Source organism: Podarcis tiliguerta, assembly GCF_965153285.1.
Source record: "Podarcis tiliguerta genome assembly, chromosome: 4".
In the NCBI taxonomy this organism is placed as follows: Eukaryota; Metazoa; Chordata; class Lepidosauria; order Squamata; family Lacertidae; genus Podarcis; species Podarcis tiliguerta.
This window is the reverse complement of record NC_139537.1, coordinates 57,688,269-57,760,357: the sequence shown is the minus strand read 5'-3', so window position 1 is coordinate 57,760,357 and position 72,089 is coordinate 57,688,269. Positions and strand designations below refer to the sequence as shown.

At 40.6% G+C, this 72,089-nt stretch overlaps 1 protein-coding gene across 1 annotated transcript; it reads right to left on the bottom strand.

Annotated features, from left to right (window-relative positions):
- Positions 1-38,007: 38,007 nt before the first annotated feature.
- Positions 38,008-68,992, bottom strand: TMEM47 (transmembrane protein 47). The gene is made up of 3 exons (XM_083438954.1): positions 68,368-68,992; positions 49,860-50,000; positions 38,008-43,402 (listed from the first exon to the last, which is right to left on the bottom strand). The coding sequence occupies exons 1-3, from the start codon at positions 68,591-68,593 to the stop codon at positions 43,224-43,226; spliced, it is 546 nt and encodes a 181-aa protein (XP_083295080.1). The 5' UTR covers positions 68,594-68,992; the 3' UTR covers positions 38,008-43,223.
- Positions 68,993-72,089: the final 3,097 nt, after the last annotated feature.

Sequence of the window (72,089 nt, the reverse complement as noted above, 5' to 3'; positions counted from 1 at the left end):
CAGAGCCTTAACTGAAACTGTCACATAAATGTCTTCAGTTCTCTTCGTCTGGCTTAAAACCAATCTCATTCACCATGGCAATGGCCTGACCCAGAGCTGCAGTTCTTCTTAGTACTGCAAAGCCTCAAGCTGAGCTGTATCAATGTAAGAAAACTGAACACTCAGAAAAATAGCTAAATATTCAGCCACTGATTTAAAACTACATACATACTGTTAAACAACACCCCAGTCTCTGAGTAGTGTGCGATTCCAAGGCTTCCAGGCACTCACCCAGGGTTTGAGTTTCTTTTGGGGACTGGGTATCTTTGTGATATATGGTTTATTTACACATATATACAACTTGAGTCTTTGATGGAGGGCTTCACAGCGTTAACACCCAAAAAGGCTCGTGTTTCTCCCACAGCCACAACCTTGAATTTCTAACACTTACTGGCTCTAGGAATTTGGGGGAGTTGGGCACCTCTAAATTCATAATATATACATAATTTTATTTGTGTGCTACCATTCCACAGTTCAAAACATGCTCAAGGCAGCTTAAAACATGAAAAAATATAACTGCAACATAACTAAAGCAGTCATAAAAAAGTAAATAAGACATAAAAAAGGACACAAGTATGCTGAACAATTTCCACATAAATCACAAGGTCTAAAATAAAGATACAAGAAACCATCAGCAGTAACAGCAACAACCCTCCCCCCCCCCAATCCCCAGCCCAGCCCAAAACTAATTTAAAATATGACAACACACATTATGATGTAGTATCAGTACTGAAAACACCATGCCTGTTTTCCCAGTTGAGAGAAAGCTGCCATATAATCTGTTTAGACTCCATGTCCTGAAATATTATGGTGATTCACTGCGCAGTCAGATCTACATTCCCTTTTCTGCGCTTTAAAACTGGAGTTAGGAGCAAGGATGGAAGGACCCATTGGTTTTCTCCATTTCTCATTTTTCCCATGTTAAATTCAGAATTTTTTTGTTTTGTTTTGTTTTTTTAAAAAAACATTTCTACAGCAACATGTATTTTTTTAAAAAAAAATCACATGAAAAGTTAACATTTAGTGCATATTTCTTCTGATAAACACACATTTGTATGAAGTTCAGACACATTTTTGCACGCAAGTATTATTTTCATTAATATATTTATTTAATGCTTTTAATTGTCATGATATGTGCATCTTTTTCAAACTTTCTTTGGCTGGAGAACTGCATTGAAAAATATGGGTAAATCCAAATTCTAAAGAATAGGTATGTTTTCTTTTGGAAAGTGCAAATTTGGTAGATTCCCTTTTCAGTGAAATTGGAATCAATCCCTCCCCCCTTCTTAATGAAGAGTAACAGCCACCTGATACCATATCATTCACAGTATATATCAAAGTATATGTATGTAATAAATAATATTTAATGTTGGTTAAAACTGAATAAGTAGTTAAGCAACTGAAAATCAAAACACACGTATAGACACAAATGCACACATGCTAAAACTTGATGTTTGCATTAGGATGCCATGCAGAATTTCTCAGAAATAAGGAGAGTCATTTTACTACTAGGCAACTGCTTGAATTAATATATATTGCTGTGAATTAATGGCTTTCCGGAATGAAAACTAAAAATAGGTATGCTCTTCTCGTTCAATTTTAACACAAATCTATGAAGCTGAGGCTGCTAGTAATGGCACACCATTTATGTCACTTAGACTTGGCTGTTCCAAGCATACAACATCTTCAAGGAAGCTGCAACCCAAGGCTGTGATGTGTGACTGTTGAAGCTCTGAATTAATTAACTATCCCTCGGAGACAATGCAGTTACCCTTGTGTCACACACTTCGCTTGCAGTCATCAGGGCTCCTTACAGTTTATCATGTCTTTCATGAAGCAGAAGGAAAGCAAGAGCTTCCATCTAACTTGAGCTGGCATTAGAAGAATACCTGCTGCCACTGACAAAAAACACTTTGTGTCTCTCAGATCCATTTGCTGCTCTTTACAGCAAGATCCTAGGGGATAAGCGGACAGAATTATTATACAAATTCTAAACATATATTTCAATACCCAGATAAAATGGTCTTGTACATTTTCTTCAAAGATTACTTGCTGCTGCTTACGGCTTTCAGGATCTACACAGCCATACAAGATAGGAAAGTCTGATGATCCCTATCTACATATTGGGTATTCCGCTTCCTTGCTGTTGAAAAGAACAACAATGCATCAACCCTTTTCTATTTTTATGTCAAACAGAAGCCATCTTGGGAGCTGAAAGGGTGTGGGTTTGAGAAGATGGTCTGAAGCCACACTAGGCCATCCCCCCTCATACAATTCCCCTGAGAGTGACTGGATGTCCCATTGCTCCCACAGAGACTTGCTGTATTGCATTCAAAGTGTGTGGTGACAGGAAGCCCATTGCGCTAGATTCTCCTGGCTGTGCATCTATGGATTCCCTGTTTTTAAAGATGGGGCGGGGGGGGGAGCCTTGCAGAGGAACAGAGGCAGTGCTGCAGACGTCAGGTCAATTCATGAATACATGTGTTTCTTTAACCTTTGTGCTTCCATGTAGATTTTAAGGATTTTTGCATAAAAATTTGCACAGAAACAGGATAAGGCAGACTTAATCCCATCCCAATTCACATCTGGGACTGACCAGACTTCATTGGCTCTGTCCATCTCTATCCTTATGTGAGATCTCTTTATTTTTCCATATTTTTAAACACCCTGACACAAAAACACAGTTACATTTATAACTACTGTATTTTTCGCTCCAAAAGATGCACCAGACCATAAGGTGCACCTAGTTTTGGGAGGAGGAAAACAAGAAAAAAATATTCTGAATCCCAGAAGCCAGAGCAGCAAGAGGGATCTGGCTTCTGGGATAACCGTGCCAAGCCTCTTCAGGGCAGCGGGATGAAGGCTCCCCCTGCCCGAAGAGGCTGTGCATGGCTAAGGCAGAAGCCAGGACGGCGTATCACTGAAGGGGCGCTGCGCAGTTCTCCCTCTCTGAGAGGCAGAACTGCTCAGTGCCCCTTCAGCGAAGCTGGAGAAGGAACAGGAGGAGACCCTTCTGTTCCTCCTCCGGCTTTGCATGACAGGCGCGTCGCTGCAGGGGCGCTGCGCAGTTCTCTCTCTCTCTTTGCAGCGCCTCTCCTTCTCCTTCCATAAGACGCAATCACATTTCCCCTTACTTTTTAGGAGGAAAAAAGTGCGTCCTATGGAGTGAAAAATACGGTATTTTCAGTGTTGAGATTCTGCTAGTAAATTCCTTACTGAGAGTGCCCCAGTGCACTAATTAAAATAATTGCCAGGCTGCCCCCCCTCCCAGTGTGTGTGTCTACATTTGTCTGTGTGCATACAACATTTACAAATAAAAAATAAAAAATGAGATGCCCAATTAATACCATTAAGTATTACTACCTCATCAATGGCTACTAGCTTCTGGAATCCCTGGAATCTCACTCCACTCAGAGATTGGGGTTGCACGTAACATTACATTTTGTTTTCCTCCTCTCCCTACAATCATGGTAGGAGATAGGATTAGAATCATAACAATGAATGTTAATGGCTGTTGCCATCACCTCAATTAAAAAGAGTTCGAGGGAATGCACATTTCGGCAGCACAACAGATCTGACCCATGGAAATAAGTTTGCACAATTTTATTGGCCTGGTGCAATAAGTTCTAGTTGCTAGGCAGTTTAATTGTTTTTCATGACTGAAGAAATTTGCACTGCTAAATATTGCTAACAGCTGCATGGAACCTGATTGGCTTGCAAAGGTTGTGAATGGCCATGAACAAGCCAATGGGGTTCCACTCCCCCACAGTGATTGTGAAAATTGTCCTTGCAGTGGGGCATTAGGGAGTGCCACTAGAGAAGGTCTGCCAGATATGAACCTCCTAAATTTGAAGATAACTCTGTGTTCTTCACTCCAAGGCAAGCTTCAAAATTTGATTTGGTGGTTGTAATAACTAAGCCCACTTAGTTATCTATTTCTGACAGCCACTGGTAAACCTAAAGACAAGTCTGTAAATGTTAATGTTGTGCCTAATTATGCTAACCTTTATATGTAACAGAAATACGTTGTTTTTATATGTATCCTTTATTGTTGTAAGGCTCTAAGATTTAGTTATGGAATATGATTAGAATAATAATTTTTTTAGATTGGGTTGAAACAACTATTTATGATTTGTTCTGTGTGAATCAGATTCTCACACGGAAACCCAGTTTTGAGTACTTCATTCAAAGTTTCTTCTATTTTTCCTAGTTGAAATAAGAGTAGTAGGATTTCAGAGGTATTTCAGCATTTATTCTTAATGCTACTTCTTTAGATATTATGCTTGGCATTTGCACAGTGATGGGCTTTATTCTGGAAATGACAATATTATTTTTCTATTACATAGTGGAAAAACCATAAGGAAATCATAGAAATTGGGATAATTAATGCAATCTCAATATAATGTCTCTTTTCCACACATTATCTCTATGAATCAACACAGTGACATGCAGATACTTTGAGGACAATATAATGATGCTCTTCAGTGCGGTTAAGATTCTACTATCTTAATTTTGTTAAGAACAGGCTGTCTACACCATTCAATATTTTCAGATGTATAATCGGATGACTCTTCTATTCGGCAGTGGTAGACACCAAGTCTCTAAGGATCTGTTCTGTTTCCAAATATGCCATAATGCATCTGCTCCCTGCCTTTTACAGAAAAGCAGTGAGCCATAGCAATGTAGTTCAAAAACAATGATTCTCAGCTCAGCTTGTCTGACTTCCCAAACAAACAATAGCACACCACTTTCTCCCATTAACCATTTAAGCCCAAGGTTTTCAGTTCAAATAACTGAATCCTGCAGCTATGTAGATGGTCAGCCAGATTGAAGATGTCCATGGTGTTGGGGCAGTGCCGGATCTACGTATAAGCTAAACAAGCTATAGCTTAGGGCCCCACTCTCTTGGGGGCCCCCCAAAAAATTAAAGGAAAAAAACTTGATGTACATTTCCAAAATATAAGATAAGAAACAAATAAAATAAAACCTACATACAGCAACAGTGTTTTGTGTTGTGTAGGCTCCTATGATGTAAGTAATGGGCCCCGCCTGCTAGTCTGCTTCCTAAAATATCACTGGTTTGCTCATTTCTATATATAGGGTGCCTACATTCTGCATGGAATGGTTGCATGGCAACATGTGCAAATGGCTTTAGATAGCTATCAGGTCCATAAATTACCACATAGCATATATTCAACACAAAAAACAACGACAATTTGTTGTTGACGAAGGACAGCTGTACATATAAAGGGCCCCATTACCTTCAGTGGCTTAGGGCCTCACCAAACCTAAATCCGGCTCTGTGTTGGGGTGTGTGTGTGGACTGCAGAGGTTAGTTGTGCTAAATATATCATGTTTTTCTTTCCTTTTACCTTTTTAATCAGTTCTACAAATGTAAGCATTTAAATTATGCTATTACATCAATAGAAATTTGTAAAAGAAAAATATAGTCACCCCCCACTCCCAAGGGTGAAACCATGTATTTAACAATTCACCACAATTGTGCATGCATAGATGGTGGATTCCAATTTGATAGATTGCCTGAAAGGAAAGTAATAAAAGAATACCATATTTCCATAAAATTGTCAGAGTCTTGGCTTCCATTTGGAGCTTTCATATATTTTGTAAGTTTCTCCATTGATGCCACTGTCCATACCTTTGGTCACCATAAGGAAAGCTGCAAGTTCGTTCATTTTTCCCCAGTGCTGTACCCCCAGCTGTTGGGCTACCACAAGTATACACCTAATTACTTCCTAAGAATTCAGCTCCTTTTGCTTTCTGTGGAAAGCAGTCAATAAAGCTAACTGTGGTGAACCATTACTGAATGCACCTGTCCAAAATGTTTGAACTTTTTCACAAGTCCACTGCATATGCAGTCCTGTCCCAATCTCCGCACTCCTTGGCCAACAGAGAGGGGAAGAAGATGGATTACTACGTTTACATTTTTGTGGCATTAATTTCCAATGGTGAAGCAACCTAAAAGTATTTTCCTGGAATTTTTTTGGAGACAGTTCACATAGGTTATTTGGCCTATATGTTGCATCACTTGGCTTGCCTTCAGTCCCAATGCCTCACTCTAGTAAGCTACATTTCTGTCTAGAAGTGGACTTCAGTGCAATGGGACACAAGTGGCGCTGTGGGTTAAACCACAGAGCCTAGGACTTGCCGATCAGCAGGTCGGCGGTTCGAATCCCCGCAACAGGGTGAGCTCCCATTGCTCGGGCCCTGCTCCTGCCAACCTAGCAGTTCAAAAGCACGTCAAAGTGCAAGTAGATAAATAGATACCGCTCCAGCGGGAAGGTAAATGGTGTTTCCGTGCAGTGCTCTGGTTCGCCAGAAGCGGCTTAGTCATGCTGGCCACATGACCTGGAAGCTGGACACCGGCTCCCTCGGCCAATAAAGCGAGATGAGCGCCGCAGCCCCAGAGTCAGCCACAACTGGACCTAATGGTCAGGGGTCCCTTTACCTTTACCTTAGACTTCAGTGCATGCAGTGAATGAAGAACTTGCTTCCCATCTGCATCCATATCACAATGCTATTTGAATATGTTTGGAGGCAAGTACTGAGGCCTTTTATTTGTATGTATTTATATGAAATTCAAGCTGGATCAGGACCAACATCTCTCACTTTTCAGGGAATCCTCTCTGAAATCAGGTGCTTCACAGTTGTGATGTAATGCTGATGTAGCACTGTGAAGAAGTAGCCCTGAGACTTCTGCTTATCTAAATTTGCATTGCTTTCAGTGGAGCTCTACTATGTACAAGAGCCCATGTATAATGTGAGACCTCATGCACATATTTGTTGTAGCTGGTAAAGTTGCAAATAGCGTAGTGTTGGTTTTTTTAAAAGTGTGTTTCTTTCTTGAAGCCTTTATTCGGCAATTGGTTTTCTATCCTCAGCCTGTGCATCATCGTCACAATAATGCTGTGAGGCTGATAGTTGTTATATGAGAAACAGAGAGGGGAATAATAAGAGGCAGACAGAGACATGCCATAGGCACTCCAGTGGGTTCCCAGCTGAATTGTGCACAGAAAGCAAATTGCTGCGAGGAAATCCCAGACACAAGCTTCCAACAGAGAGTCATAACTAGACCTCAACCTTCCAGTGGATTGAAGACCTACTTTGCCTCTGCCTTCACCCAAAAGGAAAGTGATGCCCAACCTGGTGATACATTTCCAAGCACAATTCAAAGTGTTGGTGCTGACCTTTAAAGCCCTAAACGGCCCCAGTCCTGTATACCTGAAGGAGCGCCTCCAACCCCATCATTCAGCCTGGACACTGAAGTCCAGCGCCGAGGGCCTTCTGGCGGTTCCCTCATTGCGAGAAGTAAGGTTACAGGGAACCAGGCAGATGGCCTTCTCAGTAGTGGCGCCCGCCCTGTGGAACGCCCTCCCATCAAATGTCAAAGAGATAAACAACTACCTGACATTTAGAAGACATCTGAAGGCAGACCTGTTTAGGGAAGTTTTAATGATTGATGTTTTAATGTACTTTTAATCTTTTGCTGGACTCTCCTTCCTTGGAGATTTTTAAACAGAGGTTGGATGGTCTTCTGTCATGGATGCTTTAGCTGAGATTCCTGCATTGCAGGGGGTTGGACTAGATGACCCTTGGGTCCCTTCCAACTCTAAGATTCTGTGATTCTATGAACAGCTTTTGATATTTTGCTTAGTGATGGGGAAGTGGATCTGTGAAGGAAATGGCTTGTGAATCCACAGAGGAAATGGCTTGTGAGTCCACAGCTTCTTCAAGAAAAAGTAACAGGGGGAAAAAGAGGTTTATTTAAGAACACTCTCAATGTTAAAAATGCATTTCTAATGCATAAATATTTACTTATTAATGTGCATTGGATCTAGTAAGGGCCCAAACTGCACTTCTTCAGAAACGAACATCCAAAATACTCTTGAGCTATTATCTTTTAGTACCACTTATATATGCATTCTGCCTGCCAGTTTCTCAAGCTGTGTTTTCAAATTGTTTCTGCTGAGAATGGCAGAAGGAAATACTGTGATATTGTCAAATGGCCTGATGGCTACCTCCATTCTAAAGGAGATTTTCAGCTAGAAACAGTTGGTTTTATTATGCTAACTTGATGCTTTGGATTTAAAATAGGTTGCATGAGGCTACAAGGGTGTTCCATTTGAGGAAGGTGAGAGTTGTTGACAGATTGCATCACAAGCAAGCAAATTTAAAGTGCCTGTGTGAGTTAGTCACTTGGATACAGGCAGGACTAGGATTACAGGAATAGAAAGAAAGTTGGTAGGGTGTTGAACATGATGTCCTGAATGGGCAGAAGTATGTAAATTAATTTAGAGGGACAGGAGACAGGCAAGTAGCCTCTGTGAGAAAGGTACCAATGTGCAGATTTGCAGAACAATAATTTTGAGGCAGTGGAAGACAGGAGTGGCTGGTGTGCTCTGGTCCATGGGGTCACGAAGATTCGGACACGACTAAACGATTAAACAACAACAACAACAATAATTTTGAGTAACTACATGAGTCCTTGATCCAATGTGATCTACGTTACTAGAGCAACATGAAACAGAGCTGCAGGGGGAAAGCAAATACAGAAACATAAGCACAGACCCTGAAACATGGATTTTCAAGAACCTCTGCAATATAGTCAGACATAGCTGAAAATCAGGGCAGGCAGACTGAAATCTGTTTCTGTCATACTGCTAAAACTGTGATATAAATAGGTCTTCAGGTCTGAAACTGCAAGTGGAACGGTAGATGAGAGTTTGTGGCATCCATCATCTCAGGGCACCTGGTGTAAGTGTCATTTTCTTTCCCTTGAAATTAGCTCAGTTATGAATATATAGAATAAAGGAGCCTCATTTCCATAGTTAACTAAGGAAGCTTATTGCTTTAAGGTGTAATTGACCATATTGCACAGAAACATCATAAAATTTGTTACCCATCTGGCAATGTGTTTTGGAGTAAAGAAGCAGCTTCATTGAAAGCATAAATTTTGAACCGAGTCCAACGAAACTTCTGTTTCTGATGATTGGGGAAAGGAGGAGATGGAGATTATGACAGAGAGCTAGTGGGGATAGGATGACAGATATCTTTAAAAGATAAGAAGGATTTGGTTCCAAGTTGCCTGGCTATCCACTGGGCATTTTGGGTTATTTTTGCTACTGTTTCCTAATGAATAACCACCATAGTCTAGTGGAAGTTTCAACATATTTTGAGATAAGCCAACACACATTGGACAGGCATCATTCTATAGACTACAAAACAAGTATATGTCTGCAATACAAAACATGCATGTAATTACATTCAAATGGATCAAATGATTATTTGAATTACCATTAATAAAGGTATTGTCTTTGTACGTGTCCACTCATACTTTGTCTTAGCCGACCCACCAATGTTTTGAAAAATAAACAATTTCATCTTCAATAATGTGGAGATCATTTTCTCATCTTTTTCAATTTCCCATAAGCAAAGAGCTTATTGAAGATATTTTGATACAGGATAAAGGATATTAAAAAAACACACCATGATTATTAATCTGGTCTTCAACTATGCCCCAAGCAGGAAACATGTTTGAAATATTTCAGCAGTGAACAAGAGAATTGCTTCCTAGTTGGACAGCAGAATGTCAAAAAGCAAGAGATTGGTTTTGGAAGAATAAAATAGGTTTAAGTATGCTTACTGGGATGCGAGTTTGACTTTTAAATAAACACATTTATGATCATGCTGCTAATCACCATGTGGTTCCGTTTCAAGCATTAGTGAGGCATTGAAGAGGACTGTTGGTGACACCAAAGTATGGGAACAGGCAGAAAAGAAAAAGGGAAATCAATCTGAACATTGACAGCAATGTATAAGTGTCGGGGGGGGGGGGGCTCCACTCATTCAGATACTATGACCTTGGAGATCAATTTTATTTATATGCTTGAGAATATTCCAGTGTAGTATATCTTATACCAGCCTGCCAAACACTGATGAATCTTACATAATATTAGTAGTTAATACAGCGTGTACAAGAATGGAGTCTCATTAGTCATTACACCAATATTTTATTGCTATAGGGTGCCATCACTGTAGAAAGTAAACCTCCAAGTTGCAAAGTGGAGGACAAGGCATAAAAATATGGTCAAAATTAACAATTATTTCAATGAGTTAGGCTAATTGATGGCTCATTGCTGGAAAGCCAAGCAGGTCCATGGCCCCCCTAAGCCGGAAGCTGATACCTGAAAAGTCAGGATCTCTGTGTTGTGGGAAGCCAGCAGAGACCTCACCAGCTCAGTGTGTTGGGAGAAGGAGCTTCCAGCATAATGGTGTCTCTCTCTGGGATCAGACAGAGAAGTTCCTGGATTGTATTAAGGTACAGTGGTACCTCGGGTTAAGAACTTAATTTGTTCTGGAGGTCCGTTCTTAACCTGAAACTGTTCTTAACCTGAAGCACTACTTTAGCTAATGGGGCCTCCTGCTGCTGCCATGCCGCTGCCACATGATTTCTGTTCTCATCCTGAAGCAAAGTTCTTAACCTGAGGTACTATTTCTAGGTTAGCGGAGTCTGTAACCGGAAGCATCTGTAACCTGAAGCATCAGTAACCCGAGGTACCACTGTACTTGAAGTACTGAACTACATTGCCTGCTACTTAACTGCATTTTGCTCCTAGTAATGTAGTTTTAAGTCTGTACTGCAGTAAAACTTTGAAATTCATCCTTTGGGTCAAAAGCTTATTTATTTCTACAAGAGTTCCAGAGTAGGGATTCCGCTGAACAACTCTAATAAATATTTCTGCGTTAATATTGCATAGCCTAAGTAAATAAAATCTTGGCAGATAGCAACTCTGAGTTAAATTGTGGTGAAAGTGAAGATTGGTCCATTGTTATTTTGCATTCTTTCTGGACAGTTTGTAAGATTTGCTCAGTTGTACTTCAACTCAACTTTGCTCTAAAAATGCATGTGTAAAAGTGTTCCTTTTCAACCTGAATAGAAATGAAACATTAATGCGCCGCTCATACAGGACAACTTTGCTGTAATTGAAACTGGGGGATAATAGCTATAGATTTTAGAAACCAAATAAACCTCATCTCACTGTAACATGCAAATACTGATGCTCTCTGGAGCCTTTTCGCAGTCAGGTTGCACAGTGCTAACAAGAAAACAGAGAGGGCCATTATTCCAGTGTCAGGGACATCTTAAAATTAACAAGAATTCATGCAGGCTAATTACATTTTCTGCTGCTTCCTGGGAAAGAAAATATTCTGAATCAAATCAAGCAACTAAGTTGTCTTTCATGACCAATGGCAACATATGTTGTGCAGGATGGGTGAAAACATAAAGTAGTGTATGAGATCTTTTTCTTCGTGTTTGCAAGACTATACTACAGAAAACAAAATAAAGGGAAATATATTTTTAAATAAATTTGTTATTCTGTGAATGATACACACAAGCTAGGCTTACAGAAACCAAACTCCTGATTGAACTGTAATTTTGCTTGCCAAGAGTCCCAATAAAATGTGTTTACAGAAAATTAATAAGGCAATAGGGACTCACAGAGGGTAGAGAGAGAAGAATGGAAGTAAGCACTAGAAATACAAATGCAAAGCTAATTGGTATAAAGGAGCAAAACCAAACCAAATCACAATTAACCCCAAATGGGACCCTTTTTGTTGGTAGAGCTGGAGCCGCATTTCTTTATTTATAGTCAGAATCAAATTCCCATGACTAATATGTTTAATCAGTTTCATCACAGTTGGTAAGTGGCTTATGGGTTTATTTAAACAGAGAAAATGCTTATAAAAATGTGTTTCAATGGAAGCCAGATTATAATGAAGGTTTGGGTAATCAACTATTCTGCGAGTCCAGCCCACCTGCTAGGATGTACACATGGAACTATGGCTCTGAATGGTTTCAACAACCCTAGGTGAGGTTTAATTAGATACATTCACACAGGACTTTCACGAGCTCCAAAATAATGTCTCTAGAATGCAAAGTCTCTCATTTATCCTCATAGCTATATTGCTACAGCTTCCTTCTAACAAATGGGGGGGGGGGGAGCAGAGAGAAACAGAAAGAACTACTGTATTCAGGACTAAGGCTGGATCTACACTGACCTATTTAACGTTATTAGAATGACATTAGATATATCGTTCTAAAACGTCCCAAGGCATACTGGTAAAATAAAGAAATTCCTTGCCTTGTTTCCTCCATAACAATGCAGATTCCCTTACTGGAGGTTCCTGGTTGCTCTGCAGCACTCTCTGGTGTCACATTTTAATAACACTTTATTAACATTACAAGCAAAATGTAATGTGTCTACGTTATGATAGCCATTCTTCTCTTCTTCCTCCTGCTGCAAAGGGGAAGGAGGGTTGAAGCAACTTCTGGTCAGTGGCAGCACCAAGAGGAGGAAAAGGAGCCACTGGCCATTGAAGCCCCACAGCCGCCGCGTTTGGCTCTGCCCCCAGCTCCTCGTGACATCCTGACATATGATGTTGGGCCCTCAATGGCCTTTGCAAGCTGGTACCTCTGATGCACAGATTGTCTCTCTTGTACCTCCAGAGTGAGTAAAATGGAAATGTTTCATTTGCGCTTTTTTCCTGAAAGGCAGACTAATCCAGATATGAGTAAGCTATGTAATTCTGCCATATGGTACTTGAATTTGTTTCAACATATCATGAAACAACAGACATCCCAAAAACCACTTTGGATAAAGTGTGTTCTTTCTTTAAAAAGGCTTAAAAAATAATAAAAGAGCGGACAAGGGGGTATACAGCGTGTCTGCAACTCTTCAAGTGACTGCAAATTCAGAAAGGAAACAAAAACAGGATTATATTTTATCAAGGCCTTTTCTCAACAGATTTCCTTATGTTTCCATTATTCTCTGCAGAGGAGAAAGCATTCTTTTTAATTGCCTCTATCACTGATGTTTTGCCTATGGTGTAGTGGTTAGAGTGTTGGTCTAGGACCTGGAATGCAATAATGAATTATATTAGGATAAATTACCTGCAAGAATGTGAACATTAGCCAAAACTACATACAAAAATAACTGAATTCAAGATTGGAAAAATAGGAAAGTGAGAGAACCAAACTGACAGATCCATCCATCCCTACTAGTAAATAAATACACTGACTGTGTAGTGTGCATGCTGTGTGCACAAAAATAATGTGACATGAGACTAAAATCAATTTTTAAACAATATTATTGTGTGTGCAGTACCAAAATCACAGTCCTTCTTAAAGGACAACCATTTCTACCTTGAAAAGAGATTGCAAATGTGTTTGTTTTTCTATAGAAATGTCTTTTTGTATGAACTATTTCTCATGCTACAGAATGGGACTCACGTCTAAGCAGTAATGGCTGGTGATCTGATCTGCCTAGTCAACAATTAGTTTTACTGGAAGGAGGAGTTGGAACTGGAGCCCAGTCACCAACACTACGCTCCAGATGGACTTCCAACATGTTCTGGATGGGTAATGAATAGGTTCGCACAGTCTCCTTCCCCTGAACTGACAATTGGGAATGGGACAGGACAAGAAATGGCATCCCTTGGGGTCCAATTTAACCCGAAGGCTTAAATGGGATGCAGATCTTCCGTATGCAAGCTCTGGTCACCAGCTCTCCATCTGTGTGCGCACACGCACACGCACACACCACACTCTTTTCTTTTTGCCCTGTCGGTTCCCTTTCACCCCCAAGTTCTTCTCTTTGCAACATGAGTGCTCCTTGCAACCCCTTGCTTGATAAACTTAGCAGTTCCTGAACCAGAAGGTTTTCCATCAATGGGCTCCTACTATATATCAGCAAGAGCATGAGCACATGCTATTTAAATGGAAGTTCAGATTCAAGCTGAACCTCCTCACACAGTAAAATCATATTAGGAGGGTTCCTTCTCACCTCGTCACGCACACGCTTGGTTGGTGGTGGCTAGCAGATGTATCAGCAGCAGGATCAGGGCTAGCTCACCTCACTTTGCAAGCCCATCACATGTGAGAGGGCTTCTCTCCATATGCAGGATCGACAGTTCTAGAAGCTGACTGGGCACCTAATGGAATTGCCCTGTAAATAATTACTTTTAATATGCCAGAGTTAATTAGCCCAAGCCATCTTTCACATTATATGTACCTGCTCTCTATCTCACCAAAGAAGGCAAATAAACAATTCTAAGTTGACCTTCTGTAGAAAGAAGAGTGCATAGTTTTGAATAACCTAGAGAGCATATTTTATTTCCAAGCCAAAATTAAAACAAGGCAACCATTTAATTTTCTTCCTTTCCAATGCTCTGTATGTGGCTTGAACAGAAAAAAACACTTATTTTTCTTCTTTGCTTTAAAAGGCTTAGGAGGCATTTTTCTTGTTCTATGATATGTATCAGGTTGTATGGCTCTCAGACCTATAATTTAGAGCTTTGGAATATCTATTCCAAAGGAAGGGTAAGTGGACTGAATGATGTAGCATTGTGCTGGTCTTTATTCCTACAAGGCATCGCCACAACTGCATTTTTTACCTTGATTCTGCACGAGCCATAAATAATAAAAAAGCCTTCACAAATCCCCTGAAATCGGCATTCTGATCTTTACCAGAGAAGTTCCCTCTGTCCTTTCCCACATAAATGTGAGGCTCTCGGCTTTGCAACCAACTTGCTTTTTCAAGATGTTCTAAATGTGACAGCTCCAAGACTGATTGGGCGTGCGGGCATGTGTGTTCACTGTGGAAGCGTGTCTAGGGAAACTGTTAAAAGCTTTGTACGGATTGAAGAAGTGAATGTGAGGTAATAGGAAGCTGTGTCATGTACACTTTCATTCACTTCCTCCTAGGAAAAGGCTGAGAGGAAAGTATGCTTTTAAAACTGATGAATATTTTACAGGCAATTCAAAGAGTGTCGGGGGGGGGGGCAGAAGCAATGATTGAGGACAAGGCAAAGAAAAACACTAGAAACGGAATCCATTTCCCCCCCACAAGAATTTTAGCAGAACTGAATATGCCTCATCTCCAGCAACTAATGGCTATTAATGATATTGAAGACACACTGAGAAACAGCCAAGGTCAAATAATTTCAATTTCAGTGCGGCACAAGTGGCTATAAAATCCCTTTGTCACAACTTGTTTTCAAGTGAATACTTATAGGGATAAAATGTGAGTAGCCATGCAGCCTTTGTTGCTGAATTTGTTGCTTTCCTTTATCTTATGCTAGTAGCTTTTCCTGCATGAGCATAATAGAATCATGGAATTATATAGTACCCAGAGAGTCATCTACTCCAGCCTCCTGCATTGCAGGAATCTGAACTAGTTCATACATGACAGGTGGCTATCCAAATAATAGTTGTGCTGTTTGGACACTTCCACCACTGCTTGGGTGTGGGGAAGTCATCACATTGCAAGGAAAACACTAGAGGCTGTGGAATCTGGAGGAATGATGTAAGAGCATAAGAAGAGCTGGCTGGATCAGACCAGTGACCCATCTAGCCCAGCATCTAGCCCAACTATAGGAAACTGGCAAGGAGGACATGAGTATAAGAGCACCCCCATTTTAGCTTCCAGAAAATAGTGGCCAACAACCGTCCATGGTAATGGACCACATTCCTATCCCTGCTCCAGCCACAACAAAACATGTCTCTCCCATATTGGTCTCTAAAGCCACAGCTGGAGCTGTAACTCTCCAATGGTTTCACTTCACCCCCAACCCCCCACACTCTTCCATTGACTCCCAAGATAGACTGAAGCCAACCACAAGGAACCCTGGGTGGGCCTCTCCTTGAGTACTACTGCAGCAGACATGACACAGAACAGCCTCCAGTCAGTTCCACTCTGAGTCTCTGCCTCTCAAGGAGCCCAGGCTGGAAGCTGACAGGCTCCCCAAGTTTTGCTTGGTTCCTTACTTCCGGTGTGACTGGAAAGCACACAAAGCAGGGGAACAGGTATTCCAAAAAGGCTAAAATCTCAGTCATTTAATTTTTTATTCAACCAAGCCTAGGTTCACCAAATTCCTGCACCCTCAAAAAGGTAATGGAATTTCTCATCCCTTTGCTCAGTTTCCATGAGACATTACTTTTTGGCACCCCCCCCCCCAGTGGTTGAAATGGCTTAAAAAATATTAGCATAGTTCTAGTTCTATGTATAGGCACTGACATACATGGACAAGTTGTCTGATGTGCCATCCTTCTCTGTATGTAATGAAGCTAAGCCCTCTTCAGTTGTGTTGATATCAATAGAGACGTTTGTCTGAAATCACTGGGATTTAAAAGTGCTTAGCTATGGTTGGATTGTGCTTCTTATCTTGTATTTCATTCTGGTAAAAAACAACACACAAATAGGTCTCCCCCCCCCCATGTTCTTGTTATAATAGACACAGGAATTACATTGTAATTTACCATGAAGTAACTTCCGTTTGCTGTATAAGGGTGCACCCATTAAAGAAGGAATTACATCAACAGGAAAAAAGGATGATTAAGCTGAACACTGAAACAATTCCAAAAAGGAAAACATAAGAGGCACATCATCTGGAAGATCTCAAAACACCTGGACCATGAAGTCGTAAAATAATATTTCTTTTTGTGTAAGTAGTTTGTTTCCCCTCATACTGTGCTTTAAATGCTCACGATAGTTACTTGCTTCTTTGCATCTGACTCCCATCTGCACTTCTGTGCTGATGGCTATCTCAGGAACACAAGAGCAGATGGAAGAATACTTTTACACCCCATACAGGAAGCACCAGTTATTGCAATATGGACACCCTTTATTGCAAGTGATTACACACAGCAGTTGCTTTGTGTCTGGAAAACCATGGGATTTGATCATAATCCCAACTTCTTGGCCACAAAGCTACATTAATACTTCTGAATATGAAGTTATCTGCTTCTATTCAGAGATAAAAAGGCAAGCTAGATTGGTGCATTATGATTAAAAATGAATGATACTATTCTGGATATATTGCACCCTCAACAGATCATTGAAGTTACAGCTGTTGTTTACCCAAATTATGTATTGCAATATTTTTCACCCTCACTCCCCCCCCAAAAAACCCCCCAAAGATCTGTGTTTCTCAACAGTAGCTGAATGTGTTGTTTCCTATTTGTCATTCTAGCTTCCACATTGAATCCATTCTTTCCTGTCAACAGTGGTTATATCTCAAAGGCTCCTGCTGAGCACACCAGAAAACCTTAGAAGATAATAAAGTGTTTCAAAGAATCTTCTGCAGTTTTGCAGAGCAGGCAGAGGCTTAAATGGATTCTCCTGCCAAACCCCTTGTTGCAGTTCCTGGTCAGCACAATCCTGTTATTCTGAGTAGCATAGACCACACTCCCTTCAGTGCAGAGATCTCAACTAGATCATACATGACAGAGGGCTAACCAACATTTGCTTAAAAACCTCCAATGAAGGAGTCTATCACCTTCCAAGGGAGACAGCTTTTAATCAGAAAGTTCTTCCTGATGAAGAATCTCATTTCTTGTAACTTGAAGCCATTGGTTTGGTTCTACTTTCTGGAGCAGGAGAAAACAAGCTTGTTTCATCTTCCATGTGGCAGCAGTTTAGCTATTTGAAGATGGCTATCATATCCCCTCTCAGTCTCTTCTTTCCCAGGCTAAACATACCCAGTTCCCCCTACTGTTCCTCATAAGGCTTGGCTTCCAGTCCCCTGACCATCTTGTTTGCCCTCTTCTGCACACATTCCAGCTTGTCAATGTATTGTCAGTATTCCAGGTGTGGTCAGATCAAGGCAGAACAGAGTGGTACTATTACTTCCCTTGATCTGGACACTGTACTTCTGTTGATGCAGTCTAGAATAGCTTTAGCATTTTTTGCTGCTACGTCACACTATTGACTCATGTTAAGCTTGGGGTCTGCTAAGACCCCTAGTTCCTCTTCACAAGCCAGGTGTCTCACCTGTACTCACTCATAACATAGGTAGAAGGAAGGTCACCTATTCCTGAACCTTTCCCCACCAGCAGAAATTAACCAATTATTTTGGAAAGAAAGATAAATTTCATTTAGCACATTCATAGTTTGTAACTTCCTAAGTTGTTGTTTATGAGCAAACAATGGAAGATATGTGGCCAGGTAATAACAAGAGCCAGATAGATTGCTGTGGAATTTTACCAAAGTAACTAGACTGTTTGATCCACTGATGATTGCTTCTTTTGCTGCTGATTACTCAAGATGATTATGCAGCAATGAAAGATGATTGTACAATAATGAAAACTGCATTATAAAAAGCGTGATCTTTTTGATAAGCTACTTTATTAAAATGTGTTCTCTTACTGTAAAATATTAAAATATAATATTCTGCCATACATGAGATGCAACCTTTCTCTCCTGCTAATTCCCTCTTCATTTTCCCCACAAGCAAATAATACAGGTTTGGAATTGCAGGCTGATCTTTACATGAATTGTCCCCAGTGAAGAAGACTATACTATCTTTTTTACTAATATGAAATGGTACAAAACATGCTTAAAACCCCACCCCACTCCAAGCTTGGAGCTTTCTTTAGAGAAGTAAAACCAGCAACATGTTAAAACAAATACAGTGGTACCTTGGGTTAAGGACTTAATTCGTTCTGGAGGTCCGTTCTTAACCTGAAACTGTTCTTAACCTGAAGCACCACTTTAGCTAATGGGGCCTCCTGCTGCTGCCCCGCCACCGGAGCACGATTTCTGTTCTTAACCTGAAGCACTATTTCTGGGTTAGCGGAGTCTGTAACCTGAAGCGTATGTAACCTGAAACGTATGTAACCCAAGGTACCACTGTACAATGTTTAAGGGTACGATCCATTCTCCTGAGGAGGTAGCTGGGATTTGCCTTAGGATTTGATGAAGCCATCTTTTCTCTCCTCCTCTCCCCAACCCTTCAATGTATGGCCAAGGCATATACCCAGTGCAGTGGACCAGCTAGTATTCACAGGGGAAGGCTGTTGTATGCTTCCTATACAGTAAAGGTAAAGGTAAAGGTACCCCTGCCCGTACGGGCCAGTCTTGACAGACTCTAGGGTTGTGCGCTCATCTCACTCTAGAGGCTGGGAGCCAGTGCTATCTGCAGACACTTCCGGGTCACGTGGCCAGCGTGACGAAGCTGCTCTAGCGAACCGGCACCAGAGCAGCACACGGAAACGTCATTTACCTTCCCGCTATAAAGTGGTACCTATTTATCTACTTGCACTTAAGGGTGCTTTCGAACTGCTAGGTGGGCAGGAGCTGGGACCAAACGACGGGAGCTCACCCTGCCGCGGGGATTCGAACCGCCGACCATGCGATCGGGAAGTCCTAGGCACTGAGGTTTTACCCACAGCGCCACCCACACCCTATACAGTAGGGGTGGCTAACCTGCAGTCCTCCACGTGTTGATAGACTTCAAATCAAATCATGGTTAGGGATAATGGAAGTTTGAGGCCAGCAACATCCAGAGGAGTTAGCCATCTCTGCTGTTTAGGATCCACCCACATCACTTTTCCACAGAATACATTCCATACTATATTTACAATAGGAGGCTTGTGATCTCTCCTGTTTAAAGATGTATCCTCCATGATGTCTGAATTGTAGCACTGACTGCAGGGCAGAGAGCAAAAGGTTTCCATAGGGCTTACTTCATATATCTACCTTTTCAAATACTGGCATTTAGGGATGGGTGACTATGTCAATTTTGGTTAATCTCTGGTTCTTAGTTTTCCAATCTTAAATTACTGGTCCACATTTCCACATCAGTTTGCATGATGTTGGTATTTTTTAATAATCTGCTTGAATTCCATCAGCATTTTGATGCAAATTTCTCCTACTATATACATGTTTGAAGGAAACTTTCCTAATATACAAATTTTTGTAAACCAATTTCCAATCATATCATGGATTCTTGCATGTTATTTTCATGAATATATGCATTTACTATAAGCATAATTTAGTTTGTGCATTTTTGTACACATTACCTGGCTGGAGAACCACTTTGCAAAATTGGGATACACGAGAATTTTGAAGGATGGCTGTGTTTCAGTTCACATCTTGTTTTGGAAATTGTGAAGTAGGTAGGTTCACCTTTAAATGTGAACTGTGTTGTGTTTCTCTGTCATCTCTACCATTTCTGTTTGCGGTGATCCTCATGGCTCTATGATACTCACAAAACATACTTACGGATCAGTGAAAGTGTTTCTTCCCAAGCTTATGCGAATAAGATGAACAACTTCCAAAACCCATTTCTTAGAGAGATGAATGTGATATTTTAAATTCTAGAGCAGTCTGCCGTGGCAAAATTTACTATGAATACAGTACACAGACTTACAGTGCGTCACCCACTAGTAAAGAAAGCTATGCACAAGTGCCAATAGTCTGTCCTAGACTTGACTAGAAACCTTGAGTGATCACTAAGTTTCATTAGAGCTTATTAGAGTTTATGTTATACATTAATTGTGAGCTGGATAAGAAAAGGCATTTCATCTTAACTCCTTGTGTCCAATAAAATTCACAAGAAGGGCATCTTTGTAAAACCTTTTTTAACACACACAAATAGAGCCTATCTCACTCACTCCAAAAAAGAATGTTTGGATCTTTGTAAAAAGAAAATGATCTGTGAGGTTTGTGGCAAATGCAATCTTTATGGAATTAGTTTTTAAAATGAAAAATTAATGAACTTTGAATGAGACACCTAGCTTTCAGGAACTGTTAAGTTTTTGTCCAGGTATGTGACAGAATGGCATTCCATTTTTGCTTCTAGTACAAGGGCTAATTCTAGGACTTAAAAAGGAAGGGAAATAATCTGTGACAAATCAGAGGGCTCAGTCACAGAATGATGTTATCCTGTGACATTGACATTTGGCAGTGCGGGCTCAGGAGGATATTGAGCAGCTTTCTATTCAGATTTTGTTGTACAAAATCTGGCCAATGATCTGCTGTAAATATGCAAATTCCAGTCTCCAGGCTGCTCCTCCACTGCTCTGGGCAGCTGGGCAATATGGCTCCTTGCCAAGGGCACAAGAGTGCCTAGGTATGCCTCTGATGGGCTATGGCTAATGTCATGTGTATTCTGCTTCAAATATCAGCAGTGGGAGTGCACTGGAGCTAGAGTAAACAGAAATGGGTACACCAAAAATTACACCATAAATTTAAAGCACTTGCCATTGCCCAAACAATTTGGGAACTGTACCTTACCACCCACAGAGCTATAATTCACAGAAGACTCAACGAACTGCAGTTCCCATGAGCCTTTGGGGCAAGTCTGTTGCTTTAAATTTGCTCTACATGTATGGTGCATATGCAGCCCAAGTTTACAAACAACCTAAGCTCTCTGCTTCCATTCACTGCCACTACACATATATAAAACTTTTGCTTTACACATTCTGGATACCATGTAATTGTGAAATAAATTTGTGCTGATATCCTTTATTTTCTTCAAGGTGATTTTTTGAAAAAAGAAAAAGCATTCTTCCACATTTTGAAAGACCGCCTCAGGATATACCCAGTTATTAAGTTATTGAAGAAAGGAGAGAGGTTAATATTTTTGTCTGTTTGCAATTGTTATCCTAGAGAAGATTTCAGAACTTGGATTAAACTGGAAGAACCAGCCTTATAGCTGACGTTCCCCACAGCGAAACATCCTGGAAACTGCACTGTGGCAGACTTTGCCCTATGCCTTGAATAATTTTGTCAATAACTTTAATATGCAGGTGAATGTCAGCCCCATGTATCAGCGGCATTCAAAGGCATTGCTCAGCAGTGGAAACATATTAGGCTATGTTTTTGACCAAAAGAAAATGAGAGCCTATCCTTTTACAAGCTGGTTTCAATTTTCTTCCAGGGTTGAGACAGGGGCAATCCAATAAATTCTAACTCTTATTATGAAATCTAGCTTTGTAATTCTTCTTACACAGAGCTGAATTGCACAGCTACAGAAATCTTATTAAGTTCATCTTGTCTTTTTAATGAAAATCACAAATAAATGTAAGGATATAATTCCCCGGAGTTTTCTAACAGCTCACAATAGAAGCAGAGAGCCAGCGCCCACAGCTCTGTAACAGTTCGCCAGCCAGATTATAGCAACCACCTTTCTGTGCCCTTGGCAGCTGCCTACTTGTGGCAAACAAGTCATCCTGATTCATTTCAGAAGAAGCTGAAATTTTGCCTGCCGCCGCAAATAGAACAATTTGTGTGGAACTGTATGCAAGCTGCTGTATGGTCATATGGTTTGTCAACTCATTTGCTGCACAGAAGATTGTAAGTTCAGGATTCTTGTGGGGAGGGATGGGGAGCTGTTTAACTTTCAGATGGGCAACAGATTAGGGTCAAACTACACATGCAATGGAAACTGAATGGCTGGAATTGGAGCCTTGACTCAGAGAGAAGAGGGGAATCGAATTCTATGTTCCTGTGTTATCACAGTAAGCCAAACCTCCCTCTCTCACAAACATAATTTACACATACAATATTTGTGTCGGTGTGTGTATTCCTGCAGAGGGGGGATTTTATTTGCTTAAATTCCTGCTTCTGCAACAGTAGAAGATTCAGTGTACCATTCTGAAAGAGCTGCTTGATGCAGCCTGGACATGCTGTGATTTCTGGGAATGACTTAAAAGGCTACAACCACTTCCAGACTTCCTCTGGCCTGTTGAATGAAAGACCATAAACTTTTTTAAAAGGCTTTATTTACCTACATAAAAGTTGATTTACCTGCATAAAACCTAAGGCAGAATATGATTAATGTTATGTAAAGTACAACCTTGAAACGCTCAGGGGGAGATTTGGATGGGAATATGGCTCGGACACAAAGTTACATAATGGATTATGGCTTTCCAAGAGCCATCTGCCTGGCCACTGAGGCTTGAATTGTGTTCCTAGTGCCCCCATTTTTACTTCCTTCCATAGGAAATAAGCCAATAACTATGAACAAGCAACTGCCATCAGCACAGAAAATAGTAGAGCTCCTATGAGCACTCTGGACAAACACAAGGCAACAGCTTAATCCATGGAATGTGAACTTCAGAACATGTTTTTCTCAAAGAAGAAGCAGAGGAGCCCAGAATAATTGAAGCCTATTGATTCCATGTAAACTTAAAAAGTCCATATCTATCTGGAGATGAGAAAGTACTTCCAGCCAAAATTGTTACCACCCAATCAGCCATAGCAGCCACTCCATGCAAAAATGATGCATGGGTTCTTCAGTCAAAGCTTCCTGAAATGTTATAATAATGATACACACTTGAACCATTGCAGAGCCAATACAGTGGTACCTCGGGTTACAGACGCTTCAGGTTACAGACGCTTCAGGTTACAGACTCCACTAACCCAGAAATAGTACCTCGGGTTAAGAACTTTGCTTCAGGATGAGAACAGAAATCGCACAGCAGCGATGTTGTTAAGAAAAGTGTCTTTGGAAGGAAGTGATTGAAAAGAGAAAACCAGGCAAAGCAAAGGACAGTGAATGCCTCTCATTTTAAGATCCTATACATTCTCACTGCAAATACTAGAAATAAAACCTGCCAACATTCTCCCTTCCACTTTGTAAGGTCCCATCCCACATTGCCTGAGACCGCTCCAGTCCACAATTGTGATTTATGCTGTACTTTGCAGCTGCAAAGATAATACAGACCTGCAGAAGGTTGCGTTGCCAAACCCTTCCCAAGCTATAGAACTCCCTGCCCCTTTACCCACACATTTGCTGTAGTCTGCAGTCAAACTGAGATATCACTAAACTTTAATGTGACTTGGCATGGTATGAATAATTTAATGTGATGAGCTGGCTGAAATGTAGAGAAAGGGAAGCCATGCTGGTCTTGATTGGATTGCCACTTTTGATCTGTTTTCTCTGCTCCCTCTGACCTGATACAGGACAAGGTGAATGGCTGAGCGAGAAGCCTGCAGCATTTAGCAATTGACTCATACTGAAAACATCAAGCCTAAGTGAATTATTCATTAGTGATTCAGCATATCCCTTCTGCTTGCAGGGAAAGGGAACCCCTGAACAAATGAGAATAGGCTCTTGCTTATTTTCAAACATCTAGGAAACAAATCTTATTAAGATTTTTTTTTTTAAAGAAGTGGGAGACAAACATAATTTACGGATGGGGCGTGTGTGTGTCTGGAGCCTATAAATAACTATGGTAAAGTAATATGTACTGATTATGTGCCTTGAAGTTATCTTAAAGGTACAGCATCCTTTCACATTAAATCTAAACTACATTATAATGCAGTTAACTGCAGGATAGATAGCTGACCTTGCACTTCTTCCTTGTATCTCCAAGGGGAAATGGCTGCAGGGAAGATTAATTCAAAAAGTATAGATAGTTTTCCAAGACAGCAAAGCACTCATAATTTGGTTAGCTTTTAAACGTATCTCTGTCCGAAGGGCTTAGAGCAGGTTAAAGATCAGGACTAAACTATTGTAAAAGGAAGCCTTAACGATTAGCAGAAAGTGCCTGATGTCAGGGCCAGCCTGTTCATGAGGCAGGCTGAGGCAGCCACCTTGAGCTCTGGAGCACAGGAGCTCTGCCCACTCTGCCATCTCCACCGCTGGTGGAAAAGCAGTGGTGGCTTCCAACGAGACCTTGTAAGAACTTAATGAGATATTGCTGGAACTTGCCTCTGCTATGCGGGTGCTACCATGTGACCCAGGTAAGGGAGGCTGCGGGGAAGGAGTTGGCAGCACAGTGGTGGCAGGGTAACACCTTCCCATTTTGCCTGGTGAAATGGGATGCAACCCCCCCCCCCCCCATGTGGTGTTGCTCAGGAAAGCTAAGAAACCAAGCGAGTCGGTGCAGTTCTGAAATCAGAGGATAAAACCAGTGCAGTTGGGAAAGGTTCCTTCCGCCATCTTGATTCAAATTGGTGCCCAGTTGTATCCAACCATAGGCAAAAATTTGCTCCTCGGTCTCAGCAATCATCATGCAAAATTAGATTATGATATCCGAAGAGGCGTCCAAATGCACAGAGGGCAGACAAACAGCTCCCCCAAAAATATAGGTAGGGGGGAATCTGTTTTTGATCTATGTCACTTTCCCATGACATTTTCCATAATTCTGCTCTATTGCATTTCTGGCTTGGTTCCAATCATTCTATTAGTCTAATCAGGTCATTTCATATAGGAATTTGCCACAATGAAGTTCCTTAGCCAAATCTAATTAAGTCAGATTAGGCCTAATGAGGCCTGTGGGCAAGACGTTCCCCACCATGGATAGACTTTGCCTCAACACTCACTCTGGCATCTACTCCTGATCCAGAAGACTCTAGTTAATTACCGCCCCCCAATTATTTACTTATTTATTTCAAAAGATGGGAGCCCCGTCTGCTACAATGAGCTAGCTGCATCTAAGAGACGAGTGCAATAGGACAGACTTTCTGTCCTATTTCAGTTTTGCTGCTATGCCTAGCTTTTTATGCAAGAATGTTGGTGGCATCTCTTTCCCCCCTAAACTGAAATGCTTGAACATGTATTAACATGATAGAAATCTGAGTCCACCTAATTCATGCAAACTAGCCAATGCATCACCAGCATCAGCCAGCAAGCCTGGGAAAATGAGACAAAAACTGTTATGTAGAATCAAATAAAGCACAATGACAAAGGGAAAGGAATTCAGAAGGGAAAGAAATGAATGTGTTTTATGTTGAAGTATTGGTACCCCACAGCAGAAAGCAAAACATACCAATTCAGCAACTGTAAGGATTATCAATAGCTCAGAGGAATCTGTTGTGCTAGATAATATGCACCGTCCCTCTGGTTTTATAGATCATTTCAATAAGCTGTATGCAGGGTATAAACCTTTTAGTAACTATATTAAGACTGATTTGTCTGGTGGTGGGTTTTGTAGAGATGGAGAATAAAGTATACAGCAAACAGAGGGTCACAAAGCAGCAAGCATGCCCTCTTAAATACCACTTTGTCCCTGTAAGCCAATGCAGCAGCGCTTGGAGATGGTCCTAGGTGAACCATTTGCATTGATTTTCCTCCACACAACATGCTAAACCATTCATCCATTGTCCAGAAAAATATATATTTGTTGCTGGGAGAGCATGGTGAATGAATGCCACTGGTTTACTCACCGAAATACTATGAACAGAAGACATCCTCTGGCTTGTCATTTATAAAAGCATCTCTTATGTGGATCTGAGCATGAGATCATTTAGAATTCTCAAGAAACACAATATGAACACTTTAAATCGCCCTCATGCACCCATTGTCCATTAACTGTGCCTTTTGCACCTCACAGATGGAAGCAGGGACACATCAGTCCTTTTACAAAGGAGCACTTCCCAAGTCACATATGCAGAGACACATCATTTCACAGGCTGAAAGCCCATGTGGCATATACTGCTTTCATTTACTTGGCAATAGCCTGCCTTTCAAATAATTAAAACCAGGAGAGTGTTTATGGGATATAAGGGGAGGGCGAGTACCTTTGGTGGGTGACACGTCGTGCTCCTTCTGAAGTAGATTGTCCACTTTTGGTTCCCATCCTGCACCCAGCTCTTCCCTGTGGCTCCTAGAAGCTATAAGCATGCAACAGTGGCCACAACACCAGGAAGAGCTTGGCTAAACGAGGCGAGAGGGAGGGTCATCAATGGATCTCAAACCCTTGGTGAGTTAGGGACTTTCCCTGCATGTAAAGACAAGATCTAGCAGATTGAGCAGATGAGACCAATAGTGGATCCAACAGTCAAGAAGGTGGTTTCTGCACATGCTTTGAGGAGCAGATGGAGCTCATCAACCTGGGAAGGTAGCCCACCTTGGAGAAGGAAAACTCTGACCCTAAACCTCTGCTGCCCTGTGAGATATCTTTAGGAGAAGAAAAGGTTAATGAGTAAACTACACAATTCCAGTCCAGCTGGTGCCAATCATATTGCTCTGCTTTCCTTTGAACTGTATCAGCAAGGCTGAGGTGGGCCATGCGGTCTGGGCAGCCTAGGGACTCCATATACACTACCCAAGCTTGTGCTTTATGGAGGTCACTTTGGTGCTGCTAATACAGCCATTTGACTTTGCTCCCATGTCTTCATTTCATGCAGGTGGGGCTGGGGAAATAGGGCAAACAAAAAACAAAAAAAGACAAAGGAAGTGAAGAAAGGATGAGGAGGAGAAGGCCTCTGGGGGTGTTCAGTTCTGAACTTTGCAACAGTGATCCTTTGGCAACATGGAGAAAATTGGGGTGGGAGAAAGGAGGGGGAGGGAGAAATAGAGAGAAAGGGATGGCCATGAAAATTGTTGGTTTTGATTCTGCCCACCACTGGCTTTGACCTCTGAGGGAATGTGGTGCTCAACAGAGAAAAAACTCCTCATGCCTGGAAGGTGAAAACACCCAGCTAATCTCTGCTTTGTATTTGTCATCTCTAGACTCAGATGTCTATGTCGTTAAAAAGAGAAAAAGAAAAAGAAAAATTAGGATGCTCTGAAGCAAGATTTAGTTGTCGGTTACTGTTAAGAGTAATACCTTTCCCACTTAAAGAAGAAAAAAATTATCTCTTTGAATAGCTATGCCTGAGCTGCATTGGGATTAATTTGAATATCTCGATTGGTTGCATGCTGTGGTTTCCTGAAAGGATTTATTATTTCATTTGAAGGAACTCTAAACACAACTCACGTTCTGTCTACAATCCTGTGAACCTCAACTCTAACCCCAAAATTGTTATATTTGCTAAGCTGGAAGGGCCAGTTAACTATGACAGAGATATGCAAAAGAGAGTTGGAAAAATACTGTTTACAAAGTTGTTACAATATAGCAATGAACATCGCTGCAAACCTACCGTTTTCTAAGGGAGAGGGAGAATCTAATTCATATATTTTTCCATAGCATATTTATATAAAACATTAGTTTTCAAACCATCATCCATGGCTGCATTCTATTTTGTTTTTTGTTTTTACCCAGAAACAGTTGAGTTGCATCTATATATCATTTTCATATATCTTCAAGCTATAGAAGGAAATGCACTCCTGTTGACAGTAAGAAGTGTGAGGCGAGGAGAGAAGAGTCTGAAGAACCTGTAAAATATGTCAAAGAAGAAAGGTTATAGGGGTGCGTGGACTGCAACCTCCTTGTTACTCATCAATTACCTAACAGACAAGATTCAAGCACAAAGGAAAACCTATTTTGCATCTTTTGTTGGTTGTGGTCAGAATGACCATCTTATGGGTCTCCCCCCCCCCCCAACTTCTTCCTTGATAAGTATACTGCCTCTTGTTTTCTTTCTAGCAAATCTAGGAAAAAAACATCAGGAACCCAGCAACTAACTGAATCCCCTTTTGTTAGCTGTACAATGCACCCTCTATTTCAGTCCACTCTGACTTGCTTGTGTTACAGTGCTACTGGGACTATTTTCTAAATTGTGTATTGCTCTTCCAAGCAGAAAAGGTGGCTTTTTCACACACATCCCACCTGATGTTAATGCAGATGTTCACAGAGCATGGTTCTGCAAGCCCCTGCATGCCAGGGTCCAATTTGTGGGGCAGTGCAGCTGACTCCAGTTATGTGGGAGGCCTGGTCTTTCCCTGGAACTTGCAAGGTCTCACATGGCCTTACAGGATCTTGGGGAGGGGTGGAGGGCCAGCCTTTTAAAGGACCTTCTCATGTGCCAAACCAGACCTTTGCCCGTCATTGAGCTCTCCCAACCTACTCTCCCTCAGTTTAGCACCTTTTAGTGAGGTTTTAGGTGGTCACTGGATTTCAGGGCCAGAAAGGAATTTTACTCTCATTCACAATTGGTTCTTGGTTGTGAGGTTTTTTCCTTTTCTCTCAGGGGCAAGCTGGCTTTGTTAAGCATTAGTCTTTGTCTCCACTTGGGCAGAAATGGCATCTCAGATATAGGGAGGACTCTCATATAGAATCCTGAGGTGTTCCACCTGGTCTCAGCCATAGCTTGGGTGGTGATGTCACTCACTTCAGGTTGCCAGCTGGATCCCAGGTACATGACCTGCGCCATGTTGGGTCCTCAGCAGCTGTGCTAAGAAAGATTTTCCTTGAACAAAACATTGGATGATTGAAGTGGAAACAGATCCTTGCCACAATGCCCTGCCAAACCTCACCTACCTTGCTGTGTTATGATGTAATACATGTATTTTGGTATTTTGGATGTATGTTACCCACATCCTTGTCTCTAGAGCAGCATAATGCATCTCTCCCAGAAATATCCAGTCCTGTTGAATTGGCTGGATGTACTTTTCAATGAGGATAAGATGCACAACTCTATCTAATGACCACAGTTGGGTACGATTGAAATTGTGTATGTATGAGTTGCTACAGCTAGATCAGGGCCTATTACAGCATGCCACACAGACTGGAACTCGGGGAGGCAGAATTGTATTTGCTTGCTGTTTTGAACAATCATTCCCTACAGCAGATATTTGTATTTAGAGCATATTCTAAAAACAACAACAAAACTGTCAAAAGAGTTTTCTTTATCTAAGGGGAATTCAGCAGTTTCAAAGCATGTGGTTTTATTAAGATAAAGTTCAAAATGAAAAGAGGGGTTTTTATATATAAAAAAAGTGATAAGGAAGAGTTAAGTATTTTTCAAAACAGAAACTGGTTTCCTGCTGTAACTGCAAGTTCCTTTGTAGTGAAACAGCAGCACTCGCAGCTAAGTAACAGTTGTGTACACAGAAATAAATCTCACAGAATTCTAGCTGTTTGTGTAGCCTTAAAATAGATTAAATGTAAGCATAATCCATAGCACAAATCATTCAGAAGGAAAGCAGGAGTAGGATAAAAAGGATGGCAATTGATAAGGTATTGTTACAAATTTATGCTTCATTTCAGACATCAAAATACCAGGTAAAACAGAAGAATGACACAGTATTGTCTATTAACCCAGTTTTTCTCTCCAGTTCAAGGTATTAATTATGCATGCATGCTTCCAGATACACCCAGTTCCTACAAAAGTGAATGATAAAATTCTTCAATTTTGGGGGGGCCTGGGATTGCTTTTATTAAGTGAATTAATACTACCAGAAACATACCCACTGTTTCTCCATTTTGGGGCACAGAGGCTAGTACTTGTGGCTCAGGTCCTCAGGTCCATAGCTTACAACGAAACTGAACTTTGGAAACAATTAACTAGATCTCAGTAATTTGCTGCATCTGGGGAATATCAGCATGTCTTCTGTGAGGATACCAATTTAATAATATTGTTCTGTGTCAAAAGCGGAGGAGGGGGTAGGAAGGCAAACAATAGATTTATTATAAAAATGTGTCCTTTATAAGTAAGAGAAGGGAAAGCTCAATGTTAATGTCTTGTAATGGTATAATGCAAATAGTGGCCAAGTACAAATGGAAATGATGATTAAAGAACATGCAAATTGTCAGATGTTTCTGTTAAGTAATCCACTTGGTTTCAATTGTCAATGATAAATTATTTGAGGCACTGATGTAGAATACTAACAGTAGTGCAAATGTTCCCAAATATGTAAATTAAAATCTAAGCCTCTGCTGTATCGCATCCCCCTAACCTGTCACTGTGTTCTCAGTTGTTGCCAGAATCCTCTTTCAGTATCTTCAACCACATGAGCCTTTGAAAGAATGCATGAAGTATTGGCAGTAACACAAGGGCCAGTGTGGTGTAGTGGTTAAGAGCGGTAGTCTTGTAATCTGGTGAACCGGGTTCACATCCCTACTCCTCCACGTGCAGCTGCTGGGTGACCTTGGGCTTGTCGCACTTCCTTGAAGTCTCTCAGCCCCACTCACCTCACAGAGTGTGTGTTGTGGGGGAGGAAGGGAAAGGAGAATGCTAGCCGCTTTGAGACTCCTTCAGGTAGTGATAAAGCGGGATATCAAATCCAAACTACTACTCCTCCTCCTCCTTCTCCTCTTCTTCTCCATGGCATTTCCCAATATTATATGAAACATCCCTTTGACAAATAGACCTTATAACAGACCTTAAAACTGGAAGTGATAGCGGAGATTTACAAAATCAATGAAGAGGTTAGTAGAAGATTGTGACCATGAGTGGTTTGGGGGGACATTTATGATGTGAAAAGTAAACAGGATATGTGAGGTCATAACAAAAATTACATATAATTTTAATGTTTTTCATACTGAGTCATTTCATTATCTTTGAAGAATATCCTATTGTCTCATTATATTGTGCTGGTTCCAGATTTGGGGGAGTACTTGGACTCTCAGAAAAAAGAGCAGGGCAAACAGGCAGCGCCTTGTTTGACAACAGGGCTCTACTGGAGCATAGGCCTCAGCAATGTCATTATGCCATACTCAAGGAACTATCTGACTGGGTTCTTAATACTAATATACTGTATTGCTATATTAAATGTGTTGATCTAAGTCAAGGATTCCCAAACAGTGGTCCATAGAACTATGCATCTTTCAGGAGGTCCATGGCCTGATTGCAGAGTTGTGGTTGACGATGGGAGAGGGCACACCCATTGCATTACATTTTCATTTTGATTTTCAATTGTATTTTTATTTCTTCTTTTACTTCTTATATTGTTTTTTCTTGTACTGCAATTAAAAGCCATGCAGTGTCTAGCACAGCACATTATAATTGCTGCAACAGGCAGATAAATTGTTAAGTGGTTTTCCAAGACCCTCAGCAATTTTCAAGTAGCTGGGAGGGGGAAAAGTTTGGTAATCATTGATTTAAATCATGTTTGATTATGTGCTTATGGGGAATGAATTTATCATATTTGGATGTCATATTCCTAATAAACTTCATTAACATGCACTTAGCAACCAGCAAGTAGAGAAAAGTACTGTATTTTGCCCTATAGACAAAAATGAAATTTTATTTCACTGGCCAGGGGATAGTCTGTAGGTACATGAGACCGTCACCATGCTGAAGCAATGCAGACCTGAAGCTCAGTGCCTAGGTGGGTGAACGTCTGGGAAAGACTTCCACATTGCTTTGGGTTTCATAACATAAGAAAGGTGGAATATAACTATGAGAAAACTACAACAACTCCATTCATTCATGCTGCCTGCAGTCCAAGATTCAAGACCAGAATAAGCAAGAGAGTACATATCCATTCCTTTACTACTTGCCTTAGATTTAATTTAATTTGATATTTTTTTCATTATTTATGACCCTCAGTATATTGTTAGGGCATGTAACAATATTCTCTACCTCTTTGCAGACCTCCCTTCCCTGCTTTAATGCGGATGGTTTCCCCCTCTGCTGTTTTGTTACAATTCACTTGCCATCTCCACACCAGGAAAGCAGTCTTGTTTTAGTGACAACTACATTCTGGAACAATTTGTGTATGTTTGGCATGTGCTAAACCGATAACTTGTCATCTTTATGGCATTTGACTTTGCACTGAAAGCTAGCCATGCTGAATCACAGAAGAAACAATGTTAACAAACTTGGAAGAAAAATACAATTTAAAATATTGATTTCTGAACAACAACAGTAGTTCCCAGGAAAGCGGGTGTTAAAAAGCCTGTTCCACAGAATTATAGAATCTAAGGGATGAAAATAACCTGGAGAGTATCCAGTCCAGTCTTGACAAGAAGTAGTATTATAAAGTGATACCTTGGGTTACAAACGCTTCGTGTTACAAACACTTTGGGTTACAAACTCTGCTAACCCGGAAGTAGTACCTCGGGTTGAGAACTTTGCCCCAGGATGAGAACAGAAATCGTGCAGTGGTGGTGCAGTGGCAGCGGGAGGCCCCATTAGCAAAAGTGCGTCCCAGGTTAAGAATGGTTTCGGGTTAAGAACGGACCTCTGGAACGAATTAAGTTCGTAACCCGAGGTACCACTATACAGAACTTTTCAAAGGACCCACGGCATACCACACAACAAAAATCCTTCCTCACTTCACTTCCTCATTAAGTGAACATTTTTTAATAAAAAAAAAAAAATGGGGGAGGGAGCAAATTTGTAAAGGTTTTGTAGAGGGCAAGCTTACTACTGACTGTAATGCAGCACCTGATTCTTCTTTCTTTTTCTTAATACTAAGAATGACTTCAATGAGTTTCTCTTGGTGAATACCTGTTAAGCAGCACCAGCTGCTATTTCCACCTCCCTGAGAACATTCTGTATCAAGGCAGTTTCGGTCTCCACCCCGGACTAGAAACCAGACTAGAATGGATTCAAATAATGAGCTTATCTACACTCATTTATGAATGATTAGGAACTGAGTGTTTATGATTTATAGGTGGTATTGTACATTATTTTTGGGGGGTATAAAATTTTATTTTAAAGGGAATCTGAGCTTGCAAATTCATAGCATAAATGTTGCCCAAACACCTGTGTTTTTAGGGAGCTTGTGTTTACAATGGTTATTTTCTATCTCCACTGCTGAGAGGCAGGGTGCCTCTGAATACCAGTGGCTGGGAATTGCAGGTGGGAGCAGGCTACCATGCTCAGTCCGGACTGTGGGCTTCCTATGAGCATCTGGTTGGCCTTTGTGAGAACAAGAAGCTGGACTAGATGGGCTCTTGACTGATCCAGCAGCTTTCTTCATATGCTTTAATGTCAAAATCAGTGGCATATGACAGAGTATTGCTGAAAAGGTATGCAGGTATTTCACATTTTAACATTTTGTGAACTTAGTGGGATTAGATAATGTGCTAGAGTGATTGGGGGAGAGGCCTGGGAATAATCTAAAAGAGTACTTCAGCAGGCTTAAGTCTCAAGCTGCCTTGTTAATAAAAAAAAGTTCCTCAAGCATGGATAAAATTGCTGAGGCACAGCAAGGTGTATTGGAAAGCTTCTGCACTCTGCAGCAATGCACTTATTAAAAAAGAAGTCACAGCTAGTATTGGGAAAGGCTAGGTGAATGAACGATAGTCATGGTTAATATTACTGAAGATGAATAGCAAAGTCATATCTTCCTCCCTGCCCCCCAGGACATACAATTCTTTTGAAATGAACCCATCCAAAAAGAGATGAAGTGTGTCTAAACAAAATGATACCACCTGTGCAATCTGTATTACCTGCAGCATTTGTAAGCCATATGCATGGTGTCTTCTTACTGCCAAGTTGGACACTCTGAGAGCTTGTAACTATTCATTTTATATCTATGAAGGAAAGTGGCCTGTTGTGCCAACACTGAGCCAAGTTATTGCAATATCCTACAATCTGAATCCTTTTTTTTTTTAACAGAATGGATTATTGTAGTTCCCCCAAGGAATATGATATCTTTATTTCCTGCTAGTAAAACCCTGCAAGACCATGGCTTTAAAAGTTTCCACTAGGACACTGTAAAGAATTCTGTTCACCCAGTGTAGGTAAAGTAGCTATCAAGTGATATGATGGATTTGTAAAAATGATTGGCACAGAACAGTGGCAGCAGTAAAATATTGCATTATAATCTGCATGAGAAAATAATTGCTGTGGGATGAAGTCTTTGAAAGAAGGACGGATGTGCTCTCAAATGATGGAATGTGGTTGCAGCTGAATGCAGAATATAGGAAAGCTTTTTACCCAGTAAGATATAATATGAGGTAGTCACTTTACCTGCTGTGGCAGAAGCAGAAGCTTATGTCATTTTGATTATTCTGAAGCTTTATCTCCCACCCTTCCAACAGGTTGCTGAAATAGGAAGGGAGGGGGGCAAACAAATCCCAAGTAGATCAGAGAAATGGAGCAATAATGCCCTTCTTGCCACTGTGATTGTTCCACCCGCCCTATGTTTCCTTCACCACTCTGACTTAACAATCGGATATTGTGCCTGTGCTGGGCACAACCCAGCCCATTGTGAAGCTTTGATATGTGCCATTATGTATAGAGTTTTGTGTAAGTCTTTTGTCTGCCTGACTGCTCTGTTTCACAGATGAAGAGTGTTCCATTTGAAATAATAATAATAATAATAATAATAATAATAATACTAGTACGAAATACAAGGGCCAGAGAGGCCAGTGACGTGAGACTAACAGGGTGAGCATCTAGTCTCCCCATCGTTAATACATGCAGATCAGAGTATCACATTCCTCTTACCAGTGTGGTGTAGTGGTTAAGAATGGTAGACTCGTAATCTGGTGAACCGGGTCCTCCACATGCTCCTCCACATGCAGCTGCTGGGTGACCTTGGGCCAGTCACACTTCTTTGAAGTCTCTCAGCCCCACTCACCTCACAGAGTGTTTGTTGTGGGGGAGGAAGGGAAAGGAGAATGTGAACTTCTTTGAGACTCTTTCGGGTAGTGATAAAGCGGGATATCAAATCCAAACTCCTCCTCCTCCTCCTCCTCCTCCTCTTCTTCTTCCATGACCACATCTCTTTATCAGTACCCTTGAACCCTTATCACACCTTCATTTTGGCGTGTTATGGAATAGGGGTGAAAGGATTGGCTTAGTTCCAGTCCATTATTCTTCTGACATTCCAATATCCTTTGGGTACCTCTTTGCTTAAATTCTGGTGGGAACTGCAGATTTTGGATTGTCAGAAACAGACTATAGGTATGTACAGTAATAAAAACTAAAAAAATAATAAAAAAATTCCAGGGAAGTAGTATTGCGAGCCTTGTTTTATTTTTCTTTAGCATTCTTGGTTACCTAACCTATTATTATTTCAACAGTTCCGGCACATGCTGAAATAGTTTTTTTATTATTATTAAAGGAAAGTTCCAGCCTTAATTGGTAGAGGTACCTTTATAATATATATTTTATAAATGTGTGCTGTCTTTAACTGGCAAATAGTAGAGAGCTTATTCAGTATGTCTGCCAGAGCTAAGGTCAGCACAGCACAGCGCAGCACAGACAGAGTTGGACAAAGAACACCATTTTCCAGCTTTTTTGTTAGTCTTGGCTTGAAAAGACCACACATTTCCTTCCCCGCTGAACAGTTTAGCCTTTGTTCGGTACAATTAATATGCTAGGCTGAGAGCAAAAAATGTGTGAACCTTAAGAACGCTGTGATTGTCAGGTAATTAACAACTGGAGAAGCTATGCTTTAAGAACCACAGATAGGACTGGCTGTGGACATAGCTTTAGTTAATCTTAGTCCTTTGTATTTTTTCTTCATCTACCAAGTGTATTGTGGCTATGAGAAGCAACTGTGCTTTTTTCACATGTCAGCTGTCTGAATCCCAATACATCCAGTTAGCTTAGTGCAGACCATGTTGGCTTGACTGTCGAAAAATTAATTAACTAAACTGCTTTCAGGCTTCTCAATAAGTTATGAAAACTATTTTCTATATTAAAAAAAACTTGCTCAAAAGACAATTGTGAGGCTTGTTAATTATTTCCTAGTATCTATTGTCTTGGCACTGAAATCAAATAAAAGCTGTGGATTTTTGTTTTTAATCATTGACTTATATTGCCCACACTATACTTCAAACATTTAATTTAAAAGTGTGGCATCCTGCAATGTGTGATCAAACCTCACTTCCATGTTTACTTGCAACAACAGCCTCCTTTATTAAGATAACAGTTCTTAATACTCAAGCACGCTTTCAGCTATTGATCCACAACATTCTGACTTGGAAACACTTGGAATTAAGATTTCAGCAAACTTCTGTGGTGCTCAGTTGGCTTAAATTCAAGAATGCAACATGTAAGTCCATCAGCTTGCTACCATTTCAGTGACTTGGAGAACATATATGTCATTAGCGATTGGAAAAGTCATTATAAAGTTAAAAAAGGAGGCTGGGAAGACAGAATTTATTGATGCCATCATACTAGATATTTATTATAATGATCATTGTTGTTACTCGCGGTTGCAAAATAAACTTGTATAAATTGCTCTACCTATGGAAGAACATATGTTCTGCCTTGATTGCTTATCAGCTGTTTTCACTTGGTTTTCTGGAACATTTTAACAGGCTAGCCAAAGTATATGTGTAATGGTCACAATTTAGAAAACTGTTTAACTAGCTGTGATGCTGATGCTTTTTTCTGATGGCCCAATATCTGTATTGTGCAAAACAGATATCCCGATAAGTTAAGTTTCTGTAGGAGCCCTGCAAAGCAGAGTGATCAATTGGGTATACAAGGAGTGAGATTATCTTTCAGGTATCCTGGTCCCAAGCTGTACACCTTGAACTTAGCTTGGTCGCTAATGGGCCACCAGTGCATGTTTTTTCAGCAGCTGAGTAACATGGTGGCAATACCCTGGTGGTCTTCAACTAGTGGGTCAAGTCAGGAGTGAGTACCAAGTTGCAGTCTGATCTAAGGTGGGTCACACCAGCAGGTAGACTACTAGCCTAGACCATATTGAATGGCAAAAAGACTTCTGAAATGTGAAAGCTTAAACTCCTGTTGAAGGAAATATATCCCATGGAAAACATTTGAGCACATCTAGGAGGTAAGGAAGTAGCCCATCTAGGAGAAGGAAAACTCTGATCCTAAACCTCCACTGTATTACAAGATATGTTCAGAAGAAAAGACTGAGGAGTAAACCCTACACAAATCCAGAGTGGAGGATCTAAGACACTTGCATTGCGCTATGTATGCCTCCTTCCAGCAACTCCTGCAGCCAAGCTGATGCCAAATGTATTGCTCTGCTTTCCACTGGAGCACATTAACAAGGCCAAGGGGGGTTCCTGTTGTCTGGGCAGCCCAGGATCTCCATACACACTGTCCAGGCTTGAACCCCAGGTTGGTCATTTTGGCATTGCTAACACAGTGGTTTGACTTCAGCCCCAGAGGCACACTCCACTGTCTCTCAAAACAGACAAGATTCCAACAACATTTCCAGGCTTCTAATGTTTCATTTTAATGTAGTCTTGTGGCATAAACTGAAAGAATGGTATTGTTTTCCAGTTGTTCCCACAACAAACTACAGTAACTCAGAAAGCTTGGTATAAGAGATTGGGACTGCCATTCTCTACCACCTACCTTGGAGCAAGCCCAAGTTAATCAGTTAATCAGATAAATAAGATGAGCGACATGGCAAGTTGCACAAGAATGGAAACCAATCAGTGCCTAGTTTCTGTTCCTTTGGCCAGGTCACCAAACTAGGTTTAGTTCATGCAATTTTTAATCTCTGAGGGCCATTACCAAGCAGGACACTGCAGAGGAGAGTTCCAACCATATGGTGCTTAGCTTGATGCCGTGCATTCATCTCACACATTTCATTGCTCCACAGGTGCAACTAAGGAAGCTGGTAATACTTGAAATGTGTACATAAGACAAAAGTGTGTTACAGTTATGTATCAGGATTTTTTTTATTTGGATTACTTTTTCAACATACAACCTAATGTTAGCTACAAAAGTTGTGAAATGGTAATACTATGAACTGAAAGCGGGGGGGGGGGCACCCCACCAAGTTTTGATTTCTTCTTTTTCTTTTTAAAAAAGTACATTTACAGCTTTTCCCATGACTAAGATAAACCACATTTTGATGGATCGTTTAATAAAACATAGCATACATTTAGAAAAAAAATAAATTATAAAAACATTAAAGAAACTAATACCATCAACAGCATGAAGAACCCTTCATTGTTCATTGTCAAGAGACAGAAATGAAATCTCTAGGCACAGTTTTAGGCATTATAGAGGACACAGAGGCAATAGGTTAGTGTGCACTGTTCTGTACAAAAATACAGTCTGAATAAATTACATTGCTAGCCATAAGATTAAACTTCACTTTATCAGTCAGTTCATTGCATGTTTAATAATATACAGTTTACATGCTAATCCATATATATATATATCTATATATCTCTCACTTATATTTCAAACACATAGTTCTCTCTATATTTATGTCTTTAAAATTTACATGTTGAGCTTACAAAAGCTGAACGTAGTTGTGCAGGAAATCCAAGAGAGGTCCTAGATAGTTGTCAGCACCGGACAGAATACTTTAAGCTTTAAAAATACAAATATCTAGCCCTGGTTGCAGCTTTGCTATATATAGTTTTATGTGTGTGCACGCTCATCTGCAAGTTAAAACAATATATGTGTAGTGTGAGAATTCATCCTGTTAGTGACATAAAGCCAAATACAACTGAGTGCTAACAATTCAATACAATAATGATAATCATACATTAAAATGTGATCTTTTACACATACAATCAAACACTAAAGTGTCTAATCCCGTAGATAGAAAAGGGTATTTCTGATGTGCATTATAATTCAGTACAGAAATTCTATGCAAGGTAGAAATGTTTCAAAGAAGGTGTAAATGAAGCATTAAAATCTGCACTGAGGTAACAGGGACAACAGGGTGGGGCAAGATGTAATCTTTTTCATTCCTTATTTTTTTTCCTGGATTTCTTATGGTAAAGACTCAAAAACATTGTACTCATGCTATAGTTAACTGTTCTGATTGCTATGTTACAAAAAGACAGTAAAATTACCGTGCTGTATCCAATTAAGCCATACTCAGATTAGACCCACAGAATTTAACACAGCTAAAATAGTTTTGTCCATTAATTTTAAGGGGTCTTCTCTAACTTTGAATACAATGCTATAGTACTAAAAGAATACTAATAACAATCCTGGGTTCGCATCTCATAGTGATTCATAAGGTTAACCAATCAACCCTGTCAGTTTGTCACTGTCATTTCCATTTTCTTTCAATGGAAGCTGGAGTATCTAGTCAAGAAGACCAAACTATTTCCCCACCGATCTAAACCATGGGCACAGTAACAAACCTGTATATAATGTGCGGTAAATCAAATCACACAAATAGTAGGACTCTGTGGCACAAGTTGTCAAAGGAAGTTAAACCTATGGAACAGAGTCAGGCCTTCACTTCAACTACGAGTTACCACTGTTTACAGCTTGAAATAAAATGAAAGACCCACACTGGCAACTGCTTATAAAAAGATGAAGCTGCCTTTTTTACTATCTTTTCTGGCGGCATCTATCCAAACTCTTAGCCATAAATCTTTCTCAGCACTTCTAATGTTGTTGGACCACAACCCCAATGACCCCTGGCTGAAGCTGATCACATCTGAAGTCCCACAACATCCAGAAGGCCACAGGTTTCCTATCCCTGCTGTACATGAATGAAGTTATGCCTTTCATCATACAAAGTATTGTCACTGGGCTCTAGGGCATATGGGAGTGTACACAGAAACAGAAGTGTCTTATATTATGGAATGAAAAAAATGGCACACTCATTGAAAATGGTGGCCACTACTGGGCTTACCAATGCCATAAGCTCCAAATTTTATATTATCGCATATATATTTACAACTCTGCAGAGCCAAACAATAGCCTAACATCCCAGTCCAGAATATAATAATAATATGCCACCATACTTGCTAAACCCTATTCAAAATCCTTTGGCTTATTTAAGCTTCAGTCACCTGTGAATGTACATTCCAGTCTCAGTTGCCAAAATCCCTTTATCCTTTGCTACCCGTGCTGCACATTCAGTGATTCTCCTTTTCATTCTAAACACCCTCTATCCTTCTTGGATGAATTTATAGCTACATAATTTTTTTTGTTTTGTCTTATTGTACTCCATCAGCTACCTACCACCATAGTTAGCATCTGTTGCAGGATGAAGGGTAAGAGGGAACTGACCCACATTAATAAGTCCGTTCTGCCAGTGTATATGTAGTGTAGCAGGGGTGGGGAAACCTGTGGCCATTCAGATGTTGCTGGACTCCCAACTCCAGCCAGCATGGTCAATGGTCAGGAATGGGGAGAGCTGTAGTCCATCAACATCTGGAAGGCTGTGGTTTTTCCAGCCCTGAAGAACAGGATCACCACAGATGCACTCTTGCTCCTGAATGTGCAGGTTCTTACCACTCCCTCTGCCTCATGCACAAACCTATGTTTGCACACAGATCAGAGTACAGTTTATTTTTTATAAATCAATATTGCATTTTTAATAATGGCATGGGTAAACATATTTATCATGGTTTTATGATTTAGAAAACACACCTTTAATCTCTCTCTGATTTGCTGTAATTAAAATTACTTCTGAGGTCTTAACATTAAAGAACTATAGTTCTATAGTTTTGAGGACTGTGCTCTTAAAGAAAATCCATGCTAGGATATATCTTAATTTCCATTTAACAAAAATAATTGTTTCTAAATATGTATCTTAGAATTGTATACACTGTATAAAAATATTTTCAGAATTGAAAATACCCAATAAGTTGATTGTAAACAAAAATAAATGTTACGTTGTGTAAATCAATTTAAATTTTCTACCCCAGATATTAATCTTGGGTCTTAAATACTTTATATATTTTCTGAAAAATTTAAGCAAGAAATAACTTAAATAAGCTGAGATAAATGCCAATCCATTACATTTTGAGGAGAAAATAGTGATACTGATACTATACTGTTAAATTATAATTTTCGTAACAGCTAGTCTCCTACAGAAAACATATGTTCACTGGATTACTTTTAAAAATAAAATATAAGTGAAAAAGCAATTTGCCACATTAGTATATTTTTCTTCTTCTTCAGGAACTTTTAGTTGTGTCGTAGAAAGCATTATTTATTTTAATGATTTCATTTACCAATGAAACTCTGTAATAACTTCCCTCCATTGGGACCCACCTTTCAGTATATGTTTTTTGAGCCAATCGCTACCATTTGGAAATGAGATATTTTTCTTCTACTCCATCTTAATATCATATTAATTTCTATAGAAGTTTTCATTTTAAAACAATATTAAAGAAGATATCATTACATTGGCCTTTTTATATACATAACTGTATCATTACCATAGTGCCTCTGCCAAATAGACATCATGGCTGCATTGGGACATCATGATTAACCGTGGTTTATCATGATGTGAAAAAGCCAAAGTGAAGCCCTCTTCTCTGGTGTAGCTGTGATATCAGATTAACTTATATTTTGATTAACTGCACTTTAGTGTTATGTCTAACCTAAAATGTGGTTAATTATCACTTTGATTTATTGAAATGAACCAGCTTCATAATCCACAGTTTGCAGGTGGCTTGTTTTGAATGAAACATTATTAGAATTAACTGCGTTTTGTTGGGTTTTAACAAGACAACAAACCTCAGTTAATAAAAAGACATATCAAAAGATTTTAAACCACTTCATGGTGCTGAACCAGAAGAGGAGACAGCATGGGGGTCCCCCACAAGTCTGAGGGTTGCCTATGCTCATTCCTGTTATAATAAACCATGGGTAGAATTCCATGTAGTGCTAAAGAGATTGTTCCATCAGTGCAAACGTTTCTGCTTTCCTGATAGGACAATCTCCCATCACATGCTGTTCTGGGGGTTCTCCCAACTCTCCATAATAGATTTGGAGGAGGGACTGGAGAATGGGGAAAGTCCTGTTGCATTAGCAAGAGTCCTTGCACTGGTTTCTGCTAACAGAACAGGTAGTTGAATCCAGCTTCATCATCTAAATGAAGCCAACGCCATGTTTTCTAACTTTGCAAGCACTTGGTTCACCCCATCCTAATCTGGCACATCAAGCTTTAAATCAAGCATTTTGAGAAGAAATTCATATGGGAAAGGATTCATTAAAATATTTTGAAGACTACTCAATATTCAGAAACAGTTCTTGAAAATCTAGATTCATTTCGAACCTTTGCTGTTTCAGCCCGCTGTTAGGAATAGGTTGAGCTGACCTATGTTCTCTCTTGATAGTAATACCAATAAACGCCTTCTATAAAAATAGTTGTTCCTTATGGAAACCTTACTGCAGTGTTTGGAAATCAAAAGATGGTCAGGACTAGCACATCTCATGCATGTATTCTCTTCTTTTTATTCTCTCACGGGAGTCAACAGATTCAGTGTCCTTCTCTGCTTATACTTGGTTACAGCCGAGACACAAAGTCCAACCACATAATTAGAAGAATGCACTCCAAGTTTTGACTTCCTGATATACCACAGCTGGCTGGAAAATGTGGATTGCCAAATGTACAAACTTGTGTTGTCAGGGAATAGCAGATTAATATGTACTTTCAACTATGTTCGCTTTTCTCAGCATCCAATCATTTAGAAGTTTGTTTCAGCAAAAGTCCCAAATGCACCAATACAACATAGTGGTGTAACTCAGTGACCAATAGAGAATTTGAATCATGTATAATACAAAGGAGCTTCTACTTAGGCCAGCTACTCCCTTGCAGGTGACAGCAAATGCAGGTGCCATATTTTCATTCCAGCTTGTTTCTCATGACGACTGCTGCCACCTTCGTCCTCGAGTGGTACTGATCTTTGCTTACCAAAGGTAATGTATCAGTAGCTTATAGCATTTGCCAATGTACTGATGAACAGGTGTAATTTTTGCCATTCTTTTAAAGGGGTGTTAAAAAAGTTAATTGCAAGAGTTGTAGCCCAAAGTAAAGGCTGATAAATCAACAGGGCAGACTGCTGGACAATCTACAAAAGTTCTAAAAACACAGAGTTAGAAAAAACAGGACAATCCTTGTGTTATTTCTTCTGCTTCTTCTGCTTTTTAAAGTAGCTCCCTTTAATAGTAGTCTTCATAGTTCTTAGGGTTTAGGCAATACAGTATGGCACCCCCAAATGAAAATATAGTTGCACCCCAAGCTAGTCCATAGCCCCAGTTGAACTCATGGTATATTCTCAAATTGACCGTTTCGATGAACTTGATTGGATACAGGACGAGACTGCACACCTGAAGAACCACTGGGGAAAAAAGAAAAGGGGGGAAAGGTCAAATACGAGGCTTCATCCATTTTCTTAGAATAAATAAAATGCTAAATCACTAATACTTTGGTAGAGTTTTTGGTGTACGCTAAGAGCATACTGCATACAGCCAATTCCCCACTTAACACACATTTGGTTCATGTGCAACCATGTATATGTGTGCCAGGAAATAAATAAATACCAGTAATTCAATTCAAACCTGGAAATGGCTGGAGAGAGTTAGAGAATCCTCGTGGCTCATGAAGAGAGCCTCCCTGGAGCCTGAAGAGGATGTCAGTAAGGGTGGATGAAGCCCTGAAGAGACCGGAGGCGCAGCAGGGTTTTGTTTAGGCTGCTCAGTCTCCCTGCCTAACAGCTGGTGTGTGCGGTAAAACAGCAGCAGTAGTAGCTGCTGCTTTTCCACTCATCCTCCAGCCAGGCCCAGAGCTTCAATTCTGGTTGGTCTGGATTGGAGAGAGAGGGTGTTTAAAGGGGACTCAGGCTTCCAGAACGAAACCCCCACATTAAGTGGAGAGTCGCCTGCATTTAGAAATGGAATCTTGATTTCCTGCCTGAACTGTACCACTTTCAAAGTGCAATCTTGCTATGAGAACAATCTTGGCATGAAACTTTCTTTAAAAAAAAACCACACACTTCTGAGAAATAGAAAAGGTTAGAACCCTGTCAGTAGCATACTCCTGATTTATTTAGGGCAGCTGTATGGTTCTAGTACTTTGAATTGGCTTGGGAATAAATTGGTAGCCGGTGCAGTCAGACCAGGGTTGGTGTTATGTGCTCAAACTGCCTTTCCCTGGTGAGCAACCTGGTCACTGAATTCTGCACCAGCTGAAGTTTCTGAACCATTTTCAGAGGCAGCACCACATATAATGCATTGCAGTAATCTAACCTAGAACTTCCTGGAGGATAGAGAACAGAAGTTAGGCTATCCCTGTCCACACAGGGGTTTAGCTGGGCCACCAGCAGATGGAAGGCACTCTGTGTCAATCTGTGCACTTCACTGGCTCTCAACCTGGACAAGGTGGGATTCTTTAATCATTTGTTTGCTTTATTAAGAATATTTATACCCTGTCTTTCCTCAACAAACTCAAGGGGGCTAATGACGTAAGCCTCAACTGTAACTTAGTTTTACAAACTGTTGTTAAACAGCAATAAACACTATAAAACAACAGGAGGAAGAAGGTGAAACAAATAGCCATAGAAATAGTATCCCGACAGCAATTAAAAAGTACTAGAAAAAGAAAAGAACCACTTATGGCTCACAAATCTTCCTTTAAAGTGTTATGTGTATAAGGAGAGAAAACATTCAGCTATGGTTTCCTTCATCTTCCAGGTGAACTGATATGATCCAATAAGCGCTGTAGCTGCTGATGAAACCTGAATTGAGCTTCCAATTTATGGGCATAATGCTATTGGAAAATCTCTGAAACAAGTCCTGTTGAAATGACAGAACTAGCACAAAAGCACAGTGGCAGTCATTTCAATTCACATAAAACAGCATTTGTTTCAATAAACCTTGCACAGCATTCCTGGTGGAATGTGCAGTCCATGTAAAATATATTTAATCTAAAATTTATTGAGTCCACGCTCTGGTAACCTTCAGGTTAGACTACTGTAACGTACTATATTTAGCCCACAGAGAATATGGCAATCTAAATATAATCCTATGTATATAGACACATATTTCTGGAACAGGGCAATGGCCTGATATTTCAGGGTTCTGAAGAATAAGCCATATCAATTATCTTTTCCCCTTTACTGCAGATCAGACTTTCTTTGCAATAACAGAAGAACACAGGTGACTAAGCTAATGGCTTCTATAAATAGATCATAAAAGAGTGGGAAAAATAAAGTAGGGGATGATGAAGATAGATAATTTAGGAAAGCTCATTTATAATTATATGACTCAATCTAATAAAGAATATCATTTATCAACTAATTACAACAGAATTCATTTGGAATTGCACATTAAAATACATATAACCTCCAATTAATGTCTTACAATCCTGACACATCCATATTCTTACCTTCCACACAGTGCAATAAAGCTTCCTAATAATTTGTAACATTCAAATATTTGTTTTGAACAGTAAGTACTCAATAAGAAATAGCCTTGATGTCACTGATTAGTACCAAAGCAAAGTTGTGCAGTTGAAATTTTATCAGGTCTATGTAACTGTCTGAAAGACAAAAGTTAAACAAAGTCTATGTACCTGCACAAGTAATAATTAGATGCCATAAGTAGAGCATTGGCTCTGGATGTGGATGACAAACATCAGCTGACATGACTATGGTTACAATTATGAATTAGATCCTATGGCAAAGGTACCAAGTGTGCATTAGATTATACCAGGAAGCCCTTTCTAACCCTGTAATGCAGAGAGGTCAGGGGCGGAGGAAGGGGATGTGGTGGGTGCGGTCCGCCCCGGGTGTCACCACTGAGGGGTGTGACAAAATCCTGGGCAGCACTCTCCTGGGCGAGAGGTGGTAGCTTGGGCATGTGCAAGCTCCACGCTGCCCAAACGGTCCGCCCGCTGCCTCCCCCCCCCCAGTTGTAGGCAGCAGAGTGGGAGGAGGCCGGCAGACTACAGAGGCCCCACGGTGCAGCCCACCTCTATGGGTGGCTCGCCCCACCCCTGGGCGCACTGCCTCAGGCGCCTGAGCGGCTTCTTCTTCCGCTGAGGGGCAAAGGATCTTTTTGGCTCCACAGGCCAGATCCTAATTAGGATTGCCCTCGCAGGCCAAATTCAATAGATGGGCAGGGCTGCCCACCTGTCAAAATCCATTGTATGGCTTTGCAAATCTCCCTAGCTCCCCTTTAACCCCTGACATTAGAGAGTTAAAAGTGAGAATGGGAAGACTTGTGGAGGCTTTAAGACAACCCCTGTGCTCCTGTATGAATATCTCAGGTCTCCCCCCCTTTTTTTTTTGCAAAGAAGGAGCCACCCTCCTCCTTCTTTAAACATTGGAGCAAATCGGCTCTCCCGCTCCTCTCAACATCCATTCCACAGAATCCATGCCCGCTTTATCCTTTTACTTTGTGGCTTGTAACAGATAGCCATGAAAGATTAGCAGCCTTGGTCTGGATTTGGAGCCCTGTTGACTTGAAAGGAACAGTGGTATAGTCCCTGTTTTTGGATCCTGCAGCTCTTGCCAATTATAGGCATGCGTACAATACTTGATACTTGAGTGGGTGGTTGCTAAACTGCAGAGTTCTTGCAAATGCGGAATGGGTATTAAGTGGCACCTGTAGTAGTGCCAATTCTGCCGATCGAAACAGTCAAGATAACTGTGAGCTGAGAGTTTGTTGGACCCTAGGTGAGAACCTGGAGGCTGAGGTGTGTGTGTGTGTGTGTGTGTGTGTGTGTGAAGCAAAATGAATTGATATTGTGTATGTATATTAGTAACCTTTTAATAATGTAACATCATTATTTTTTAACATTTTCTTTAAGTTGTCAGTTGTTGCTTTTTTGTATGCTGCATATACTTAAGTAATTGCTATATTACTTACTATATAATCAATCAATCAATCAATCAATAATCAAAACTTGGTTCAATTGGTATAGAATGCCTGACTATTGTTAGGTGCAGGCTGGTGTGATTGTTTTATACCTCATTTAACACATCTTCATGAATCACCAGTTAGTTTCTGGACTCAACTCAAGCCACTGGTTTAAATGGTCTGAGCACTGGCACTGAGCACTGAGCCAGCAAATGCCTTCTCTCATGTCATTCCAAACAAATTTTGAGTGCCTTCCCCTATAATTCCCAAACAAACATCAAGATCTTCTAATGAGTCATCCCTGCTATATGATCCATACTTGGGCAACTAAAAGCAGGATTCTGTAGTGGAGAAATGTCCTTTGTCAGTTGTCTTTCATTGTATCCTTTTTGGAACATCTTCACTCCACCAAATTGTTAATTTATGTGTGTGTTCTTTTGCTGTTTTATTTGAGTGTAGTTTTATAGCGTGCTTAAAGTGCTATTTTGATTGTATGGGGATCTTGTGTTCTCAAATGTGCTGTATTGAATGCTGGGGGCAGAGAGAAGTTGGCATTGCAACAACCGGAGCACAAACATTTCTTCTTGCCAAATAGAGTATTATTTCCCCCTGCCTTGTGCTGCTATAGGGGTTCTTCCAACCCCCCCCCCCCCCCAGAGCTGAGGGGGAGTTTAGGGATGAGAGGGGGAAGCCCTGGTGTATTAGTGGGACTCCTTGTGCTGGCTATTGCAAGCACAGCTCATCAGTTGATTCTGGCCCATGCGTTTTATATTGAATATAATTTGTTCATCTAGGCTGAGATCTAGTGGCTTCCATATTGTTGTGGAATTACACAGAAGGCAACAACTAGAAGTGGCTAGAAAAAATAATAATAGAAAAATGAAGCCTAGAAGACTTTTTTTAAAAAAATAAGCAATTTAAAAATCATTTTTAGTAAACCATTCTGTTGCCAGCACTGCATCAATTAGGCTAGATAAAAACAATATATTTCATGAATCTATTTTGCTAATTTCTTTGATGACTCATTGAGATATAGAATTCTGGTAGCCTAAACTCATGTGCCCTCTGCTAAACTACAGTGGTTTAACTAAAATAATGGAAACAGCAGGGGGCAGTAGGATACTTCCCCTTATCACTATTTCAGTTCTTGAAATACTAAGGACCTATCTTTCCACCTCCTTGTAAATGGATTTTTAAAATCCATCTAGCAGAGAAGATGGCCTTGTCATTCTCTCCATTATGGGATATTGTACAGGCTTACTGTTTCAGTTCCAGCACAGATATGATTGACAGAATGGAGGGATGCTGTGCCTGGAAAACTTCAGGGAGAAAAAACTGTTACTGGGTAACCCAAAGGACACTGGAGTGCATACCAAGTGGTGATTTCAATGCAGATAGTATGCACTGCATTATCCGTTGGGCTGATCTGTTTATGTGGGTCTTTCTTAAAAGTACTTCTGAGCACAAATTCTTTCCTTTGAAGCTTTGCAAAATAAAATAAAGGGTTTACAATTTGATGGCTGTTACAAAAAGTAAATCTGACACAATGAAATTGATTCTTCCTGTGAAGCATGGGGAAGATATAAACACCTTTCAGTTTAATCCTATTTATTTTCATACAGATGGTTTTGAGAGCTAGTACTTAAGGGACTTTTACAATCAAATATTTGAAAAGAATAGCATTAAGCTGAAAGAAAGAAAGAAAGAAAGAAAGAAAGAAAGAAAGAAAGAAAGAAACCATCAACACCATCAAAAGTTGCTGCATAGAGGCTGCAACTTTTTCATTAAACATAGTGGGATTTATTATCACTTAAACATAAATAATTTGCACTGTTAATGGCTCTGTCCTTACAAAGGCCTGGAATGTGGACAGTGATGATTACCCTATATTAAATTTCAAAACTGCAACACTACTAGGTTAAATACCAATAGACTTCTTGTAAAAGTAATGCACCTCTGTCATATAACAACATATAGAGTTCATTTGCTCAAGTAGCTGTGGGTTGTTGAATAGTTGACAGCTCCATACAATCCTGTTCATGGATTCTTCATACGGTAGATTATTGTTATTAATATCCCACCTTTCCCCCCGGCCGGGACTCAAGGTGGCTTACAGATAAAATAGAAAAAGTAAAAACAGAAAAGATAGTAATTTAAAAAGCAGTTAAACACTAATAGAATTAAAACATTAAAAAAGATATATTTTAAAATACAGGTAATAATAATAAGGGGAGAAAGGCCCAGGAAACCCAGCCAGATGGGCAGGGTACAATTATTATTATTATTATTATTATTATTATTATTATTATTATTATTCAGTAGAGGCAGCCTACAATGAATTGCAGTGCAAACATGGGGAATGAGCAGTCGTCTCCATGTTCATAAGTACAGTAAAAAAGTGCAGCTATGATTACAAATCTCCACATGTTGAACTTGGTTTGCGACAGATTTTCACTACACAGGTATGTACCCAACTGAATGGAAGAATTTGATAAGAATGAACTGACACAAGAATGAACTGACATCAATCTCATGACTATTTTCACATATCAGGGAATGAAAAAATTTGAAAAAGCCCAGTCTATGTAAAGAACCCCCGGATCACTTGATATTCTTGAGTTTTCAAATGAGAAATAAGTGATTGGTTTTTTTTAAAATAGCATGATAATGCTTCAGAATGCAAGACAGGTTGAGTTAAGGCATCAATTACTGCACATGAATGCTTAGCTGTGAATGATTTGGCCATGGGTGCTAGAGATTCCTTGTCATGTAAGCAAAGGTTGATTATGCTGTATAATCAAGAACTTCTGAAATAACCTTGGGCAATGATCTGATTATTGGCTTACAATGCACAATGAGTCACTCTTTTCTGCACAAACGTAAAACTACAGCTAGGAAATTCTAGCATACTTCAGAGAACCAATCTGTTTGATTTACCTGCTGCAAACAGCATGACAGCAACTGGTCTGTAGAACCGCCTCCGGGATCCCACACAGATAGAAATTAATCCAACCAAGAAAGCTATAAGAATTATGGCGGCACCACCCAACAGCATAGAAAGTGTAGCGATCTGCCAGTCTGCAGAGAGAAGGAAACACAAATAATTGAAACTAGATAGTAACTCATATAAAAAGGATGTCTATGTAAAATGCAAAAACAAACCAAGACTCCAGTAAACACAAAAAGGTGTTATTCATAATAGAAAATACAATTGCATTCAGACTTTTAAAAATAGCTTTTCAGGACAGTTCTCTTAGTCAGATTTAAGATGCTATCTGTATGTATTCTATTTTAGGTACTAAAGGAAAAACTGCAAGATTCTGTGTAATGCAGATATCGGGTGCTTATAATATTGACCATTTATCTCTTCACCACTTTCCTATAGTAGTTAATGGGATTCCCCTTCCTTAATTTACAGCACAATCCTATGCATCTTTTCTCCCAGTGAAGTGTGACAGAACTGTAGCTTTAGTTATAAAAGGTTTACAATAGTGAGGAGCTCAATAAAACTTGGTATGACTAAAGTAGAATGGAAAAACTCATAGTAAAACCATCAGAGGGCTATTTGCAAATTAACACACTCAGGAGTGCTAGCTTGGCTTTGTGACCATGGGTGCCCAGGGCTGTGGGTGCCATGCAGCATGCATGGCACGGACACCAAACCTTTTCCATGCCTGGCCCCTGGGGAATTTTGTGGGTGCTTGGGCACCCAGGGCCCCAGGGAGCTGGCACCTATGAACACACTTGAATTTCAACAGTTAGTTAGCTAGAGCTATTAATGGCCCAATAATCCTAAGGTGCATTTGAATGATGGGTGGAACATGAATACACCAAAACAAATGATACTTCTGATTGAAAACAATTCTATTGTTTCAGATATACTTGTCCAGGCTACAATTTATATTTATTTTAAAGATTTATAGCCTGTTGTTTGTTGGCACAAATATCAGGGTAGGATATAACATAAGAAAACCACAAGCAAGCAAAGTTCAAGTCAGCTAAACAGAGAAGGCTAAAACGGACACTCATTCAAAACCTAAAAATATGGACTACTTCACTTGGCACCAAAATGACAACCATGTCAGACGACATGCAAGGGGAGGGCATCCCACAGCGAAAAATCCATCTTGTTTCACCACCAAATGAATCTCCTCTAACAGTGGAATGCAAAGAAGAGCCCAGACGGCTAATCTTAAAGCAAAGGTATTCAGGGCCATAGTTTAACAGTATGTGGAGACCATTTATAATATAAAATATAATCAGTCAGCTATTTTGCAAGAAAATAGGAGCACAGGGGAACTGAATCTATTATTTCAGGCCCTGCAGTTGGATCCTGGTGGTGGGAAGGGCTGTAGCTCACTGGCAGAGCACATGCTTTCCATGCCAAAGGTCCCACATTCTCCAGGTCGAGATGGAAAAGTCTCTTGTTTGAACTCTTGGAGATCTACAGCCAGTCAGCAGCAACAATACTGCACTAGATAGGTCAATGATCTTAGCTGAGATTCCTGCACTAGGGACTGAACTAGATGGCCTCAGGCTCCCTTCCAACTCTATGATTTTATGATCACACACAGAGAGATAAAAATATAGCTGCCCCCATGTGTACATTGGGGGCAGTCATCTTTTTCTCTTGTTAACTACCCAGGAAGGGGTGCTCTGTCATACCATACTACATCTTCCAGTAGCTTTTTAGTGAGATGTGTTCAATCAGTGCAGGAAGACCACTTGCTAAATGGTCTTTAAAAGAAATAAAAAATGTCAGGGAGGACCGCAGACCACCTTGGACGTACTTATAATTTTACTTTATTTTTTAAGTGTAGGGGTTTTTCTTCCTAGGTTGACTTAGGACAGGACACCACTGGCTTCTTTGCCTCACACAGAAAAATGTATTTGGTGAGCCTAGGTAAGAACAATAATTTGCAACAAATTAGACTACAGGATTTTGTGCTTTGTGTAGACAAAAGTTTTTTTATACTGTATAACTTTGGGAACTTAGTTTGCATGCTCTCCAATCCCACAGTTGTATTAATTTTAAAACAGGACTTCTCGGCAAAAGAAATAGGGCATTATGTTATATAATTGATGGCACAAAATCAGGTTAAACACAATACACCAAATAATCTTGGGCTGAGATTTTCAAAGCCAATTTAATGAGTGTGGTGAATTAAAATCCCCCAGCTAATTTAGAATTTCTTAATGCAAGAGTTCTAAAGGCTCTTCAAGCTAATGAAATGTAGCAAGAGCTGAGGCAAGGGTAGAGCTGCTCTCAAATTCAAGAGCAAATTCTGTCACACATGTGTATAATATTTATTTTACTTTAGAAAGAGAACTGTAGGTAGTTGAATGTTTTATGCAACCCTCCCAAGCCAAAACACTCAACACACCCGAACAGAACAGTACTGTACTGTTAAACAGAGATGTAAGTAATTGAAGGCTTACGAAAGAATTCAATGAAACTTTCTTTGGTTCAAACAAGTCCTATTTGGATGCTCAAGTTATGTATGATTAACATCACATGAGGCACCCTGCATCAGCCACTTCCCAACACTATCCAAATGTTTGGGAGGAAGTCTGCAGCAGGGCAGCATAACCAAAAGCAAGTAGGGTGTCTCTTGTGACCTCAAACCCTGGGTGCTTAGTCTGTAATCACTTTAGGATTGGGGGGGGGGGGCTGGGCAAGAGTTTCTAAAAGGTATGAAAATGAGCCATGCATAAGATTTAACTTAATTCTATATGTGAAGCTGTAATGGAAGTGTGGATAATTGCATAGTGATACATTCATTGTGGTCAATTTTTATTACAACTGGAGTGGAGAAAATTACCTAACGCATTATATCAATACCACACTGTTAATACATGAATACAAGTTTTAAATAGAAAGAAACAAGCCACTACCTTTGACATGTGATAGTCTTACATAAACAGATATAGATCCCCCAAGTCCCCCACTCAAAAAAGAAAAGAAAAGCATATTAAATGAAATCATGGTAGGAGGAACATATGGTGAATTTGTGATAGCCAGTTCATGGATAAATGATTAATCAATATACCTTTGTTTAAGAGTCAATTCTCTAGTATCCCATTGAATGAAATGGACCTTTTCACACCTGCTTGGAAGAAAAGTCCTCAGTCAAATCACTGTACTCCTAACCTTCATGGACAGTGTTGGAAACAACACATTGTCCCCAGTCTCTAGCTAGCATTGGGGAGGGGCCTGCCTGAGTCATAATGGTAGGGGTGCATTTAGTGAAAATGACCCTGCTCTCCTGCCTCATAACTGACTGGCAAAATAGGTCTACAGCAGCACAGGAATGCCATGCATATGAAATGTATACTGAGTAAGTCACTGCGTGCAGGCCACTTTTCCTGTGGCAGCTGATTTAAACTATCTTCACACTGTGTCCCTTTGTGGACCTACAGGCTCTTTTTTGTAGTTTTGTGGCAGTACAATGAGTTACCGGTAATACACGAGAGTGTATCATGATACCACTCCTAACTATGGATTGCTGGCTCAGATAGAACAGATCTAGTTTATGTCACAATTAACTTTCTTTTATTCTTTTAATTTATTTTTTCCTTGTTCTTCAGCTAGGGAACCTTAGAGCATATAACGAAAGATTTAAAAATACAATAAAACAACATTAAAACTGCAGACTATAAAACAGCTTTTGAAATAAATTAGTGACAGCTTGGTTGAAATGCAATAGAAAACTACAATGTGGAAAATGCCTGAGCAAAGAAAAATGGTACACCTGACTCTGAAATGACATCAAATTTGACACAAGGAAAGTGGGGAGAGAGCTCTAAAACTTAATAAAGGTACTGGTTCTAGGTCACTATCTGCTTCATCTCTCATGGCAGATGCACTCAAAGGAGAGTCTCATGAAAAGATTTCAGTGTCCTGGCACAAGACAGCCCTTGTAGCCTTTAAATGTAAGAACCAGCACTCTGAATGGTGCCTTGAAGTAGATTGGGAGCCAATACTGTTATTTAAGACTGGCAAGATCTGTTCCAAATACCCAGTTTCAAGTCTGCACTCTAACAACTGTTTTGCACCAACTGAACCTTCTGGGAAGTCTTCAAATGCATGTACGCTAATCGCCAACAGGAACTGCTCTGCAACTGCTGTTACCATTTATACTCACAACAGCCATGCAAGATAGATGAATTAAAAAGGCAGAACTAATTCATTTTTATACAAATCCAAAGAAATTATGATCCAGTTATTAATGGGACCTAAATTAGTCACAACAAACTTGTCCTATTGATTTCATAAGCACGGAATTCTCTGTATTTGGACCAATATATTTTTAGCACAAAGTTATGTAGGTTATCGGATGAAAGTGAAGCATTGAATGTACAGCAATAGACTCTTGTTCCATTTGTTTCATTATCCAATAAGATCACAACTAACTGTACATCTGATAAGCTTCCTAAACTGGGCTGAATGGTGGCATTGCAATATAATGGGAGTTTGTGGTGAAACCAACAGTCTTCCCAAGGGTTCAGGAGTAACTCAATAACACACACTTCATTATGTTATCACAGATTAAACAGGAGTTTGTTACATCCATACACAGTGAGTTTACAATTCCTGATTCAGTTTCAAAATTTCAGAGCAAGTGGTTTTAATAGCTACATTTTGACCACACTGAAGCATCAGAGCCCTACAAAGCAAACTGTCTGCTTTACAAATATTTACAAGAACTTGTTTCAAACTTCAGAAACACAGATTCTCATTGCTGTCACTGATAACTCTCTAAACATGTAGGCAATCCCAATGCAAGAAATATATAAATCTGTCTTTGTGCTATGAAGCAGATTGAAGCCACTAATGTTTAGAAGCTGTGTACATAAAGGACTCGCTCAGATGGCCATTCCTTAGTGTAAGACACTATGACCCTTTTGTGAAAATGCCAATGTGAATTAACAGGGCAGCAGGTCTATGTTGTTTAACTAGGGTTGCGCAGCTCCTTGGCTTTGTCCCTGATATCCACACATTAAATGGAAAATTTTGACCAATAGGTCTAATGAGCCGACCCCAGTTGGCCCATGAATCTGCTTTGGCCATACTGTGCCCACCTGCCCTATACATGGTATCACATATAATGTAATGTGTGGAGTAAGTGAAGATGCTTCTGGGCCAAAGGGACTTGCACAGTGTTCCACAACAACCAGATGATCACTGATGCAGACATAAACAGGTTATCATGGGACATCATTATGATGGATAGTTGGGCAAACACAGCCACCTGTCAAGCCACAGGGGATAGGAAAGATAAGGTTCTGGCCCACAGACCCCATTCAGTTCCCCACTTCATGTCTACATGTTCGGATCTTTACAGACCGGGAGCAATCCGACCCTAAAGCGCAGGTACTGCTGCATGGGTCTACTGCCCCTTTAATTGGGTAGAGACATTGTGTTGAACATATGATGGGACTTTTCTGAGATGAGTTTTCCCTTTAGTTTTTTGTGCAGGGAAATAGTTTACCCAAACACCAACATACGGTAAGATCATCCAGGAAATTAGTATTTGGGCTGGAATCTTGACCTGTCAGTAAGCCCCACTGAACCCAGTGGGAAATTAGAAATGCATAGGATTCCATTGCCAGTGACTTAAAAAAATATATCTGCTGGTTATGTGAAGAAAATGTTTTGCTGATTAAAAAAAGGGGGTGATGACTTACATAGGTCTGATCTGTTTTAAAATGCAGTCACAGCCTGATTCTGTACATCACTACCCAGTGTGATTTTCACAGTTGAACATAGTAGTTATTACATCACTTGTCAGACTTTCCAGCACACTAGAGTATACAAACCTTTGCAATTTAAAATATAATGCTGCTTTAGTACCAGACCAAAATATAATTTTTAGAACTATTTCTATTGATCTTCTATGTTTCAGCAGAAGATGATTTCTTGGGTAAATACATTTTCTTACTAAGTGGTTGAATCTAAAGTATAATAACACTAAGAAACATAAGTTCAATGAAAGTGTACTTATGATGCTTCAGTTCCTTCCTAGAATGAGAAAATGTTTTTTCCCCCTGTATGGAACTGAAAATAAGACATGATGATCTATGGCAGCTACTTCAAAAAACTGATGCAAACCTAGTTAATTCTTTTGGATAGCCATAAATGCTTTAAGCCGAGAAATGGAGAACTAGCATGGCCAAAGGTTGGGGTGATGGAAGTTAGAGGCCAACAACATCTGGACTGTGATGGCCATCAGCTTGAATGGCTTTAAAAGAGGATTAGACAAATCATGGAGGATATGGTTGTCAGTGGCTACAAGCCCTACCTTCACTGTCAGAGGCTGCATGCTTCTGAATACCAATGGCTGGAAACCACAGGAGGGAAGAGTGCTGTTATGCTTAGGTCCTGCTTGTGGGTTTCCCATAGGCATCTGGTCAGCCATTATGGGAACGGGATGCTGGACTAGATGGGCCAATAGTCAGATCCAGCAGGCTCTTCTTATATTCTTATGGAAGGCCACAGTTTTCTCACTCCTGCTTTGTTTTATGCAATATCTGTCTTCCCATTGTGCACTTCACTTACATGGGATAAATTGGGAGAGGCGAAAGTATCTTTTTTTGTGACAGTGTCAATGAACAATCATTATTTTTCTAGTTAGGATTCAGAAGTGTAGCCAGGAAAGTCTGAATAAAGGCAGGCTCAGAAAATACTGCGGTATCCCTGAAAATAATTCACCACCACCACCGAAGAAATGTTCCCCTGCAAAAGGGTTTTATTGCAACACCTTAACACTGCCTGCAATCCTCCTGAATGGCATCATACAGGTATAAAATAGTATCACCAACTTCAGAGACTGAATTACAACAACTTAAAGTAGAACAGTAAAATTAAAAGAATGTTTCACATGATGTACAACAAATTTATTATCATGCTTGCAGAAGGGTAATCAAATTTCCTGAGCAAGGTCAGTATTTGGGGGATAGGAAGAAAGGAAATATTTCATCCCCTTGTACCACAATTTCAGACCTTCTTTCCCTTTCTCATGCCACTGTATCCACCTCATGTCAGTGAAACAGTTGCCCATTCTCTCCTTAACAGAATAAAAGAGTATTCATAGTGATGTTGGTGGCTATAACAACCTCAGTGATTCCCCATTGTGATGTCTTGTTTTGTAAGATTAGATTCTCCAAGTTCAAAACAAAAAGGCCTGGTTCACACAAAACACTAAGACAAGTTAACCATTAGTTGCTCCCTCAGACATTCATGGATTGTTTCTCCAAACTTTGATTTGTTTCCCAGCTGCTCTTGCCTTGTGCCTTTGTACTTTGGTGAGAATTTGTGGTCGATGCTGGATTCACATGCAATGCTAAGTCATAGTAAGAATAGCCAAGGTTTGTAAGCAAACAGTACATGACTTCCCATTATGCTGGCAGTAAACAAACCATAGGTAAGCTGCTGGAGTGCGTTCAATAAACCTCCATGCTATATTGAACTTCCACAACAAATCAGTTTAATCTAAGTAAAATATCACAATATCCTACCTTTCACCTCACACTCTACTTCTGCATCAGAGTGTTATTAGAATTTAAACATTCATGCTGTTGTTTCTTACTTCTTTGTGCACTTCTACATAGACAATAGAAACCTCCACTTTCCACAGCTCCTTTAGGAGGAAGGGGGATATAAAATGAAACAATAATAATAATGCCTCCTTCTGCACCTCTTTGTTACTGCCCTCTACCAATCGCCTCCTTAGACTAAGTAACTAGATAACTGTCATTTAAGAGAAGGCTGAACCATATTAATATACCCAAAGTAAAAACACACAACTGTACTATGTAAATACCCTAAAATCTGAGCCATTCTTTATTCTCAGAAAGTGGGGTGGGACACTGTGTTTCTCCTACAATACAGTATAGAAGGAACAAATCAAGAAAACCCAAACCATTATATAAAAGTTTGGAAACTTCAAGCGACACAGCATGCATTATTTTCACTGCTGCCTTGTGTCTTCATATGGGAGTCTGTTGAGGTACTATAATAATTTGTGGAGGGAAAGGCACTTTTTATTTGGGAGCCAACTTTAAGCAACCTATTTTCTTTGATAGCCAAAGCCCAGTATCTTTCCCCAGACTCAGCCAATAAGAATACTGAAGGTGTGGATCACTGTAGCCCTACCTAAACCCCTCAATTCTATTCTTTGTCAGCTGTGTTTGGCTGTCACACTTTGTTGCTCCTGCCTTTACACCAGTGATGTGGGATTGAGGAAAACATCTCCTCTGAACTGGGTATTTGTATGGGGAGAAAACACTGCATTAGCAACAATGCAAATATCATGCCTGATGCAAACTCATTAATGATGACTTTTGTCCCCAGCAGATGTGATTTGCTTCAAAAACAAAAAACAAAACCCTGCATATTAAATGCAAAGCCACATTTAATATCACATCTAGTTTGGCCCTTATAGCTGTGGGGAGTATCAATTCCATAGACAAGTTTTCCTATCATTGCACTGAATGAAGGCATTTTGGGTCAACTTTATTCATGCCTTAGTAACTTCCATGATCTCTTTCAGCTATTTAGTTTTATCTCATTGATTTCATGTGTTGTGTTTGTCTGCCCTCCAGCTCTTCCCCTCTCCCCTGATTTGCTGCTTCTTTTTCTTGTTACTGTCCCTCTATTTTCATAGTTACTGCTCTTGAAAATCAACCGTAGCCACATTTCAAAATATTCAACATAAATAGTTTCTGTCAAAATTTTATTTTTACTTGTCTTAAATAACATTTTATTTATTTCCAAGTGTCATAACTAGGCATCGGGCAAACCAAGCATCATAACCAAAGTGGCACTTGAACTGTGTACAATAGATACAATGCATGGATATTACCCTCTTTGCACACACTGGCTTCACAAGCTGGAGAGCTGAATCTTGAGAAAGTTACAGGATAAGTTGGCCATACACTTTTGGCAAAGCCCCTCCCCAAAGACTTATGAGTAAACTTAGCCATGGGCATACAAGAACAGGTCCTCTTATAGACTGGAAATGGATTAAAGAACAGGAAACAGACAGAAGGAATAAATGGATAGTTCTCACAAGGTAAGATGTAGTAAGTTGGATTCCCCAAGGGTCTATATTGGGTTTTAACTTGCTCATTAATGACTTTTAGTTAGGGGTGAGCAGTGAGGTGGATGAGTTTACTGACAACACTGAATTATTCAGGGGGTAAAAACAAAAAGGGATTGGAAAGAACACCAAAAGGTTTTATCCAAACTGGATAAATTTACAATAACATGGCAAACACACATTAATAAAAGTATAAACTGACGCACACTGGGACAAAAATACACTGATGGGGTCTGAACTGGCAGTGACTGACTAGGAAAGGGATCTTGGAGTTGTGGTGGATAGCTCAGTGAAAATGATAACCAAGCACACAGTTTCTGTGAAAATGGTTAATTCCATATTAGGGATCATTAAAGAAAGGATTAAAAATAAAACTGCCTGTATTGCAATGCATTTGTACAAATCTATGGTATGATCACACCTCAAATACCATGTACTGTTCTGGTCACCTCATCCTAAGAATAATATTGTAGAACTAGAAAAAGTGAAGGGGGACAGCAGTCGGTACTATCAGGAGGCTGGAGCAGTTCCCTTTTGACGAATGGTTGCAACGTTTGGAACTTCTTATTTAATTAAGGGGACATATGATAAAGGTGTAGAAATTATTCATGGTGTTGAAGAATGTGGAAAAAGGTATGCTTTTCTCCCTGTCACATAGTGCTAGAACTTGGAGTTATCCAATGAAGCTGGGTAGTGAGAGAAAGTTAAACTATAGAATTCTCTACCATAAAATATTGTTATCTTGTGCTCTGTAGCATTTGCAGTTCTCTCTAGTTCTCTAGCATGGCAAACTTGGAGAACGGTTCAGCAAGTGGTCATTCTCATTGATTCCAATGGACATGAGCTGGCTGTGTGAGCTCACTTTTCCACTGAAATGTATAAAGTGCTAACTTTGGCTGGTTTCTGTCCTAACTTTCAATACTCTCCATTTCTCCATCAGAGTCAGTAATGATACGTTGACAGCACTAAACTGAAGGGGCTCCTGTGGAATGCCACCTGTTACTGTTTCTCATTTTGACAGTGATACAGTAATTGCTGTTCCTTATATCAGTGCTTTTTTCCAGGGGAATTCAAGGGTACGGAGTACCAGCACCTTGTTGTTGTTGTTAAAAAGTGTGGAACTTATTGTAACAATTTCATGGTGAGCACCAGCATCTATTTATTTATCCAGGATAAAACACTGCCCTATATTAACTGAAGAAGTCAATATTGCATAAGCTAGCACCTCTCTCCTCCCACTGCTTATGAATATGAATCTTACCGCATCATCTTTTGCAACTGAGTATGAGTCAAGGTTACAGTCCACTTGATTCTAAATATAAACCTCATAAAATATTTAGACTACTTATATTATCACTAGCAGTAAAAGCATCCTTTAAATTCCGGAAGCCCAATTAAAAATATTTAAAGGAGAAGCAGGCATTAAAATTTTAAATGCTGCAATATACAAAGGCAGTAACAGCAAGATAAATTAGTTTAGGATACACTTCACTGAAGATTTCTTCCATGCTTAGAATAAAACAAAACTGAATACAACAGTTGGCTTATACATGAGATGGTCCAAGCACAAACTTCCCAGAAAGATCTAGAAGAGTTATGAGAGACACAGAGAAAGGGGCTATAACTCAGTGGAAGGCCCAAGCCTATCCCTTGCATCTCCATATAGGGCTGGAAAAATACTCATTTGAAACGTGGAATAGCCACTGCCTGTCAGTCTGCATTTATTCCTGTTGTGTCTAAAACACAAGTGGGTGTGTAGCCTTTCCCCCATAAGTTAACCAGCACAGCTATGTCTATCCTCTAAAAACTGACCAATAGGGATTTTATTGGATTGGGGTTGGGCTCACTTATGTTCTTTTTCTGGGAGATCTTAAAGCACATGTGTCTGTTGCTCTGTTTGCCGTTTCCTCCCTTTTCTAGGCCACTCGCCATATATTCCATCAGTATTTCCCCCCTGATTTGGGTGACATCTCAGGCATGGTAAGGAACCTTTGCTCACTTGATTCTTAAGGTGCAAGAACACGAAGAGGCAGCTAGTAAGCTGTGGAAGATGCTCCCTGACATCCCATTCCTGTGTGTGTTAGTGTCTCTTCACAGGACCAAGTGATAATGTGCAGACTCACAACTAGATCATAATCAAAGAAACATGGGTGCTGTGTGTCTTTCCTGATATTGCGTTGGCACACAATGCTAAAGGCAAATGAGCAACCTTTCCTAGAAGTGCAATCCTATATATAGACTTTCCTGGAAGCAATCCACATTTGGCTTACTTCTACATAGCCACCTATAGGACTACCCTGCAAGATGCACAAAGATTTCAAGTGGACCTGACTCTAGCTCTTCTTTGACTAGAGGTGAGTACAGGCATTGATGCTGCTGACTACATAAGGAAATGCATGGCACTGGTGAAACATTGCTATAGTACTGGTGATGTGACCTATGGAGCATAGGAACATGCACTGACCTTTTCATTCCTAGACAGGAATCCCAGTATGGTGCATGGGTTAAAGTGCTGGACTGGACCCAGATTTCAAGTCCCCACTCAGCCATGAAGCTCCCTGGCTGACTTTGGGCCACTCAATGTCAGCCTAACCTACCTCAAAGAGTTGTTGTCAAGATAAATTGGGAAGGGTCAGAACCATGTATGCCACCCTTACCTCCTTGGAGATACATGTAATAAATGAATGAATGGAAACCAATGATGGCATACTTTTGCCATGCAGAAACATTCTTCTTATGAACTGGCCACTAGGGCGATTGTGGAACAGGTGCAGAAATACAAGGATGGACAAACTAGATCCTATCTTGCCACCTGCAAATTACATTTAATGCATTTCAGAATAATCCGGCTGGGAATGAATGAGCACAACCCAGAACAACTTTAATGGCAGCAGTGCTTATACAAAGCCACAGTGGTTTTGCCACACTTGCAAGGAACAGAACAATGCTTTAGCTGTGGTGGCACTGTTCCTTTATTTTATTCATAGTCCAGAACATCAATAAAATCAGGTCACGCATTATCTGGGCAGGTTACCAAGGAGCCCTCAAAACACCTAACTTTGATTCAAAGATTTCCAGGTGAAATATTAACAAAGTAGTGATCAACGCACACATTGCTGCATGCAATTACCCTTAACCACGTATTTAATGTGGGCGACCCTAGTGTTGATGCACCTTTTCCTTTAAGAACATAAGATGAGCCTGGTGCATCAGGCCAATGCCTTTTTGGCACGGCATCCTGTTGTCACAGTAGCTGGCCAGAGGCCTGTGTGCAGCCTGCAATCAGGACATGACTGCAACCACACTTGGCCACCTACAGTTTCCAGCAACTGGTATTCAGAGTCCTAATGCCTATGACAGTGGACAAAGAACAGAATAATGGCTAGTAACTGCTGATAGCCTTGTCCTCCATGTTTGTCCATGACTTTGCCATCTGTCTAGGGCTATGTGGCTGACAGGGGGGGCGCTTCTTGTGGTCGCTTCAATGGACTTGGTCCACCACATGGTGGTGCATGACAGGGCTTTCCCTGGTGTGGCCCCTGACTTTGGAAGTCCTCTCTTCTGGAAGTCCAAATAATGGAGACTCTTATTGGCTTCTGCTGGCAGGTAAAGATAACATGGGCTTTTGGAGCTAACCAGCAACCACTAGTTACCCTATTACTATTCATGCTTTATGCTGTTACCCTATGACTATTTTGTTAAATGCATTGTTTCAACATTTGTTTTTATTATTTTGCTTATTTTGTGTGTATGTGCATGTGAATTGATGGAAACCACTCTGAGATCACACTGAAGTGATGAAGGGCAGTCTACAAATCTGTAGAAATTAATAAACAATACAGTGGGACCTCTGGTTATGAACGCTTCAGGTTATGAGTTCCGCTAACCCAGAAATAGCTGCTCCTGGTTGCAAACTTTGCCCCAGGATGTGAACGGAAATTGTGCGCCAGAGGCGCGCGTGCAGCGGGAGGCCCCATTAATGAAAGCGTGCCTCAGGATAAGAACGGTTTCAGCTTAAGAATGGACCTCCAGAACAAATTAAGTTTGTAACCAGAGGTACCACTATACTATAGAATCCATTGAGCTGGATAAGGATTTCGGAATTGGAAGTGTCAGAAATGTTGATGTGCTTGCTTTTTAAAATCTGATTTTGCACATTTCTATCCAATTTCTCAAAATAACTACTATCTATTTAGTGGTATGGCTGCCGGTGAGGACCATTTAGACATCCCCAGTTGCTACATGCCTTGCCAGCAGAGAAGAAAAGATTTAGAAGAATCATAGAATCGTAGAATTGTAGAGTTGGAAGGGACCATGAGGGTTATCTAGTCCACCCCTGCAATACAGGAATATGCAGATGGCCCTTAAGGGGATTGACCTGCAACCTTGGTGTTATCAGCACCACACTCTACGTAGATTAGCCTTCCTGGATTGCAGAGGAAGCATCTTGAACTTGTAGAAACAGTTCAAAATGGGGAGGGGTTCCACCATAGATGCAAGGATGCTGTAAAGATTTGCATTCTTATACAATATATCACAATTACTCCTTTGAGAAAAGAGGGTACATTCTGAAAAGCTTTAAAATAAAGCCTTCTTTAAAATCCATCTTCTAGTTACATTTCAGAGTAAGACATGAATTTGCCTTTTATACAGCTTGTTGGCCATGGCATCTGTAAAACTTTTTATGTTAACAATTGCTTTTTCCATTCTGCTTAGCTATTCTTTTTCAGTTTTAAGAAAACATTTCCAGGAAGGCAGGGAAGAACAGTGTGTTGTGACTATCAGTCTTGCTGAGCTATTTGCAAATATCCATCACTATCAACTCAGTTAAAGCCATGATCTACATATTCCCAGGAGGAAGCTGCTTTTGAGCTGTCAATTCCGCTTGGAACAGCTGCTCTCATGCAAAATAAGCAGACACACAAACTATGACTGTTAAAACATAGGTTAGTTAGTAGATAATAGATTTAAAATGGGATATTGCAATATTTCGGTAAAGCTAGATCTCAATTCATTTCCCCATCCAAAACAAAGAACAAAACCCAGAAGCTATCAATTCAACTTTATCTTTTAAAATAACAGTTCGATTGGGCTGAATTTTGGATCCCCAATATTCTAAATGCAATGTGAAAAGAAAGAAGTAATTAATTGGCATTACATTTTTAACAATACATTAAAAGATCCTAGATGAAACTAGTAAGCATTTAGTCCTGTGGATTCCCAAAAGTTATAAGGAACACATCTGAATGCTGCTGTATAAACATTATGATACATGTTTCAGCAGAGAGAACAATAATATCCCTTAAAGAAGAAAGCTTTATAATGTTTGTTTATGTTTTTCTCAGTGTAATATTATTTTGATGATTCAGACTCCCAAAAGACTTTTTTTGTATAAATGCATGTGTATGTGCTTAAGTGAAAATACACATTTTCTAGAAAGACTATATCTCAAAGTGCCTCTTAATTTTGCCAATACTACAAAGGTAGTATGCCTGATCTGTAATAAACAACATAGTATGACAAGCATAATTCAGCATCATACGATTCTACAGCAAAGGCTTTGAAAACCTAATGCAGTGTGCCATACATGTGGGCTACATTCTTCACACGTCAAATGCCATAAGAAAATACAGTATGCATGCACTTACACATAGCTCTGATGTAAGAATAAGCCATGTTGCTGTTTTAAATGGCCTAATCTACATCAAAACAACAATGCCAGACTTCCAAGCTATGACTCTTCACAATTTTACTTCCATGTAGCTCCAGAGAAATCAACAGGGCTGCCCGGGAGTCTGGGATCTTAGCTGAAATCTACCGACTTATTTTAAAATGCCATGATCAAAACATGCATTTTTTTATCAAATCATCTGCACAGATGGGGGACAACTGCATGTCTAGTTTATTATCAGGCAAATTTAATATGGCTGGATGCCTCCTGAAATATTTAAAATATATACACAGCCCTCTCTCCCACTTTGGTATTAGCAGTGTTAGCAGAAACATGCTGATGCTCAGTTAGTGTTACAGCTATATAGCACATTATATAGTTAACAAGGGATATGCTGGCCGTTAGCAAAACTGGACAAAGAGACTGTTTTCTGGTAATTGCTCAAAGGATGTTCCTTGCTGCAGATACAACCAAATGTGCCCTCTCTGACAGCAGTCAGGACCTAAAGTCTAATTAAGACAAAGGTTTTTAATTAAACCCTGGATATGCTTTAGCAGGCTCCGGTGTGTGGCTGCCCTTGATTGTGCCACTTGAGGTGCTCTCCTTCAAGGGACAATGAAGCAAATGTTTTAAGACGGTAGGGGGAGATGCCTTGTGCCTCTGGCTCCTTCTGTTTCTCCAGTGACAATGCTATTTGCCCTGGTGTCATAATTAAAAAGTCTTCCTAAAGGAAGCTCTTTCTGCTGATTTCCAGTATATCCCAATTATTTTAACCTTAAAAGCCTTGCCTGCAATGAGACAGAATAGGGATACTTTGCTTCACGTAGAAGAAAAAAGGCTAAGTTCTTAACAACAAAGGGCTATTGTGAATGTAGAACAAATCACACTATAGATGTAGGACCCAATCCATTACTCACCAAATGCAATGAGGGCCTTTTGCCAGCTTGTGCAGAGGATTTGTTTGTATCAAAGGACAAACATTTGTGCATATGCATGTCTGTGTAAACAGTGCACATTCTCATATTTCAGGAAAGCTTTCAAAGCTTGACTCTAGACCCAGATACAATTAAAGGAAAGGTCTTGCTTAAAATAGCCCCAGTAGTCATTCCCAGCAGCTTGTAAAACATGGAAAACTATTTTAAACAAACAAAAAAACAAAACAAAAAAAAAACCAGTAAAGCTTAGTCTATGACTTCATAGAATGGGAGAGCCTTGAAATTTCCTGAAGGAGCAGGAAGGCATTCAGGAAGACACAACAACAAATACCTGCTTTTCCCATTCATTTATTGTTCAAAAATGCAATGACAAGCCTTCAGCTCACATCCAACCCATTCCCCTCACTCACACTTCTATAGGAAAAATCTAAAAAGGGAGATGTCTCCCAGATGCAAATGGAGAGTGCTTAGCAGTCCTCTAATGCTGATCTGTGCACTATTTAACCTTCCTAATCCCTCATACTTTGGAAGGTAAGGAAATAAAGTAAAACCAGCTGAACTGAAACTTGGTCCCCCACTTCCCACCTCCACCCAATTCATATGAAAAGTCTTTATGCAATCAAGGGATATCATTTTAGAAGACAGAGAAAGGGGCAAAAGGATTCCTGTTGCTAAGGAGACACATCAAGTCAAAGCTGACATTCCTACATAAATTTCAGGGGGTGGGGTGGGAGGGGAGAAGAGATTTTTTTTAAATACAGCTCTGTTACAAAGTTTGTTTAGACTCCCTGGTAACAGCCCAAAGAAGCAATTCTTTAAAAAATAAAATAAAAATGATTTACTTTACATGACACAATTGACAGCAAACCTCACCCAACACCAAATCTTACTTGATGGAGTGATAAAAAGTACAAAATAAAAGAAAGGACCTCTGCTGCAGTTTTGAAGCAAAGATCTCCAAGAACATTTTTAAGAATTTTCAAAGAAACAAAGGCATGTAGCAAAATACACAGCAGGCAGTCAAACCAATAAGAAACCAATCTCTTATTGCACAATTTCTTAAAACACAAGGGTAATACATGATTCAAAACCAGATTTCGGGCTTAGTATGTGAAGGCTACAGTTTAACTTGTAGATGTTTCCAATAGAGATTATAGCTGTGATACAGTGGAAAATAGAAGCAACTCTCACAAAAAGGATTTTGCAGACTGAGCAAGCCACTTGATATGGGGATGGAGGGATGATTTTGAAACAATCTTGCTCATTTCAAGGGACAATTTTTCCATTAGGGGGAGATATTATTTTGCTTACTGAAAGAAAAAATGAAACAGGATAAATGCCAACAAGGCCAACAAGATACGGTACATGGGGGAGGGGGGAAGAGGCTGAGAGACAAAGCTGCATATGTTGCCTAGTGAAAGTTCTCATCAGGGATAGAGAAGGAGGAGAGCACAGGAATAACAGAAAAGGGAAAGTGTCAGAATACAGTGACAGGAGAGTGTTGCTTCTTATGTTGGCTACAGATTCAATGAACTGAAAGCCACAACTTTTTTTGTCAGCTTCAGCTTGAGGACTGGGTATAGGGTAAAATACTGATTTGAAGTTAAAAACAACAGCAAGATAATCCACAAACCACCTTCACACCACAACATGCAGGATTGAGGCTCTTTTCATGAACGAAATACGCCAATTCATTAAAAACAACTACAGGGTATCCCATGATGCAAATGCTTTGAAAAAGCTATCCCTGTTTTCTAGCCCTTGCTGTATCCTGACTTCCAAGACAAGAGAAAAGGAGTGTATAATGCTGTATGTGTGTAGATGAAAATACTTAACTGCCTGCTTCACAGACGCATCATTTAAACATATTGCTTCTCTGTCTACATGGGGCTATGAGGAGGAGGGACAGCTGGGGAAATAAGCAGGCAGACATAAAGAATAAATTCAGCATAAGAAAGAGGGAAAGGTAGAGGATTGGAACTTGGAATGGCAGACTTGAGACTGCAGCTCATGGGGTGCTGGGAAGGAAGGGCATTGGGGGCACGTATGATGGACTGATCACAACTAAAGCAGAATGTGGCATTTGGATTTGGGCAATGAGAAAGACTACTGGGGAGGATCTGAGATGAGGTGGGAGGAAAAAAGGAGTAGGTTAAAATTAGGATGCAGGGACGAGTGTGGTGTGGTGTGAAGTCAGGTGGGATAGAAAAGTGGTCAGGGATGGAGAGGCGGGTTGCGCTGGGTCCAGGTGGGCAGCAGGAGGCAATGTGAGGGCAATGAGCAATGCTCTACGTGGGTAACAACGGGCTGCCGACTCCGGATGATGGGACAAAAGAGGCGTTTTGAGAAGGCGAGGCTACCGCTATGGAAGCAGAAGTGTTCAGGATAAGAAAAGGCGTTCTGTTAAGAGGTGGCGCTGATGGATCCTGGAGAGGAAAGAGGGGGCAAAGCGGGGGCAGAGGAGAAGTCCGGTGCTGCGGAGGAAAAGGCTAACCTGAGCGGGGGGCGGGTAAGCTGCGGGTGGGGATGAGGGAAGGAGATGCTATTCTAGGGGCGGGATGCAGGGGGGGGGGGAGCAGGGAGGACCCTCTCCGAAGAAATGTTGGGGGGCGCTGCTGCAATGGGTGGGGTCAGAGGGAGAGGCGCGGGACGGGGAGGGAACGGGGGGGGGGTTGAAGTCAAGAAGAAGGCAGGGAAAAGGTGCCGGGCAGGTGCCCCCCCCCCTCTCTCTCTCTCACCGCTGTTCAAGGTAGTTATGCAGCGCCAGGTCTCCGGGTTGTTGAGTTTCTCGCAGGACTCCCACAGGGAGAGGTAAGACTGGTGGTCGGCCGTCACCCAGGCCGGGCTCAGCACGGCTCCCAGATCCAGACACAGCGCCAGGAAGATGCACACCAGCCCCACCAGCTTGAGCGGGGTCAGCACCGAGACGCGCACCTCCTCCATGCCGCTGCCGGAGGAAGCCATGGGCGAGCGGGGAAGCAGGCGCCCCTCGGCTAGCAGCGCCGCCGCCGCCGCCCGAGCCAGGGGAGCGAGCCGACCTCGCGGCTGCTGCTGCTGCTGTGGCTCCTGCCGCTCAGGTACGGACGAGGAAGGCGGGGAGGCGGCAGCTCCCTCCAGTCGCCACTTCTCGGCTCGCGCAGCCCGGCTCTCCCCAGCAGCACATCACTCCTCCCCTCTTCCCTCCCCCTGTCTGGGCAAGGGGCGGGAGGAGCTGCACGGGGGCCGGCGTCGAGCCGCGCCGCGCACGTCACTCGCAGGGCTCCCTCCAGGGAAAGAAGGCGGGAAAGGCTTTCGGCTGCCCCGGGCAGCGGCCAGCGCGCGCCCCTTTCCCCGCCCCAGCCCTTCCGCCGCGCATTCCTTGCCCTGTGGCGAGAGGAGGAGGAGGCGGGTGGGGCGGGTCGCTCGCTCTCTGCGGCCTTTGTGGCGTCCGAGAGGCTTTTCAGAAAAACGAGCGCTTCCAAGCTTTTCTCTGGAGTTTTCTCCTCGGGCTCTAGCCCATGTCAACAAACGGTTTTCAGACGGGGGGAAAAAAAGTTTTTTAAAACTTAGGTTTTCTAGGGATGTGTGCCCGTTCTTCTTGGCCACCTGCCATCTTCAGCTGCCTCTTGTTAGTCCCCCGTTCGGCGCCCCTTGCTTTGCTTTTGACGCAAACTCCCCGCGGGGGCTGCAAAGGTCCAGGACAAATCGAATAGAAAGCGGAGGACTGGCAGCCGCAAGCAGCCGGGCGGCGGAGGGATTTCTGGAGTGATGGGTCGAGGGAGACGTGGTCCCTTTGCTCCTCAAGCCTCTCTTCGAAACCTGCTCCCTGCTTCCTTTATTTAGTGCTGAATAAATATCAAATACGAGTGCTGTAGAGCAATGTGTGGAGGGATAGTGGCATCTCATTCGCTCCAGTGGGATGAATGGGGAGCAAAGCCCATGAATTGAAATGCCATGCCTGGATTGGAGGGCTTTTATTTATGGATGAAAATATAATAACTAGGCTGGCCTGAGACAGCGTTGTCTCTATAATGTCTTGAGACCAACCAACACCCCCTACAATAATGATAGTAACTTAATACAAAATGATACAATCAATAATGAAACGTTGGAATGGCAGGAGTAACTGGCAGCAGTGAATTCGAAGCAAGGAAAATACCTCTAACTTCACCCTGGAGTAGCAAATGGTGTAAAAAAAATAAATAAAACATCCACTCAGATATTTACATAGAGATTGGCAGGAAGCATTTCATTTGAAGTGACAGTGGTGAATTATAACGACATTAATTCTAATTGAGATCCTTTCTTTCTAGTCTTCATGCTATAATCTTATGCTGTTTTGATAAGTCTTTCAACAAATAAAGTCATTCATTTTATTTATATGCAGCATTTCCCACAAATACATTGGTTCCCAAAGCAATTCACAGAAAATAAGCAGTCTTTAAATGCAATGGTACAAGAAGAGCACAGAATAAAAACAATAATATCACCACAACATAACCCTAATAATTCCATAATTAACAGTTCGCGTGAAATATATCAAAGAATATTCCACTGTAGACTGTTATCCCACCATTATTCCTAGTTAGATCTTCCTTCCTTCTGTTTACACTGCATAGGAGTGTTGTTGCTTATGTATCCCAAATGACATCACCTTTGAAAAAAAAGGACAGTATGAGTCCACTTGGGGAAAGCCCAAGGTTTGTAGAAGAAGCCCAAAAAGTATTTATGTGGGGGCACATAAGGAGAGGAAACCTCAAAGTCACCCCGATGAGCACTGAGCATGCTCAGCAACCGTGGAATGCTGACTTGACTTGGAGGGAAGAAATGGAAAACCATGTGGAATGGAATAGGCTAGAATATATTGGGAAAGCAGGGTGCATGGCTGATACGTTGCAACAATGAACAGGAGCATTCCACACTGCAATGTTTTGTTCTTGGTACCACTCCTTTCTTCTATTTCTAATGTTTAGGCCTGAGTGGTGTTGCCTGTGTAGCCATAGGTAACTGATATGGGAAGCATCATCATCTTGCAGAAGGCCAAGGTTTGCAGAAGTACAAAACATGTTTAGTGGGGTGGGAGCCCCATGAGCATGTTCAGTGGTTGTGGAATACTGACTGACTAATTAGCAAAGGAACAGAGAACTGAGGTTTGTCTGTGAATGACAAACTGGGACAGTAAACAGGAGCACTCTGCACTGCAACTTTTTTTTGCAGATCCTACTTGTACTTGTCATTCTATTGTGGGTATTGCCATTCCTTTTCAAAATCTAAAGAGAATCATTCCACCACAGGCAATTTCATTCACTCTAGATTTTTTTTTAAAAAAGTTGCTTATTCCACACTAGAGTCCAGACAGCTTCGTTCCACATACATTGTACTCTAGACACCATCAATCTATCCTCATTTGCTATGCTTGTCGTGCCTTTTCATCATTCCTCCTTCTTTTTTTTAATATGCCCCAGAGGCCTCTGAATCCCTAGTAGACTTAAATCAATTTTCACAGTTTTGAAATCAATCCATTTTCCAGTTCACCCCCACACTTGTTCTCTCCCCCCACCCACTTCTCTTTTTAATTTGGCTGCATTCATTTCTCTAGCAATTTGTTCAGACAAAACCCAAAACCAAACACTTTCAGGAGTACGATTAAATCTGCAGTGCTTGTTTGGGAGTGATTCCAACTTGGCTGAGAGGCATGCTAGGTTTCATGTCATGTAAGCAATAAACACTTCACTGTGCAAACGGTTGCTTCCTTTGAATGTATGGCCCAGGCAGCCTTTTATAAGGGATTCTAACTCATCTTTTAAGTTAGATGTGTGATTTGACCTTCACAACACCCCTGATCACATGCAAAGAAGAAATGTCTGCTAATCAAACTGCTCAGGCTTGGCTTGTCATAAACTCTGTATTTAGTGTTAGGTGAAAGAGTTTTCCCCAAACATACTTGATCAACGCTGTGTGGTTTCTTATTTTTTAATTATTTTAAAGGCTTGCCACAATCTGCTTCAGTTCTGATGAACCATTATTTCTAGGTCAATAATGAATCCTTTTGGGCAGGGGGGAGGAGAGCAAACATAAAGAATAGCAAAGAAAACAAGAGGCGAAGGAATGCGTTTGAAGCCAACAGTTTCCAGCTGTTAGTCTTGATTCAAATGTAATTATTTTCCGAAAGAACTAAAGAAGAGACACGAAATTATGTTTCTGGGTCAGGGTTTGCAATGAAGTATGCAACTAATTCATTCTAAGGCACAAACATGCTGTAGCTGTTTTCTTCACCATGGTAATATATTTTCTTCACCGTGGTAATATATCACGAGAATGTATTCTGCACCACATTGCCTAGACATGTACCATATATTTGGGCAGACCTGGATTATTCAAGGCCAGGACAACAGGATCATCACCACTACCTTGGGACACATCAATGAAGCACTGTCACGCATTCCTAAAGTGTGCAGAAGAAATTGTATTCCTCACATCT

Coding starts and splice junctions, on each gene's coding strand:
- TMEM47 (XM_083438954.1), bottom strand. CDS start 68,593: ATGGCTTCCTCCGGCAGCGGCATGGAGGAGGTGCGCGTCTCGGTGCTG. Junction 50,001..68,367: donor CATAACTACCTTGAACAGCG/GTGAGAGAGAGA, acceptor TTCTCTCTGCAG/ACTGGCAGATCGCTACACTT. Junction 43,403..49,859: donor TGTCATGCTGTTTGCAGCAG/GTAAATCAAACA, acceptor TTTTTTCCCCAG/TGGTTCTTCAGGTGTGCAGT.